At 37.2% G+C, this 72,089-nt stretch overlaps 2 long non-coding RNA genes across 2 annotated transcripts; both read left to right on the top strand.

The window, feature by feature from the left end:
• The first annotated feature begins 35,395 nt into the window (after nucleotides 1-35,395).
• On the top strand, nucleotides 35,396-49,043 carry LOC138849969 (uncharacterized). The gene is made up of 3 exons (XR_011389303.1): nucleotides 35,396-35,490; nucleotides 37,589-37,688; nucleotides 48,784-49,043. It is a non-coding gene; the product is annotated as an uncharacterized lncRNA (long non-coding RNA).
• Nucleotides 49,044-62,405: 13,362 nt separating this feature from the next.
• On the top strand, nucleotides 62,406-68,461 carry LOC127490610 (uncharacterized). The gene is made up of 4 exons (XR_011389302.1): nucleotides 62,406-62,645; nucleotides 63,645-63,767; nucleotides 67,425-67,631; nucleotides 68,406-68,461. It is a non-coding gene; the product is annotated as an uncharacterized lncRNA (long non-coding RNA).
• The last annotated feature ends 3,628 nt before the right edge of the window (nucleotides 68,462-72,089 follow it).

Below are 72,089 nucleotides of genomic sequence, written 5' to 3'. Positions count from 1 at the left end.
TAATCCAAATAGCAAACAAAATATAGTATGCTTACAGTTATTTGTCAAGAATATTTGGCTTTTATTTAAATTCAATTTTATTTACTCTATTATAAATAAATCATTCAGGGACTGGTGCTGTGGCACAGTGGGTTAATGCCCTAGCCTGAAGTGCCGGGATCCCATATGGGTGCCAGTTCAAGATCCGGCTGCTCCACTTCTGATCCAGCTCTCTGCTATGGCCTGGGAAAGCAGTAGAAGGTGGCCCAAGTCCCTGGAGCCCTGTACCCGCATGGGAGACCCAGAAGAAGCTCCTGGCTCCTGGCTTCGGATCAGCGCAGCTCCAGCCCTTGAGGCCAACTGGGGAGTGAACCATCGGATGGAAGACCTCTCTCCCTCTCTCTGCCTCTCCTCTCTCTGTGTAACTATGACTTGCAAATAAATAACTAAATCTTTTAAAAAATAAATAAATCATTCAATTATTCTACAGTAGAAAAAATTTGACCATTTTTCCCCCTTATCTTTGGCTTTGTATGTAGCCCTTGTGTGTCTGTTGCCTAGGTGTGCTATATGAAGACTATGTCAATGTTCCTTCAATTGTGTATTCTTTGGAAAAGGGATTATTGAAATGTTACTCTAGGAGCCGGCACTGTGGCTCACTTGATTAATCCTCCGCCTGCAGCACCGGCATACCATATGGGCGCTGGGCTCTAGTTCTAGTTGCTCCTCTTCCAGTCCAGCTCTCTGCTGTGGCCCAGGAAGGCAGTGGAGGATGGCCCAAGTGCTTGGGTCCCTGCACCTGCATGGGAGACCAGGAGGAAACACCTGGTTCCTGGCTTCTGATCAGCGTAGCTCCGGCCGTAGCGGCCTTTTGAGGGGTGAACCAATAGAAGGAAGACCTTTCTTTCTGTCTCTTTCTCTCACTGTCTAACTCTATCAGTCAAATAAATAATAATAATAATAATAAAAGAAATTTTATTCTATATTTGATTTAAAAAATACCCCTTATCAGTTAAGCTAAAAAAACACCAATTAAACATAATTACATGTTTTTGTTTGAATGTCGTGTTTGATTGGTATCTTTGATACTGTAAGACTTCTCATAATAGAAGTCCAGCTAAATTTTTCTGATTTAAGAAAAAAAGGGAGTTTGGTTCTTTCCTAAACCCCACCATTTTGATCAAGTGGAAGAGTTCCTCTTCATATGACTGAAAAGTTTCCATAACAAAGTAGCAAGGACCCCCTCCAATGTTAATAATACTATAATTTGGAATGAGGTTAATAATCAGATTACAGATAGAGGCATCTGTGTGTCTATCCCCAGAGCTGAACTGAGCAAAACTATTTTCTTCTGTTGAGAAAGTGTGATGAAAAGAAAGCCTACTATTCCATGGCTTATCAAGGGACAAAGGACATTTTATGAAATGAATTTTATGAAATGCAATTCCCATCCATGCTTAAATAATTGTTTTAGAAATAATTATTTAGAATAAGACAACTGGGGACAGAATAGAAGATGTATACATAAATAGAATTAAAATATTTCAACCATAACAATTCACAAAACGTTCTTATGATAACTTTATTATTGATGGAAATCAAGAGAACTTCTTGGGGTAAAGTTTGATGCCTGTTTCTCTCTGATAATGATTATTTCTGTCAACAAATGTCAACACATGACTACAAATATTTGTGCCTTCTTCTTAGACACAATTAGAGAGATCCCATCCATACTAATAGGATCCTGCAAAAATTTTCAGACTTGCATTTGTATGGGAAATAAGAAACAACACAAAGTACTTTTAAGGTATATTGTGAAATACAAAACTAATCTATCCAAGAACTGTCCACATGACTGCCTATACTGTTAGCACTCTCTGGTTCCGTTATTATGATGCTCGTCAATGGCTTTGACCTCAAAGCCAGAGACAACGAAAGTCAAGACTCAGATAGCAGACAATCCTTTGATGTTTTTATAGGAAGGTAAAATTAGCATCAACTCAGAGCAACTTGGGCTCAGAGGGGTTTGGTTTTGATAAAAGTTGAGTTGAACTGTGTCTGAAAAAGTGAACTCAGATTATAGCGACAGATCTGGGTACCAGACAGCATTAAATCACAAAAATGAAAGGAGCATAGGCAAGACAAAGTGGAAAGAAGACAGGTTTACCCAAACTACATATGTGGAACAGCCAATTTCCTACACAAATTATTAAACAAGTCTTACTATGGTGTAACAAACTCTTAAAATTCGGAGACACCTGTCAGTTCTTCCTCCACATTTTACCATTCCATTCTTCCCTCCCAAAAGGCAAAATATCAAGCTTCTTGATATGGTTTCCTCCCAAACCAAAAACTTTAAACTCTGTTTCCAGAGATAACATTGACCTTCTACATTGCTTAGTGTATTATTTTCTATAAATTGTGAAAAATAAATACCCTGGGACTGGTGCTGTGGTATAGCAGGTAAAGTCTGCACCTGTGGCACCTGCATCCCATATAGCTGCTCCTTTTCCAATCTAGCCCTCTGCTGTGGCCTGGGAAAGCAGTTGAGGATGGCAACCAAGTCCTTGAGCCCCTGCATCCATGTGGGAGACCTGGAGGAAGCTCCTGACTCCTGGCTTTGGATCCCTGCAGCTTTGGCCATTGCAGCCATCTGGGATGTGAACCAGCAGATGGAAGATTTTCTCTCTCTCTCTCTCTCTCTCTCTCTCTCTCTCTCTCCCCTCTCTCTCTGCCTCTACCTCTCTGTAACTCTGCCTTTCAAATAAATAAAAATAATCTTCTAAAAAAATCATCCTTTTCCATTGCATGAGATAAAATTTACATCAATCATGTGTCACAAAAGTCATTTAAAATAAGCTGTTTAATGAGTAAAAATCCAGAAAATGCATGTCCCAAATGATTCTCAAATAAGCCTCAGTATTCCTTTATACTTTTTTCTACACAATTGAGTAATTCCTGATTCACATACATAAGTAGTTACAAATGGCAATAGTTTTAAAACAGTTTGCAGTACAGCAGAAAAGAAATCCCTCTGAATAAGTTTATTGGGCTATACAAATGAATATAACAGTAGATGTCAAAATGTTAAAATATGAGTATGCTTATCTTTCATATGTCTTAAGACAGTTAAAGTATTCTTAATGAGATTTAGACAAACATTTTAAGAACATTCCAATTCACCTTTAAGACTCTTTAGTGAGAGTCTGGTTGGAAATGCATGAGCTTGAAGAACCCTAAGAAGGGTTATTCAAAAGTGTTTCATTCAGTTGAATAAGTATCATGGGTGTTATAGGTACTTACTATAGAGCTTTCTTAACTATTTCTCCTTTCAAAATTATCGCTTTTCTGCCCCTAATAATTCAGACACAACCAAACCATTTCAATTGAGGCTGACAACCAATGGATATTGAAAAAAGTCACTCTCAAAATTATGATTATCATGGTGGCTTAGAATGCCAGTTGTTTATAGCTAAGTAAAGACGGTGGATTAGGAAAAGAGAAAGTACTAGCCTATGGGGACAAAAAAGAAAGAGGGAAAAGAAGTATACTCAAAAAGAGAAGATGAAGTTATAAATGTAATGATAATGTAAGGAAGATAAGAATGGAGACACCACTAAGTCCCAGCCTTCCGTTCCTGACTCAACTTAGATCTCACTCCTCTGAAAAGCCTTTGTCCACCCCCTCAACTGGATTAGGAGCACCCAGCCTAGTAATTGGGCAAATAGAGATCAATTATTGAATATTAACTTCATTTTCAATATTTCCTTTCCAGGATTCAAGTGTGTACATATAATGGAACACCTCTGTCTCTCCCTTTCATAAACGTACACTTGCCTGCACCTGACTCTAGGACATCTGTGAGAACAGAAATCACGTCCATCATCAGCATCATTATATTCCCAGTGTCTAACTCAGTACACCATCATGTTTCCTATGAACATAGGTGGGATGGATGAACAACTGAAGGAATGAAAGTTATTCATTACCACAGAGAGGGAAAGAAGATGCATAAGAAAGATTAGGATTCTAAAACAAGATGAGAAGTTTTGGATAGGGAAAGAGTAAAAACAAAGCATATAAATTTAATCAGTTAAGAATTTTCTGTGAACCTTGATTCTTATTTTGGTCCCCTCTGAAGACAAAATTATGATCAGCTTAGATTTCTTCAGCCTAGCAAGGGGTAAGTCTGGATCATTCTAGGGTGATTCATCATCGGATATGACTCTCAGTGGAGGAAGTGGTGATGTTGATGATTAAGCAGAAGGCATCCTCCTCCCCAGGAGACATGTTCGAGGGAGGGCCTTTCTGTCCTGAAAGTGCTGTTTTTCATTGAGATGCAAAGTTGAGATCTTAATTTCTTGGAACACTGCTGCTTCTCTGGACTGCTCAGTAAGAGACAGCTAATAAAATAATAATATGTGGTAACTTACATTTATGTATAGTTTTTTCGACTTTCAGAGTACTGTGATATTCATTGCCTTGTGAGATCTTCACATGAGTTTGCAAACTCGATAGAATAGGCTATTTGGAAACAAAGGAGCTGTGGTTCAGAGAGGAAATCAAACTCAATGTGATTAAAAATTGCAAATTTGTCTGAAAACCTGACATTTTTCATCATAGTTTCTGTGTGACCAGAGTTTAGTAAATTCAGTGCTGAATTAATTGCTGGTGTGCAAAACACCAATATACATTTTTAGATTTAGATAAAGGGAAAAATATAGAAGCCTTCCTATCCTTTCTTGAGAGTAACTATGGGGAGAAAACCCAACCAAAACAAAAAGCCAGTCTCTCTCTTAGCTAAGCTTGTGTGTGTAGTGCTATAGAGTTATGTTTCGAAGAAGTTTGCAGTGTGACACTTTGATGCCTAAAGAAGTATGTGTATTGTGTGCAACATCTTCATTCCAAAGTTCTTAATAAGTGCTTGCTCATTCATCCAGTCCTGATCCTTGAGAAAATAAACAAAAGAAAAAAATGAGGTTTTTTTATTCCTTGAATCAGCTGGCATAAAGATAGATGTAGGTTTCCTGAACTCCCATCAGATGTCTCAAAGTTTTTTTTAAATTAATTTATTTGAAAGAGTTACACAGAGAGAAGAGAGGCAGAGGCAGAGAGAGAGAGAGAGAGAGAGGTCTTCCATCCACTGGTTCACTTCCCAACTGGCCACAGTGGAACTCCAATCCAAAGCCAGAAGCCAGGAGCTTCTTCCAGGTCTTCCATGGGGATGCAAGGGCCCAAGGACTTGAGCCATCTTCCCTTGCTTTCCTAGGCCACAGCAGAGAGCCAGATCAGAAGTAGAGCAGCTGGGACTCAAACACGCGCCCATATGAGATGCCACACTGCAGGTGGCAGCTTTACTTGCTGCACCACAGCACCAGCCCCTCAAGGTTCTTTTAAAAATTCACCACTATAGAGGTGTATCTGTCCACCATGAACTCTTATAATCCAAAACTCTTTCTAAATGAGCTAAAACGGAAGTTGCATGTTTCCAAATCCCAGGTCCTTTCCTTGTTATGTCTGTATCTATCTTTAGCACTACATTTTACTTTGCTAAGCATCTTAAATTTTGATCTGGGTGTCATCAAGGTGGCATGTACCAATGCCATCTCACTATTCCAAGTGATCAATTTCAGTTCACAATTGATCATAATGAAAGGACTAAGAGTCAAAGGGAGCACATAAACAAGTCTAGTACCTGCTAACACTAACCGATAGAATAAATAAAGGGGAGAGTGATCCAACATGGGAAGTGAGATACTCAGCAGACTCATAGAATGGTGGATGTCCTAAATAGCACTCTGGCCTCAGAATCAGCCCTAAAGGCACTCGGATCTGGCTGAAAAGCCCATGAGAGTATTTCAGGCATGGAAAGCCAAGACACTCTGGCAAAAAGATCTCTGTGAGTGAGATCCCAGTGGAAAGAACAGGTCTTCAAAGAAGGAGGTACCTTTCTCTGAAGGGAGGAGAGAACCTCCACTTTGACTATGACCTTGTCTAAACAAGATAAGAGTCGGAGAACTCAAGGGGCTTCCATAGCCTTGGAAACTCATGACTGGTGCATAGGGAGATTACTGATGCCATAAACAGGAGTGTCAATTGGTAAAGTCAACAACAGGAGTCACGGTGCACTTACTCCTCATGTAGCATCTCTGTCCTTAATGTGCTGTGCATTGAGATTTAATGCTATAACGAGTACTCAAACAGTATATTTCACTTTGTGTTTCTATGGGGGTGCAAACGGTTGAAATCTTTACTTAATGTATACTAAACTGATCCTCTGTAAAAAAAAAAAAAAAAGAAAAGAAATTATCAATTCCCAACTTGACTCTCACTGGGATTAAACATGACAATAGGTCTGATCTGATTTCATCATCATTTAAAAAAAATCATCTATTATTTTTCACTTTATGTTTCTGTGTGGGAGCAAACTGTTGAAATCCTTACTTAATGTATACTAAGCTGATCTTCTGTATATTAAGATAATCTAAAATGAATCTTGATGTGAATGGAAGGGGAGAGGGAGTGGGAAAGGGGAGGGTTGTGGGTGGGAGGGACAGTATGGGGGGGAAGCCATTGTAATCCATAAGTCGTACTTTGGAAATTTATATCCATTAAATAAAAGATAAAAAAATTAAAAAAATTTGATCTGGGTGCATTTAAGAATCAGAAAATGTTTCCCTTTGTGTTTTAGATAAGAAGAAAGAAGGATTGACTGGGACACATCCAGCCTTTGAGAGAATAGACAGGAATGAGGCAGAGAAAACATGGGAAGGTGGTAGCTATTGTAAAAAGTGGCCATGGAACAGGATTTTTTTTTTCAGGATAGATATGTGGTCTCCCAACAGAAAAACATTTCCTACTCCTACAGATGGATGGAATAATGAAAATTTCTACTCAGTGGTCCTGCACGTGAATTCTGTGAAGCTTAAAAAGAAGAGCATGATTTTGTAAACAATTTAGACAACAGACAAACAAAACATTTTTTAAAATTTATTTATGTACTTGAAATGCAGAGAGAGAGAGAGAGAGAGAGAGAGATCTTCCATCTGCTGGTTCACTCTTGAAATGGCCACAACAGTCAGTGCAGAGCCAGGCTAAATCCAGGAACCAGGAACTCCATCCTGGTCTCCTATGTGGGTTGCAGGGACTCAACTACATGGACCATCCTCCACTGCCTTCCCAGGAGCATTAGGAGGGAGCTGGATTGGAAGCAGTGCAGCCGTGCCTTAAACAAGCACTCTGATACAGGATGCCAGAATCGCAAAGGGTGGATCAGCCAGCTATGCTCCAAATAAAACATTTTTGCACATTTTTGGGTAATCCCTGTTTTTTGAATGTTCAATTGTTTTACTCCCAAGTGCATGAACATGTTTTTGGAATCAAAGCAAAGTAAATTTATCTAAGAGAGTACTAGACTCTATAGGTTTTAATGCTCATGAAATCTCTAAGTCAATGACTGCGAAGATCATTACTACATTCATGTAGAAGAGTGATAACTTTTTAGGCATTATTCCTTACTAAAGAAGGTCAAGAACTGTTGAAATCTTTAGTTAATATATACTAAATTGATCTTCTGTATATAAAGATAATTGAAAATGAATCTTGATGCGAATGGAATGGGAGAGGGAGCAGAAGATGGGAGGGTTGCCAGTGGGAGGAAAGTTATGGGTGGGGAAAGCCATTGTAATCCATAAGCTGTACTTTGGAAATTTATATTTATTAAATAAAAGTTAAAAAAAAAAACAATACCCACAAGTTCACCTGGCAAGTATGGCATATGATAAGTATCTAATCTCCTGAGGTTCTTTCTATACCATCAGCGGCACTGGATTGTTAAAATGTACACAAGTCAGGGCTGGTGCTGTGATGTAGTGGGTAAATCTACTGCCTGCAGTGCCAGCATCCCATATGGTCGCCAGTTCTAGTCCTGGCTGCTCCTCTTCCCATCCAGCTCTCTGCTATGGCCTGGGAAAGCAGTAGAAGATGGCCCAAGTCCTTGGGCCCCTACACCCATGTGGGAGACCTGGAAGAAGTGCCTGGCTTCTGGCTTCAGATAGGAGTTTCGTTGCGGCCAGTTGGGAAGTGAATCAGTGGATGGAAGACTTTTGTGTGTGTGTGTGTGTGTGTGTGTGTGTGTCTCCTTCTCTGTCTGTGTCACTCTGCCTTTCAAATAAATAAATAAATTTTTAAAAATGTAAAAAGTCATGAAGAAAGTGTTTATTGAATATAATTATGTTTTTAAATGCATATATAAGTCAAGCTTAAATCCAGATTATTAGCAAACTAAGGCAAAATGTGTTACCTTCTCGAAAAGTAGACTTCTTCTGTGGTTATTGAGACACTATTTTCTTTATTAACATTTTAAGTAACTTATTTGAGAGGCAGAAAGACAGAGATTCAGAGATGTCTGCTGATTCATTCCTTAAATTTCCACAAAAACTGGCTGAGGACAAAGCTAGGAGCTGGGATCTTAGGGCTCCCATGTGTTTAGCAGAAACCGAATCACTCAGGCCATCACCTACTGCTTCCCAGGGTGTATTGTCAGGAATCTGGGAATAGGGGTCAGAGGTGGGAATCAAACCCATGTACTCCAATAAAGGATGGGAGCATCTTAACAGAAGTTTTAACCACTATGCTAAATACTCACCCCTAGACACCATTTTTCATACTGTACTGGGAACAAGAGAAACAATATAAATAAGTACGACAAAGAGAAAGAAAAACACCTGCTTCTCCTCTTTCCACAATTGGAGCTGCTATGTGTTTAATTGGATAATTGGTGGTAGGGTCATACCAGAATTCCCTTCTGTGTTGGTTCGGGCATAGAGTTGGCTAAGAGAGGAGTTTGTATGAGATTTGGGAGATGGGAGTAAAACCAAAGCCATTACTCTCAGCAGGCTGTGCTGAGACTTCATGATAAACAGCTGTAGAGGTGTCCTAAAGGCTCTGGCTTCTCCTTGCTTTCTTGGTCCAGCTCCTTTTCCTGGCAAGTGATTCTGCTGACAAACAGTGCCTTAGCTGATGGCATCAGGTAATTGGTTTCAGACCCAGGCAGGCAGTGGTCCCTCAGCAGAAACTATTTCCAGACAGTTTGCAGTTTCCATGGTCCTGTCTTCTTCCCCAGGCAGGTCCAACCTCAGCAGCCTGATGTGTTGGGTTTCCCGGATTTTTCTGCATGTGGCGGCGTCTCAGTAAAGTGGCTAGTGACTATTTCCTTGGTTCTCTACCTCCTTCTATGATTTGAATGTTTGTGCCCTCCCCAAATCATTAAAATTTAATTGCTAATGTATGTGCTTAGAGGCAGGACTATTAAGATGTGGTGAAGCAGGTTAAGCCACTTCTTGCAACACCAGCATCCCATATCAGAGTGCTGGTTTGAGTCCTGACTTCTCTGATTCTGATCCAGCTTCCTGCTAATACAACTGGGAAAGTAGCAAAGGTAACCCAAGTACTTAGACCCCTGCCACCGATGTGGGAGACTAAGGGGAGTTCTTGGATCCTGGCTTTGGCTTGCCCCATCCTGGCTGTTGCAGCCAATGGAAGAGTTAACCAGCAGATAGAATATTTCTCTCTTCCTCTTCCTCCTTCCCTCTCTATTTGTTACTCTAGCTTTCAAATAAATAAACAGATATCTAAATTAAAAAGGAGATAAAAGGTACTAGGTTATAATTGAATTTTAAGTAAAGCTAACAGCTCTTTTTTAAAAAAGAAATTCTGAAAATAATGAAGTAGCGGTGAACAAAGAAAGTCAAAAAGTCACAAATAGAGTAGTAGCATGTCAGCTGATGATGCCAACATTATAGCCCTAGATGATGTAGGAAGATAGGTGCATTCTGATTATTTTTAAAAATCTATTATTTATTTGGGTGGGGGGAGAAGGAGGGGGAGAGGAAGAGAGAGAGCAAGGGTGCTCCCATTCCCTGATTTCCAAAAGGAAACCAGGACCAGCCAGGGCTTGGCCACACTGAAGCCAGCAGCCAGGAACTATATCTGGGCCTCCCACATGCATGGCAGGGACCCAGGTACCTTCTGTCTCCCTAGTGTACAATAGCAAAAAGCTGGAAAGTGGAGCAAAGCCAGAACTTGAACCCAGGCACTCCTATACGGCAATGTGGGTGCTCCAGGGAGCATCTTGACCACTCTGCCAAATGCCTATCCCACACACTTATTCTTAACCTCATTCTAAATTTAGTTTGCAACAGTAAATTATTAATGACATCCATTCATGACCATCTTCACTTGAAACATGCTAATCTTCAAAGACAAGGATCAACTCAAATGACAAAAGAGATGAGGATGAGTTGCTCTTTGTTTTTAATATTTTGACAAAGCTGTGTGACTATTTAACAACATCTCTAAACATATTTATAACTTTTTTATTTTAAAAATTGTATTTATATGGAAGGCAGAGCAACACAGTTGGGGGAGAGAGATTGATTGTCCATCAGTTGGTTATCTCCCCAAAAGCGTACAACACCTGGTGCGAGGCCAAGCCAAAGCTAAGTGCCCAGAAATCCATCCAGGTCTCCCATCCTTCACTGCCTTCCCAGTTGCATTAGCAGGGAAGCTGAATTGGAAGCAGGGGAGCAGAGGAGCTTGGATTCAAACCATTACTCTCATAGGGGTTGCAAGCATCCCAAGCAGCAGGCTCCACAATGCCTACCAGCTATTTACAACATTTAAATGTAACACTGAAGAACTGCCTTCCACTTGCAGAAACGGGAAAGAAAGCCAAAAGAAAAAAATGCATGTCTGTTGATTACATCAGACCTCCCTCTTTAAAAAGTTCTTATAGATGAACTTCTAAGTAATGAAATTTTAAATCAACCAAGTGCTAGAGTCCAGTAGTTTTTCAAGTGAGATTACAAGTTTCTTTCAGTTGTACTCAGTGACCTCAATGACCAAGTAATGCAGGAAGAAAATTACAAGGATAAAAATGTCTATGTATGACTTGCATGCAATGTCTTTTTGCCTCCTTAGCTTGTTTTGTGTGTTTTTAAATTCACATTTTTATGAACAGGCTTATTGCCACTTTTCAGTGGCTCACATATGCTCATGGATCCATATTAGCCTTTGTGTGTAAGCACAACATATATGAGATCTTATGTAAAAAATATGTAAAAAGAAGGATGAAAAAGAGGGGTCTTCCTGCAAGTGTCTCCAGAACACACTTTTTAACAGAAAAAATCTTCATTGTGAATGCTGTTCATGTACTAGCTAAAAATGGACATCATAAATCTAGCCCAGCCCCAGGCCAAAGTTAAAAAGAATGAAGCTACCCAAGGAGCCCTGCTGACTTCTGTTTCCTCCTTTCTTGTCTATGGACCTTTCCTCCTCCCCGGGTCCTCATCTTGCTTGCTTCCCCAGCAGTGAGGAGGATCCTCTGGCTGGGAACTCAGGAAGTTACGTACATTATACTAAGAGACCCTGAAAGATTAAAGCACATTGATAACTCAGAATGGGATTTCCCAGTGTGACTGTGACTTTAGGTATTATCAGAGTAGTTAAGGAGATAATTTTACAGAATCTGTTCTTCATTATTCACATTTGCAGATCACTGCACAAACACAGAAGAACCAGGGAAGAACAAGATCCATTGAACTAGAAGTGCAGCATCAGAGATGTTCTGTATGTGGGGCCATACTGAGTTTTTTTGAAATGTGCAAATCCCACAGGGCAAGTGCCCATGTCTGGTTCATTTTCTGATGTATCCCAAAGGGCCCAAGACAGTTCTCACAATACAGAAGCCTTTAGTAAATGTTGGATAAATAAAAAGTAGGTGAATTTATGTAATTTTGATTTTTTAAAAAATATTTTTTATTTGAAAAGCACAGCAATCGAAAGAAAAGGCAAAGCAGAAAGAGAGGGATTTTCTATCAGCTGGTTCACTCCCCCAAATCACTGCAAGGTAGGAGCTGGGCCAGATGGAAGCAGGAGCCTGAAACTCCATCCAGGTCTTCCATGTGGATGGCAGGGGCCCAAGTGCTTAGGCCCAATTCTGCTGATTTCACAGGCACATTAGCAGGGAGCCAGATGAGAAGTGGAGGAGCTAGGACTCAAACCAGTGCTCATACAGAATGCTACACCACAATATCAACCCCTGTAATTTTGTATTTATATGTCTTATCCAGGTAGACATACCAAGGAAAGGAGCCTTTAAACTTGAAAACATTCACATTTTTCCAAAATTCATGATGGGGATCATGCATTGAGGACTCAGAGAAAACAATGTTATTGACATCAGCACTTCAGGTCAGTTAATAGGACCATAAACGTTTTATCTCCTGCTCCATTCTTGCATGTTATCTGGAGCTCTACACCGAAGATTTACATCTCTTATCACATTACTCCAAATTATGTTAATGACGTTGAAAGATTTTTTTTTTTTTTAGTAAGGACTGGTTAACATAATTAGGTGTGTTGAATTGCATTACAAAGCCATAGCCCTTTAATTAATCTAAATATTTAGACAAGGTATTGACAAGGCGCAGACAGTGGTCCTCCATGGATAACATAGATGGAAGCTCAACAATTTTCACACATGGCACCATGGACTACATTTAATGTCAAGTGATGGACACACAATTAGAGTAATGAATTCTGTGTGCATTTCATCATTAAGAAAAACACAGACACGTATAGACCATAATGAGTATTCGTGGGTAAGGAAATAAATATGAATGATTCTTATTTTCAGAAGAAAGAGAAAAGAAAAAGCATGGGTGGGATAAGGACGTGGTTACATAGCTGTATTTTCAAGGTAGTAAGTATTATCCTTCAGAAGAATTCTACTGAAGACGTGAAGCTTAGGTTTTTCCTGAATTTTATATATCAAGAAAAGCACTATTTCTAGGCCAAGGTGTCTTCATTTTTCATACTCCTAACATCTGCATTTTCTTGCAACTTTTGACCTAGAATGTGTCGGTGCATTTCCCATGAGTATTATAAGAGGTACTCATTTATTTGCTCTGGCATATTATCCTAAATTTAGCCCAATAAACCTGATAGTGTATGGTCAAGAAAACTGTGGCTCCCTAGCAAATGGTAAAATGAATTCAGCCATACTGGACCTGGAGCTGGTCAAAATCAGTCACCTTCAGATACAAATTAGTTGTTATAAAGTAGAGGAAGATTGTTGTAAAGATGAACAGAGGAGGGATGTTCAGGCTAGCAGGTAAGCCTCCAGTTAGGATATGCACATCCCATATTACAGCAACTTCTATTTCCAGCTTCCTGGTAATACACAGTCTTAGGGGCACCAGGTGAAAACCTAAAATAATGGGCTTCCTGCTATGGAAGTGGGAGATCTGTACTGAGTTCCCAGCTCCTGACTTCAGTCCACCCAGCCCAGTCATTTGCAAGCATTTGGGAAATGGGAAATGAGCCAGTGAGAGGAAACACAAACTCTCTCTCTCTCTCTCTCTCTCTCTCTCTCTCTGTCTCTCTCCCTCTCTCTCCTTCTGTGTGTGTGTATGTGTGTGCGCGCACACGCACGCGTGCCTCTTAACAGAAAAGACAGGAAGGAGGCTCTCAAAGAGACTACTGAGGAACTGATGATCAAATTCAGTATTTAGAGATGGCCACAGTTCCCTGAGCATGTTAGTTTATCACCCTCATGGGCTCCCTTCCTTACTAGAAGACTAATAAATATGCAAGAGACCAAGACATTCAGAAAGGGTTGTTTCTATCCAGAGGACAAATATGCTTTACAATGGATGCCCAATGGAATGGCTGCAAAATTCCTAGCACCTTTGCATGCATTTAGGACACTGCATGTATAAATAAGTTATCATTTGCATAAAAAGCATTAGGAAGCCACATGGGCTCTGTGGGAAGAAAGAGCTGAAGCTGCTGGTAGAAAGAGCAATCATCATATATTTCTTTTAAATTTCAGTAATGCAAAATCTAACTATTCAATCAGTAAACTCTTAATCATTTTACAAATGTTTGAGCTCCCATTATATATAATGCAAAGGTGCATTACTGAAGAAAATGGAGAACATGGTAGGGCCTATTCTTAATGAACATATTGTTTGGGACACACTCAATGACAAAAAGACATTTGTATTTTTCCATTGTGGGGATTTTTTTTTAAGATTTATTTACTTGAAATGTAGTGTTTCACAGAGGGAGAGAAAGAGAGTGAGAGATCTCTTCCAACCACTTGTTCTCTCCCCAGATGTCTGCAATGGCCAAGATTGTACCAGGTGCTTCAGCCAGGTGCCTAGAACTCCATCTAGGTATCCCACATGGGTGAAAGGGTCCTAAGCACTCCAGCCATGTTTTGCTGCTTTCCCAAGCACAGTAACAGGGAGCTGGATGTGAAGTAGAGCAGCCAGGACTTGAACTAGGACTTAAATAGGACGCTGGCATCACAGGTGGTGGCTTAACCAACTTTACCACAATGCCAGCTCCTGCTTTGTGCGAGATTTAAGGGTAAATATGTTTATACAGATTTTTAAAATGTAAAGGGCCAGCTGCCTTAAATGGAGGAAGGAATTGCAAGGATAATTTTCCATTGAAAGTAGAGCTGTGGTACTGAAGACATTTACTTCCAGCATCAGCTGTGAAGCTTGGGTGCAGCATGGAGCAGTTTCCCTTTGAATATCAGGTCCTTTTTGAAAAGCTGAGATATTTCACAAGATACATTTCATAAACAAAATTTATCCCTCCTCATTTGGAACAACGTATCCCAGATTCCTGGGAATATATTAATTCTGGCTTATCATTCTATGTAGATTATAGATACCTGTATTTTGTTAATGTCTTCCCTGTAGACTAACTAGTAGTTAAATGTCTATAAAAATACGTCCACCCTCTTGCTTCAGGACAACATTCTGCATGACTAAACAGGATGTACTATATCCAGGTGTGAAGTATTTGAACTTGTATTCCCTCACCAATGTCTGGTGCTATCAAAGGACCATGAAAAGGTTTTACTTTCTATGTGTACCACCTTGAGCATTGTCAGAAATGATCCCTTCAAGTGCACACTTTCCTGCGAATAAGTGCCTCTTTTCATTCCATGGTACCAGAGTAAGCAAATGTATTCTATGGGTTTTAGAATAACTTTATTTTCCCTCCTCCTAGACATCAAGGGTTCATAACTTTTGAAGTCAACTTCTCAGAAGGTCATGATTTATAATAAGACAATTAAAAAATCAAAATAGAAATTGCATTTTTTTCTATTTACCAGATAGAAATGTAAAATACCAGGCCATCTGTTTCAAAAATGGGTACCTGGCAACTCTAGTGATGTATCTTGGAATAAGAAATACATTTCATCTTATGTGACAACTCACTCCATCAGTACTGGCCACCTGGAGTGCTGTGCTGTGACGCTGTTTCGTGCAGGTAAAAGTGCTCTTTTCCTGATAAGGAAGTTTGTTGAGAGCCCAGCAGTAGGAATTAGCTGCAGCTGTGCCAGTATTTCCTAACCCATATCCCAGCTCAGCCATTTATTGGCTGTGTGATTTTGGTCATTCACTGAATCTCCCAAATTACATTTTCTCATTTCTAAAATGCTAGAGCAAACCAAATCAGTGATTTGTAAATCCTGGTCTATGGACATGAGGCACAAGACTCACATAGGAACCAACTTGGGAATAAAGATTCTGTCTATTTGCAGAGAATTTCTTAATCAGAATCTTTTCAGATCTTGAAAACTTTAATTTTAACAAAGACATTAGGAGACATTGATGCTCAACCAGATTGGGCAACCACTGGGTTAAATGAACTATGGAATTCTTTTTCTGCCCTAGAAATATTTTCCAATTACAATTTAGACAGAATAGAGAAAGCATAGCTGAGTTTGTAAGTACCCACAGGACAGTCCTCTAGTTGATAGATTCCACAATGCAACGAAAGTTGCAGATGAGAACTAGGATGGAAAAGATTCCCCTCACCCAAACTTTTGCCATGGCAACAGAGTGGTTTCCAGCGTAGTCTCACAGGGCTTTCTGACTATGCCACATTGCCTCTTCTGGGAGACTCTTTACCCCATCAGAATATGCCTCTATTTGATCATTAAACCCATCACATCTTTTATTTTTGAAGTCAAAGGGGACAAGGAGCCAACTCCTTTTATCCTTTGAATCCCCCTTTTTCTCAGAGGAAGTAACACAGAAAGGCATATGGAGTAATATGCCAGGGTTGACAGTTCACCTTGATTACCTCCTTTTAGAGATTTAGTCATGAGATGAAAACTAAAGCATTTTTTTGGTAAGATTTAGTGGAAGACACTAATGAGGGTATGAAAAGTGCTGAAGGGAGCAGTTCTATCCCATTTAATAATGGCAGTGGGATTCTGACAGAATCTCCATTAGCAATTCCTAAGATAACTTAATTTCCTGATTAAACTTGCATTTCTAAATCATATTGACATTTTAAGAGGGAAACAAATAGCAGTGCCAATTCTCTTGGGCACAGGAAAAGGTGTTCCCTTTTCCCCACCACTTTCCTATCAGTGCTGTATAACTTATTTCACTTCTTTCTATTTTAGTGGACAGAAATAACCACATAGTTATGAAACGGCCCAAATCTAGACAATACAGGTTGGACAGCTTGTAAAACTGAGGTAGAAAAAAGTTTTAGAGAACCAATAAATTTTCTTAGTTGACATGAAGCTCACAGCCTTGTGAGGCTGAGTTAACTGTGGCTGCCCCAGGTATGTGTAGTGTGAATAAAATCTGCTGACTGAGGAGTATCAGAGCATGGAGAAATAGTTTCCTAGATTAACATAGGTTCATGCCCCCCAAACAAAGCCTGCTTTCTGTTTTCATAAATAAAGTTTTATTGGAACACAGCTACACATCTTCATTCACACAGTGTCTATGGCTGCTTTCCTGCTATAATGTTAAAGTAGAATACTTGTGGTAGAAACAAAATAGCAAAATATATACTATCTGGCCTTTATCAAGCAAACAAAAAATACTCACTACTGGATTCCAGATTCCATAATCTAGCCAGCACTTTGTAAGAAAGGAAAACTCAGGGGATGTGGCCACCAGCGGTATCTTGTGCACAGGTGGGATCCTCAATATACCTGGCTCCATTGAAAGAAATAGAAATCTGAAAAGTTCCTTGTGTAGTAAAAGTGGGGGGAAACTAGCTTCTCTATTTTTAACAAGAAGCTTGCATGTGTTTACAAGGTCATTTGACGTACTGTTCTCTTTCCCTCCACTAAGTCTGGTTCATAGAAGGAGGCTATCAAGACAATCTCTTGGAATATTAGCTACCATCAGCAAGTCAGGACATTCTTTTGCATTTCCTAAGTCATCTCCCTTTAGAAACGAGGCCATGAGAAAGCATCTGGGACATACTCAGTGAGAAAACTAAGGAAATTTACTTCAGAGGAGGTTTTGAAATCAAAAGCTTACTTCATTCCTTTCAAAATTGATTTTAGCCTCCCATTTTTTCTATTTGCTTTAATTAGAATTATATTTTCATTTATTAAAACATGACATTTAAAACTTATATAGAATGAAGTTGCTGTTATAATTTAAAGAAAAAAAAAACAAAAAATAAAGGCACATACTGTACTAATGGGTGGAACTGCACTTTAAAGTCCGCCATGTGGCTTCTTATGGAAATATAATGAGTTAAAGATGAAATTCCGTTTCTACTTTGCATACATCTTGCAAAGACTCTGCCCAGTAAAATGGTAATTGGAGTCTTTTTTTACAATAAATATTATAATTTTTAATCCTAATATTGTAAGCTATGAAATGTCTTCCATTTCCCTAACATATGTTTTTTGTCCTGTTCCTCAGTCCAAGAGACAGAAATAAAATAAACACCTTAATGAACACAATACCAATCCGCCTGAGACTCCATGTCTATCTTATGGACATAACATGGACCAGGAGTTCTGAAGATTCTCTCTAGAGAACAAAAATCTGTCTGTCTTCTCAACCCAATGCAGTCTGCAGAAGTATTCAGACTGGTTTGTTGCTAAATTGCTGTAACCTCCTAGTAAGCTGCAATTTGCAACTATCAGTGTATTCGTGAAGTGTAAGTAGGTTAATTTTCCTCTTTGGAGCTGATAGTAAAGCACTCCAAGATGGCAGTGATGTTAGGATGGGGTCATTTCAGACACTGGGAGGTTGATCATGAAAATATGGCTCTCTGTTGGTCTTCTTTGTTAATTGCAAAAACATGAGGAGGAACTCCTGTTAAGAAATCATACTGGAGACAAAATATTTTGAATATTTATTCCTGGTGATTACAGACATATCATGAGAAGAAATGAGACTTTGGGGGATTTTTTTTTTCCAGGCATTGTATGTTCAAGTGATTACTTATCTCTAACTTGACTGGTCAGTATGTAAACTCATCAAATGACCACTTATTTCATTTGTCAATGCAAACATCCTGACTGTCATATGTTCCAGGGAGGGGGAATTCTGCAGAGATCTGCATAAACTCGTCACAGCTGCTCTACCATCTGACAACCTGATGGTCACTGGGGACCTCAATGCACGTGTTGGTGGTAGTGCCAAAATGTGGGAGAAAATTATTGGACCACAGAGGATTAGTCTCTTCCTGCAAGGAGAGCAAGCCAAACAAAAACTTGTAATCACAGACAGCAGCTTCAATCATAGAAGTTAAGAGGAAACTATCATGAATATGCCACAAATGAAAAACAGTGACGTCTCATCCACTCTGCCCTCTGTTTGATAGTAGAATGCCACAGAGGTAAAAAAAAAAAAAAAAAAAAAAAAAACTAAAGGAGTCCAAGATCATCACACAATGTACCAAAATTAATTAGGGCATGAGGGGTAGGTGTTGTGCATTGCCTCTGAGATTCATATTTTAATAAACTTATGTACTTCAAATAATTATAGTGATACGTAATTTTTCCAGGATAATGGAGCAATCATTATGGGATAGAAGACTAACTTTAGCAAACAATATAAATCACTTTATGCCCTTTCTAATGACAAATATACCCAAACTTCAAATTGTATTGTAGTATTTCCCTTTATATAACATTTCTCTTAATGTTTCCTAACTGCCATATTATAATTCTGGTCACACCATGAGCTTCTCTCCTCCTTGGACTCACACTAAATAAAAGAGTACGCCAAAAAGTTCATGGAAAATGGAATTTAAAAGTAAATTTATTTTGGTGCACGGGGCCGGCACTGTGGCACAGTGGGTTAATGCTCTGGCCTGAAGCGCCAGCATCCGATATGTAGGCTGGTTCTAGTCCCAGCTGCTCCTCTTCCTGTCCAGCTCTCTGCTATGGCCCAGGAAAGCAGTGGAAGATGGCCCGAGTCCTTGGGCCCCTGCACCCACAGGGGAGACCGGGAGGAGGTTCTTGGCTCCTGGCTTTGGATGGGCACAGCTCTGTCCGTTGCGGCCAATTGGGGAGTGAACCATCAGATGGATGACCTCTCTCTCTCTCTGTCTCTCTCTCTGTGTAACTCTTTCAAATAAATAAATAAATCATAAAAATTTATTTTGGTGCAAAAACTATTGAAATCTATGCATAGTTTTTTCACAATATGCATTTTCCATGAAATGTTTGAAGATATCCTCATATGCATAAATTTCAATTTATTTTGCACTAGAATGCAAGTTTTTTTTTTAATTCTGCTTATCTGTGAACTTTTTGAAGTGTTCTTGTACATCTGCTGAAATCTTGATAACTTCTAAAGCTAAGCCCAAGTGTCATTCACTTTCTAGTACTTGCATTTCCTGAACTAGCTCAAAATTATCTCTTCCCCCTCAGAAGCCTGTAGTATATTTTTGGTAAATGCTAAAGATTTGAACATAATTTAGCTTTGTTATAGGCAATGATATGTGTGTGTTTTTTAATTGACTTACAAAAATTTTGCCTTCTTTAGTGAAAAATCTTAATAAGTGCATTTTTGCTTTCCAGGAATAAATATTTTTACAAGTATGTTCTCAATAGTCTTGAATCAAGAACATGTTGGTTTGGATCTGACACTGATTTGAGCACCATATTGTGTTTTCCAATGGAATTGTCTTTCATGACTTCGATTTTATTACATCTCTATTAGATACTTATAAGACCAATGGCCAGAGTAATTGAATAGCAGAGTTCAAGGACAGATTTTTTTTTTTAAGAGTTGGAGTCTTTTTTTTTTTTTTTTTTTTTTTTTGACAGGTAGAGTTATACACAGTGAGAGAGAGAGACAGAGAGAAAGGTCTTCCTTCCGTTGGTTCACTCCCCAAATGGCCACTAAGGCTGGTGATGTGCCGATCTGAAGCCAGGAGCCAAGTGCTTCTTCCTGGTCTCCCATGTGGGTGCAGGGGCCCAAGCACCTGGGCCATCCTCCACTGCCCTCCCGGGCCACAGCAGAGAGCTGGACTGGAAGAGGAGCGACCGGGACTAGAACCTGGCGCCCATATGGGATGCCGGCACCGCAGGCAGAGGATTAATCAAGTGAGCCATGGCGCCGGCCCCTCAAGGACAGATTTGAGCTCTGATTTGTCAAATAACCTGTTGGCTATAGCAGGTTCAAATAAGTCCATTTATAAAGGCCATATAAACTGTTTTGATCTAATTAGCAATATATTTTTATAAAATAAGGGAGACGGTGGATGGAGGACCTCTCTCTCTCTATCTCTCTCTCTGCCTGTCCTCTCTCTGTGTAACTCTGACTTTCAAATAAATAAATAATAAAAAAATAAGGGAGACTCACAAAACAAAAAAAGAAATTATCTTTGGAACAGGTCAAAATCAAGTTCCTAAGAAAAACATTCTAAGTTCATTAAAATTTGCCCCTATGCTTGTTCTTTTTTTCTGATTCCATTTCATACAATAAGACGAGATTACTTGATTTTTAATGTTTCATGTGACATTTACAGGAACACAGCTTTCTGTCTCCCAAAGGTAGATGTGGCTTGGATGCCTGCTAGAATAAATAGTGCATACTATGTGGTGAGGTGACGGTATGCTCTTTTCTCTGAGTGCCAAAATTTCAAAGGTTACTTTTTTTTTTTAACCACTAACAACTCCCGGATATTGATTTTGTTAAACTCTGAATATTAGATTTTGCTTGGTGGGGTCAACATTATTAATGATCGGGCTAGGTGGTACAAGACCACCTTTGGAAAATTCCAAGGTCATAAGACAGATTTTTCACCAACTTATTCAAGTTTTACTTTCTCATGTGAAAGGTACAAAGAATTAGGGGTAGGGTTATTGTCCAGAGAGTAAGGAACAGCCATCTCTGGTGAGGCTCCAACCTGAAGAACTGCATCCCCATGCCACATCTTGGTCCCATTACTGTTCTTTTCAACTTTTGCTGACAGCTAAAGTTCAAAGGTTGCCTTGTTTCTCTTGTAGTTGATGTTAGTTCAACATTAGACTCTCAAGGTGGCACAAGTACAGAAATTAGTGCACAGGGATAGGAGAACCACTTCGGCAGCCAAAAATAACATACGTTTTACACTTGGGGCAAGTATATAAATTAAAAATGGAAAAAGTGGGCAAAAGTGAGATAATTGGCTAATATAAATACCTGTCAAACCTGACTTTCTCACTGAGATTCTGAGTTGAGAAACAAATAAAATTGCTCACCACCACCCTCAAGCCACACTGTATGTCTTCAAGAAAACCTCAGGGTCCTTCTATGACTTCTGGCTCAAGGAATCTGGCATCTAAGTGGGAAAGAGTTAAGAAACAAGATTTTCTTAACTATTTTATGCCAAAAACGTGTGTCTAAGAAGAACTGAGGAAACAGATCTCCATTTATTTGGAAATAATGGCAGATATATGATGAAGGTTTAGAAATTACAAATATATTATCCTTTAGTTTTTTGAAAAGGCTCTCAATTCAATCTGCTGCCTAAGCTTAATGATCAGTATGAGTGTAACAGCAAATGGTGATAAGGTTATGATAAGTTGAAAAGTTTAAGTTGGTTTTATGATTGATACAGAAGAATGAATTATATATGGCAAGTAGAGGCTTGATAAATCACAATTTATCTTTATATTTAGGTGTTGAAAATGGGTCAAAAGGCTATATTGGGTCTCCTTATCTTTATCAGTGTGTTTTCAAAACTTTTTGTACTGAATTCTTAGGTGTTGCTGGAAAATCTGTTTGAACCGCACTTTATTTAGATTGTGTAGTATAAACAGGATTAAGAGCTAAAACTCTTTTCTAATTAACCATAGAAAATATGTATTAGGTCTAGCAAAGCTTTTCTGCCTTTAGATAAGCGCCGAATCCCCCTTCCTTTTTAAGGACATTTTATTAGTTGACATAAATGAAACTTGTGAAACTGCTTAGTTATATACTCCAAAACAATAAACAAAGAGCCAAAATGCTTTATACAGGAAGAGAACAGGGATTCAGCGGTGAAGGCAGGCACAGTGAAAGGAAACTATTACAGAAAGAAAATCCAAACTACATGGCAGTGCCCTGGCCTTGCTCTAAGAAAGCAGGAGGGAACGGAGTGGTGGGAAGAAAATGCCCAGTAACAGTGGCCAACACGCATCTAACAGGGACACAACATGGAACATTTTAAATTGTTCTACCATCTGAGACACTTCTATGCCCTTACTAAAAATCCTTTATGTGAATGCAAAGTTCACTGAAGGGTTTAGTAGCAAGAGCGAGACAAGCCTGGCATAGAGTTCAGCGGGTGCAAGAAATAAATAGAAAGTCTTGGTTGCATTAGTCCAAGGATTGCAAAGAAGACTTGAGGACAGTGTTTCATTTTCCAATTACAGATGAGACAGGAGATTTAAGTGAATTTTATATAAAGCTATGGGACTTTGGGGTTGACATTTGGCACAACAGTTAAGACCCTGTTTGAGACACCCACATCTTTTATCAAGTGCCAGTGTTTAAGTCCTGCCTCTGCTTCACATCTACTTTCCTGCTAATGTGCATCCTGAAAGGCAGAAGATGATGGATCAAATATTTGTGTCCTGTCTACTCATATAGGAGACCTGTGCTGAGTTCCTAGCTTCTGTAAAGGTAGAGTTACAGACATAGGAGGAGAGACAGAGAGAAAGAGAGAGAGAGAGAGAGATACCTCCCATCCACTGGTTTACCTCCCCAAGTAGCCACAAGGACTGGGTCTGGCCCAGGCTGAAGCTGGGAGCCTGGAGCTTCTTCTAGGTCTCCCATGTAATTATAAGGGCCCAATCACTTGAGTCAGTCTCTACTGGTTTCCCAGGCTATTAGTAGGGAGCTGGATCTGAAAGTGGAGTTTGTTTGATCTTTAGGTTATTAGAAGTAGGATGCTTCTGTTTTCTTCTCTCAAATGTTGGAAGAAATAGATGCCAGTCACAATAGATGTAAGACACTTGACTTTGATTACAATGGAATTCATAGATAAGCTCATCAAAATAAATGGGACCAATACAATAATCACAGATTCTATCTAAATCACCATCATAAAATTAGTATTAACCATAATTTGGCACTAAGACAACAAATTCAGTTTTAGATATCCACCTTATCTCTAAGATCATGGCTTTCTTAACTGTTTTAATATTATCATAAGATTATTTTAAATACCTTAAAAACTTTGCTGCTATCAAAAGTAAATAAATAAAATTATAAAGTAAAATGTATGAGATATTTCAGCAAACTCTCAGGAATGTGTCCCTGGGGTACCCAAGGACCCACAGCAATAAGCCTGTTACATCGACCATGAAACTTCACAAGAGTATTTCCAAGGCGATGGCACCTAGAAATACCTGACTTCCCTCATGTTCCCTCTTTAAGACAATCTGAGCAGAGTTTAGTAAATCTTTCATCTTAACAATGTGGTTGTTAGTAATATCAGAGACTATAAATTCCATTTACGAGAAACTTGGCAAAAAGGAAGCAAGGAAGAAAGGGGGAAGGGAGGAAGGAAAGGGAAGGAGAGAGGGAGGGGAAAGAAGAGAGAGAGAGAGAGGAGAGAGAGTCAGATTTAAACCAGCCAAAGGGCATTATAAAATAGTCAGAAAATTAAGTCATATTCAGAGAACTAAGAAGTCTCTCAGCTATTTCTTGAAATTTATTAATTCCTAATATCAGTCTATTGTTCCTATAAATTAGCTAATGCTTAATAATCATAATTGAGGTAAAGACATCTTCAACCCAATAAAACTAGGATATTTTATAGCTTTTACAACAGCATGGTTAAACCAGTAGAATTTTCTTGTTGTTGTTGTTAATGTTTGTATGCTAACTGGATTTGAGTCCAAATTATAGAATTACATTGAACATTCTGCTCTATTCTATTCCAAGAGCAAACTGCTTTATGAAGTTTAAGTGCTGGGGCCAGCTTTGTGGCATAGTGGGTAAAACCAGTGCTATGCCTCAATCCTATATGGGCAGTGGTTCAAGTCCCAGCTGCTCTGCTTCTGATCCAGGTCCCTGCTAATGTGTCTGTGAAAAACAGTGGAAGATGGCTCAAGTGCCTGGGCCCTGCAACCACATGGAAGATCCGGAAGAAGCTCCTGGCTGTTGGCTCCTGGCTTTGGCTTCGCCCAGTCCCAGCCTTTGAGGCCATTTGGAGAGTGAACCAGCTGATAGAAGATCTTTGTCTCTGTAACTCTTTCAAATAAATAAAGTAAGTGTTTATTTTATTTATTTATTTTTTTAAAAGAGAATTTGAGTGCTGTTAAGACTGAAATCCTTCTGAGGGCAAATCTGTGAAAATTATACCATATTTTTACTCCTGGAGGGACAAGTTTTGGTCATTTTTTAAAAATAACATTTATTTATTTGAAAGGCAGAGTTTCAGAGACAAAGAGGCAGAAGTAAAAAAAGAGAGATCTTCCATCTGCTGGTCCACTATGCAAATGGCCACAACCACAAGAGCTGGGCTGATCGTAAGTCAGGAGCCAGGAGATTCTTCCTGGTCTCCCATATGGGTGCAGGGGCCCAAAACTTGATCCGTCTTCTACTGCTTTCCCAGGCCACAGCAGAAAGGTGGATTGGAAGAGGAGTAGCTGGGACTCGAGCTGGCACCCATATGGGATACCAGTACCACAGGCCAAGGCCTCAATCCACTGCACCACAGCACCAGCCCAAATAAAAAATTTTTAAAGGAGGATATACAGCAAAAATGAAAATGTGTGTTGAGTGTTTAATTCTGAAACAACCTTATTACCACCTCAGAACTAGGTGGAAAATTTACTTGCATTTGGAGAAAACTGAAGATCTACATAACATCACCGTGTTATTTTCAATTAAACAGTCTTAAGGTATAATTTTTTAAGAATTTTCATAATTACATTTTAATTTTTAAATAATTAGGAGTTAGTGTATTTAATGGCAGCCTACTAAAGTGTAAGACCTATGAGAATATGTTGGAAATACATGTTTAATAAATACATGAATGAATGATTGCATATTTGATTTTATTCTTACATTTCCAAGCTCTGTAGAAGAACAATGAAAGTCTCTAGTTTATTGGAAGCTATTAGCAGATAGAATTTATGTCACGAGAAAGCAATTCAAACTCTAAAAATGAGTTAAATTTAGTTTTATTTCATTTCTCCACTCATCAGATTGATAGGTTTTTGTCTCTTTGTTTGATTGTTTTTAGTTGATCAAAACTAGCACATTCTATCATTAGCTATTTGTGTTTTCCTATTTTTGACCCCACACTGTTTTAAGCTTTGTTGATTTTCAGTATCTTACTTTACACATGAAATAGTCCTCAGTTTTATCTGTCAAATTGCTTTAAATTATTTTCATTGCCAAAAAAAAATGATGTCTTAGTGTATACATTATAAAGTACCCTTCCTACTTGTGAAACATGCAATTAATATTTAATTCCTAGAAATTATCATTAATTACAAAACCATTTATTTACTCAGTATTTGTTTTGTTAAATACAGTAATGAGCTAGCATTTAGTTGCTACTTGGCTATCAAACACTAAGCACTTCCACAAATGACTTGTGAAGGTACCACTTTATTTTTTTTTTTTGCAACTGGCAAATGTAATTAGTAACATTAAGGAAATTATTTTTTTACTTCGTTGATTTTATGTTTAGTTAAATGGGGTTACAAGAGACACAATTCATAGTTATAAAGTTTAAATTATTTGTAATAATTTTGTGAAAAATACTTTTGATAATGTAGTTTTACTGTTTTCTAGTATATGTTAGTAAATGCTCAATACTTTTTTTTTTTGCTGTAGAAGCAAAATAAATTTTGAAACTTACATGACTATTACAAAGATCATATTTCCCTCACAAGCATGGTATTGTCTGGAAAACTTCAAGGTCAAAACTACATTTGGTAAGGAAATTGCAGAAAAACAAAAAACATTTTAAGGCTTAACAAATTAAGACTTTTAGATAAAGAAACAGGTGTGATTTTTTAGACTGATTTACATAAATGACAATCTGCAGGATATTTTATCATTTTGTTTAATAATGACTTCTAAATTTATAATATGTTATGTTATTGTGATCAATTGTCTACTAAGAAGTATTGCAATAAAAAGTAAGTCTAGAACAACATTTTTAAAACTCTGAAACTACAGTCATAAAAAATACTTTTAAAATTAAAAGTCCGTTTAATATTAAAAGTGTTTCCATAAAATGCTTGAGGAGTTATATTACTTATAATTTTCTCTAAAGAAATTGGTATAGGAGTATGTGTTCAAAGAGAAAAAAATAACAATGAAAATGTTTGACTGTTAAATAAGAGCCCTTTAATGTGGGTTTTTTAAATGCATAATAGTGGGTATCAAATGGCTATTAGGGTAGTTAGATTCTATTGGATACCTTTTAAAGTATAATGTAGCACTTTTGCTTCAGAAAAGTATGTCAATATTATGATATGCCGAGAACTACAACTTTTTATAACTATTTGAACTGAAGATGAATAATTTTATATGCTAATTTTAAACTATATTAGGAGGATTTTCCATTTAATATACATAAATTTCCTTCAATCTAGAAGGTGGAGCTAAATCCGTCTTAATCTATTAAGAGTTGGCTACACTTAGTCCTTGCTTCCAGAGAATCAGGTACAAAAAGGGAAAGACTATGTCCCAGTGAAGGAACCTGGCAAAAATTATCTTTACCAAATGATGAAGGCTAACAATTCCAAGTGATGTCATAGGGTATCATGTACCCTCTGAATGATAAGTAAGATATCTCAACTCTGATATTCTTCTGAAAACCCATAAACCTAAGCAAATCATGAGAAACACAACAGACAAATCACAGCATTTTACAGTCTACATGGTTAGTATGCTTCATAATCAAGGGCATGAAAAATAGGGAAGACTGGGAAGGTCACAGACCAGAAGGAGACAGGGAGATACGGCAACTAAATGCAATATCAAATTAATAGAAAAATAGATGAAATCCAAGTAAAGTGTAGAGTTTAGCTTTATAAAATGTGTAAGAGATTCAAAGGGGTTAAAAATTCTTAGAGAAGTCATAAAGGCAAAATGTTTGAAGACAATTGATCCCATGGAAAATCTTACAGGTGTGCAAGTAGATATGACTTTTTAATTAGAATGTGGCTTTTAATACAAGCATTTGAAAATAGACTAAATTACCAGTATTATAACAGATAAATAAATTATATAATTAACTAATGAGTACTATACATCAGTTAATAAGAATGAATTAGAATTGAATCAACAGTTAAATAAAACATAATAATGCTCAGTAAATAAAGCAAATTGTCAAGTGACGTGCAATGTGATGCTATTTATTTCAAATTAATACATACTCAAAATAATCCTATTAATTTTATGAATACATGCATACTTATAAAAAATAAATTCATGGGAATGTGATGCATGTACTTTAAGCCAGTAGTTCAGTTTTAGTAGGAAGAAAAGCGAATTCAGTTTAGAGGAAGTATCTAGAGGATTCTAATTTACTATACAACTTTATTTACTTAGTTTAATGTAATCTTAATCAAATGTACAAAAGTAAAATGGTTAAATGTATATGATTACTTTATTACTATCTTTTTCTAATGACAGTTTTCAATAATTAAAAATAAATTGGGAGTGCAAGTAGGCAGTCCAACCAGAGCTCTGACAGAAACTGTCTGATGGGAAGTGACAGATGCTCCCAAGAAGAGATCTTGCTTTAAAGTCCAACTGGTGGACTGAAATGACCAAACCCATTATCCACCAGGCTCTTGGCTTTCAGAGTTCAGGTTTAGGGTGGACCTGGTGAGAAAGGACTTCAGTCTAAGGTCAATCAGCATGCTTGAGATTGATTCAGACACATATGCAAAACAAAAATCAGGTTCATGACAGAAAATAATATGAAAAGATTAAAACCATGAGTCATCAGGTTTGACCAAAGAAGTACTTGCACAGTATTTCCCAAAATATTTTAGATGTCATTGATAGCAGGGTCATTTTTGTCTACTATTCTTTCAAATGCTTTTGTTCTCCCATTCTAAAATGAAATACAGGGACCAGTGTTGTGTTGCAGCAGGTTAAGGTTATGACACTGGCATATCACATAGCCCCAGTCTCAGCTACTCCACTTTTAATCCAGCACCCTGCTAATATGCCAGTGAAGGCAGAACAAGATGGCCCAAGTTTGGGGATCCCTCCCACCCATGTGGGAGACCAGGTTGGAGTTTCTGGCTCCTGGCTTTGGCCTGGCCTGACCTAACTGTTGGAGCCATTTGGAAAGTAAACCATCAGATGGAAGACTGATTCTCTCTTTCTCACTCTTTCAAATAAATAAATAAATATTTTCTAAAGAGTAGAAATGAAAACAATACCAATTTCACAGGATGATAGTATTAAGTGACTTGTTATTTGTAAGATATTTAAAACAATAATTGGCACCAAGCTAAGTGTGACATAAGTGCTCATAAAGCAAAAGTAAATTAACACTATGTCTAAGAGAAGTTCTTCTCTTTAGCAATGTTGATCTATTTCAATTCAGATAAATTAATTGTCTCATTTGGCAGGAACAACACGGCCATATGCCATGTTGACCTCCATGAATTTTTCTCTAAAAACTCCAAAATGTATCCTATTTTGTGTGTGTTGACAAGCGTTGAAAAGTGCAAAGCTTTTCTTCTTTCTCTTGTCTTTCATAGTAACACTCATGTTCTGGGTCAGACTCAGCGCAGAGGACTGATATAAGCAAGGAGGAGCTGAGGTGGCCAGCCCTTCCCTGCCATGCTGCCTACACTACCCAAATCCCCACACGATTCTAGCCAACAAAAAACTGGAGCTTCTGCAAAACCACCTCTGCAAACTGTGGCTGGCTGAAAATAACCAACATGGACTGCTGAGTGAATTCCTGAGACATGTTCCTGACATTTCTACTCCCATCATGCATCTGATGTTATTACACTTCCAAGATTTCCAAAAAGGGACAAGGAAATGGGCGATACCTAAACCTGATCCCAAACTTCAACTCAGACACCACTCTCCAATGCCTTCAGATCACGTAAACCGGTTGCCTTCCACCTCACTGAATACAACATACTCTTCAGTATGCTCACACTTCCTCTTGAGGGTATACATTCACTTTGCATGCAAATGTTTTTCTGCTGACCATTGCCTACATCTCCTCCTTAAATTCTTTTCTGCATTTGAGATAGGAACTTGGTCCCAGTGACCCCGTGAGAAAACTGCAAAAGAAGACAGTGAAAAGTTTCAGAAATAGGCATGTGTGAGTCATTTGCCATTTATCCAGATATGAACCCTTTGATTTTTACATGAAAATGAAACCATTGATGGGTAGAATAGAGCACCTAGGTTTTATAAATCATGTACTGTCACCATTGTGCAACTTTTAAAAACTTTTACACTTGAAAAATATTTGTTTATATAATTTAAAATTTTTAAAAGCAAACTTATTAAAATTATAAATAATATTTAAAATATTAAAATACATGATCTGGTCAAAATATAAATGCTCTTCCCTTCTGAAAGTTGAAAGTTACTTCACTACTAGCACTGTTGCCTAAAATTTCATTAAATTGATTATTTCTCTTCTCCATGTCAAAGCAAAGTTGATCTTAGCTCCAAAAGTGCTATAGTTTATTAAGAGATCTACGGTTCCATAATTGAAGATTTACATATACTTGCAATACTTTCAAATATTAACATGCTCCAGCCTATAATGTGGATAGAGTGTCACTCAAGAAAATGTGAAATCTGTCTCCTGAGAAATTAATAGAACATCCAGGCAGTTTCCAATGCTGTTCATTGAGAGTAGAGGGCTTGAATTCACTAACATCATTGAAGGCAACTTAATGAAAGAATGCATTATTCAAAACATATTATTGTTTTGTCTTTTTTAATATCAATATCATGCAATGTGGAGCCATATGCCACTTGTCAGTTGCAACACTCACATCTGGCATAAAGCCTATAGCTGAAAGCACTAGTTGTTTCCATCAAGTTGTACTAAAAAGCTTACCTTAAATGTAAATAAAACAGTTGCAGAAATTTCAGAATGTAAGTGTGTTTAAAATTTCAGAAAATCCAAGGCTTTGGTTGATAAGATGCAGAGTTGCCTCATTTTTATTGTTATAATATGAAGGGCTGAGTGACAGATTAAATTATTAAAAGATTACACTCCTCTGGCATTAGGAGAGAGGAAGAAAGAAACCCTTGGTGCTGAGTCCTATTTTGATTATCTATAGTGGTCAAATAACAATAGTATTTATTCAGTAGTTCATTCTATTGTTCATCATTTAATCTTCTCTAATCACTGAGTTGATTAACAAGTGACTCATGATCACAACTACAATCACCTTATTCTGATTAGCTTATTCTTTCCATTTAAAAAACTGTGTCAAGACTTTAATGAATATAATATCAAAATAAAATTGTGGAGTATATAAAAATATATCTAGGTACCCAATGCATATGATAAATGTACATCAGACTGAACCTCACGAAACTAGCACTATATAGGCTAAAACGATCAAATATCAGCAACTTCAATAGGTTTATTCTAATAATTATGTAATTTCAAACAGAAATGATCATTTGGTCTTCCAAATATTTTAATATAGGTAGTCATATACTTTAAACAGAAATTTGATTTTTCCTAATATAATTATTTATCAATATAATAAATAAAAAATAAAACCTAATGTAATTTTCCATTTCAAGTCTATTACCCATATGGAAAAAAGTCATATGGTGTATCAGAACATTAGTGTGTTCTCTCACTTCTATTAAAAGTGACCTATTCTTGATTTAAAAATCATGTCCAATGTGAATTAATGTTATAACTAGTACTCAAACAGTATGTTACACTTTATGTTCTGTGTGGGTGCAAACTGATGAAATCTTTACTTAATATATACTAAATCGATCTTCTATATATAAAGATAATTGAAAATGAATCTTGATGTGAATGGAATGGGAGAGGGAGCGGGAGATGGGAGGCGTGCAGGTGGGAGGGAAGTTATGGGTGGGAAAAGCCATTGCAATTCATAAACTGTACTTTGGAAATTATATTTACTAAATAAAAGTTTAAAAAAATCATGTCCATTATATAAATTATTAAGTAAGAGAAAACAAGGCAAAAATAGATCCCTAAAAAGCAAGAAAATTTACTAAGAATGCGTAAAATAAGACTAAGCTTTTTTTTTTTTTTGGTAACAATTACCTACTATTTTAGTGATGGAAATTTCTTATGATAAAACTTATTCTGGGTATTTCAGTGACTCTAACACCAAACATTACTCATCCCCTACTGGGGCAGTGACACCTATGTCTGACCAACCAGAGTTCTTTAATCCCCTGACCAATGGGATAGGATCAATGCTGGCCATGTCATAGACACTAGATTGATTTTTTTTCTACTGAAAATAGCATCACCTTTGTGTTGCAATTTCAGGCTGTTAATATCTTAGTTGGAAGCTGCTAGTGTTGAAATTTTCCATTTGGACACTTCCTGCCTGAGAGTGAAGCCAAGTAGGAATAGAGAGCTCATGAGACATTGATGGAGGTAGGGATGACGTCGCTAATAGTGGATATTTCTTAACAGTAAAGCCTCACACATGGGTTGTGGAATGGAAGGGAGACAAAATCAGACCATCTCCAGTGTCTCAAGCATTCCGCATTGGTCATTAGGGTGGGAAAGAAGGAAATCATCTTAAAATGGACCATAGACCATGTTGTTGAGAAAACAGCAAGGTGGGACCAAAGATGAAATTGACTTCATTTATGATTTTTTTTTCTGAAACTAGCCTTGCTTACACAGCTGACAGCAATTCACATTAAAAAGATTTATAATCTGATCTGTTAGCTTAGGCATGTTCCAAAACGAAGTAAGAGATATGGAGAGAATGAAGTAAGAGATATAGAGAAAACAGCCTGAGAGTAGATATCAGGAACAGGCTGCTTGTTTTTAACCAACAGCTTTGTTTTTGTTCCTAAGTTCATATGCCCATAACATACCTATCTTTTCAGTGTCTTGCTGAGTTGTGCTTTAAATATGTAATGCTGATAGGGCTGAAATGTTTGACTCAATGACCATGTCCTAGGCTTCAGATTAGGATGGCAATGGAAAAAAAAATTTTTGCACTGTAAACAGCAACTGTAACAAAAGGGTGATTCTGTGTGTGAACATTGGGCAGAAAAACCTTTAGATTTTCCAACATTTTTTCAAAATTACCTTTCAAAATTTGACTCTGGCATTTTTCATGATGGTGGTCCATGCCACAGTGGCAGTGTACACTCAGTGGTTATGAGTTTTATTGTGGGATCAGGGTGACCTATGTTCAAGTCTCAGCTCTGGTATTTGATACCTTGGGCAAGTTATTCACTCTAAATCTACTTTGCTTGCTTGGAAAGTAGAGTTGGTGATAATAAACTAGCACTGTGATGAGAATTGAATGAATAAATAAATAACAAATGAATTAGAGATATACAAAGAGAATAGATGATCTGGTTTCTTGCTTTCATATAGTCCTATGCATACAATATCCAACGTAGAAAAATTGTTAAAAAAAATCTTTGGTGGTCAGTGACGCATGGTCATGGGTTACAGTTCCATTTCTCTTGAAATTAAGTAATTCTTCCACATCCTAACCAACCTTCTTATGAAAGTAGAAACATTCCTTTGAGTTTTGTCTTTTCTGAAAAAAAAAAATCCAATTATCTTCAATGTGATATATTTAAACATTGTTATCATTTACCATCCTTCCTCTCCAGGTTAGGTTACCTGAGTTTTCAAAATGTCCTTAGAGCTATTATTTCATTTTTTTTTATGAATTACAATGGCTTTCTCCCCCCCATAAGTTCTTTCTTTTATTTAATAAACATGAATTTACAAAGTGCAACTTTTGTATTGTTGTGCCCCCCCCCCAACTTCCCTCCCTTCCACGGCTCTCCCCTCTCCCACCCCCTCTCCCATCCCGCCCTTCATCGAGTTTCATTTTCAATCACCTTCATATACAGAAGATCAACTTAGTATACACTAAGCAAGGATTTCAACAGGCGGCACTCACACAACCGCACAAGGTATAGGGCATTGTTCAACTAGTAGTGTTGTTTTTAAGTTTCATAGTAAAACACATTAAGGATAGAGATCCTACGTGGGGAGCTGTACTCAGTGACTCCCGTTGTTGATTTAAAATTGGCACTCTTATTTATGACATCAGCAATTACCCGAGACTCTTGCTATGAACTGTCTAGGCTATGGAAGCCCCTTGAGTTCACCAACTCTGAACTTGTTTAGTCAAGGCCATATCACGGTAGAGGTTGTCACTGTTGTTCGTGAATCTGATTCTAAGGATTCTTCTGTCCACAAGTGGCCCTGACAATTTGTCCATCATTTATTGGGGTTTGCTAAAGTTAGGGAATATCTTCTAGTGGCATCTAGATTGATTTTTAACTTTAATTCAGTAGAAGCAGTAAACACACATGCACACACACATTCACTTCACTTTTCTGCTAAGAAGAAGCAATCTTTGCAAAACAATGGGTAGGCTTCAATCAATAATGAAGGTTTGTAGCAGAAGGAAGAATACTTCATAAAAAAGAAAATCATTAAACAGAGAGTATTTAAGTAGGGAAAATATTTTTCTTTTAAAAAAGGAAATCCTTAAGCTTTATCCAAATGAACCAGAAGGTCATATTCCTCAATCAGGAATTGAGCTAAGTAAACCTTTCAGACTACCAATTCCTGATTCAGCAACAATGAAAAATTTATTGATGGCTGTTCTTGGCATTGGTCCTTCCTTCTCTGCCACAGAGATCCTATTAATGGAAATTGCACATAAGTTTTCTTCATTTTGTTTCTTCAGATTTATTCCTGTCAGCAGGTAAGAATGGCAACTGTTTGGAATCAAAAACACCATTAAGAAAATATCATCCCCTATTCTGTGGAATCTGCTAGAATTGGTGTATTACTGCTTTGCAAAATCAATGCCTAAGAGTCATACAGGAACTTTTGTCTGATTAACTGACAAGAATCACAATACAGCCATGCTCGCTGCTGTTTTGAGCTAAAAATGAAGGGGGACAAGTATGTCTGGAGATAATAATTTTTTTTGGAGAATAGAAGAAATGGCATATGATGCCACTTGTTTCTGCCCCTCTGTTGATAGCAGCTTAGAAGTACATTGGGATGAGTAGTGTTCAAAGGGATTATTATTTTCAACTGGTGCCACAGCTCACTAGGCTAATCCTCCGCCTGTGGCACCGGCACCCCAGGTTCTAGTCTTGGTCGGGGCGCCGGATTCTGTCCCAGTTGCTCCTCTTCCAGTCCAGCTCTCTGCTGTGGAGCGGGAAGGCAGTGGAGGATGGCCCAGGTCCTTGGGCCCTGCACCTGCATGGGAGTCCAGGAGGAAGCACCGGCTTCGGATCGGCACAGTGCGCCACTGCAGCACGCCGGCCATAGCGGCCACTTGGGGGGTGAACCAACGGAAAAAGGAAGACCTTTCTCTGTCTCTCTCTCTCTCACTGTCCAACTCAGCCTGTCAAAAAAAAAGGGGGATTATTATTTTCAAATAACTTAGGAAAAGCCTAGCTTTAATGCATCATCACCACAATTTCTTTGTTTCAGAATTTGGCAAGTGTAAGAGTAAACATGCAATTTTTTCAACCTTGGCTATTCTCATTCCTCCATACTAGGCCCAGATCTCTTGAATTCTTAAGTACTTGCTGAGCAAGACCACATTAATTACAGTCAAACAAGACAGACACAGGAGAGCAGGGCCCTGGAACCTCATCTAAATACAGGAGTGCCACCTCTAGAATGCAATAAAATGAAGAAAAATCATGGCATATGAAAGAAAATAACAACAATGACAATGCCTAACATTATGAATGCTTTAAGACTTTAGATTCATTTCTAACATGATGTCTAAAGGGAAATAACACCCACTTATTGAATATTTTTAATAATATATGTGTTTTATGGATGTCAACTAATTTAATCACAACAGTTTTATGAGGTCACCTAACATATTATGACTTCATTTTTAGGCAAAGACACCAAATTGAGGGAAAAAAAAAAACAACTAGTCCTGGTCATCTACTTGGTAATGGTGGAGGTTTCAAGCCCAGAATCCAAATCTAGAGGTTATGCTGATACCTGTGCAATAAGGCAAGTGATGTTGTGAGCTTAGAAAGGGTCTCTAGAAGTGGGCTTACAGGTGTGCTTCAGTAAGTTGTGACTATTGATAAGTAATTTCAGAGAGCAGGCCCATTGTATGTAGTGATATTTGCCATCCTAACTCTAGGGTTTGAAAATTCAAGGGAATTCTCAGTAGTGTAGATCTTTGGGATTAGGAAGACTACTAAAAATGGTATTCGTAAGTGGAAAATAGAGGAAATGATCACCTGCATCAGGACAGTGTGGGAACTGAGACTCAGACACAAAGGAAAGCCTCTGTCTCAAGGTCAAGGCTAAACTGGCGGTAGGAGTGACTTTAGGTCAAGTGTGACAATGTCAGAGTGGTGACTTTTAAATCCAACCTGTCTAAACTGATAACCATGGATCTGAGAGATGGGCAGCGTAGGAGGCTCCTGTGGTCAAACAGCTCACTCTCCAGAGGAAGCTTGGCAATTCTCCCCAGGGCTGGCCTTAGCATTTCAGGATAGGCAAGTTATCATAGACAAGCTATTGTCTAAGCCAGGGTTAGCATAAAGCCAAAAGGAGAACTTGGGCTGCTTTGAGGTTCATTATCTTATTTTCCGCATCAAGCAATTAAAGCCTCTCTGGGATGGCCCAGACCTGTGTGTGAATCACTGAGTAAAAATGACTCAGGATACTGTATTTGACACTGATGGCTCGTTCAAAAAACACACCCACGTGTGGGAGCTTAGGTTCTTGAGCTCCTCCATTTGATCTGGAAGCGGTTGTCATGTTGGGCTGTACTTGATTTTCCAGATTTTGTTGGCTGTCCTGATTGATTCTTTCTCTCTCCTTTTCTACCATTAAATCTTTTACCTTTTTGGAGCTGGGGTCACCATGATCATTGGTGGGTTTTGATTCTTAATAAAATATACATTTCTTTGGAACTTTGAGGGACATCCTTCCTGTAATTACATCCTGGTTTCTGTCTTCCCCAAGCTACACAAAGCAGGAAAAATAACTTTATAAGTTTTTGTATTTCCTCTTTGCATTTGTTTTTGGGGAACAGAGTCATCAGTAAGAGAACAACAGAATGAATATCTCATAAACATTTGATGCCATTAAATAAAAGATTCTACTTATCTGGACATTGCAGATTCAGTAGTGAGGCAAATAAAATTTGTTCATCCTTAACCAATGCCATAGTGTAAGATCATAAAAGTAGTTTGTGCTAGAACCAGTTCCGTACCAAGCACATTACCAAAATAGAAGAGATAATACCTTTCAGCAATGCCATGAAAAATGGTGTTTTCAAGCCGTAATAGGATATTAAAAACCCTTTATAATCACAACTACTACTGACTATGGGTGAAAATTTTCTGCAGGCATAGGTCTACAGAAAGAGTATTCATTATTTACATTAAAAATTCCAGCATGACCTTTCTAACAGTGAAAGTGTGTGAAAATTTGCATGAATAATCAAAGGAGTATGCATTCTTTTGCATAATATCTTGGTTAGATTAGTTGCTCTTAGGCTGAGGGGTTGCAGAGTTCCCTTTGTCCAACGAGTGTTATATAATGAAGGGCTTGCACAAGTCAGACCTGCATTGGAGTCTTGTGTTCTCTAAAGCTTACCTCTTTCCTTTTCTAAACCTTTTATGGAAATTATATTGTTGGGGACCTTCTTTTGTTCTAAAAAAAATGGGGACACTAAAAACTAATAAAAAGGGAAATGTAAAGTTAACACATATGAAAACTGCTGGCATAACTGAGACAATGTGTAAGATGGATAAATACACCTGTTTATGCTTATATCTTGATGTAAGGCAGTTTGGTGTTATATTCAAGAGCATGACATTTGGAATCAAACCAGCAGGGCTGAATTCCATTTCTCACCCCAGCCCATATCATGTGATTTTTTGAGCAAGTTACACAATTTCTTTAAGCTCATATCATCACATACTCAAAACAGGAATTATAACACCTGACTGATAGAGTGGTGAGAGGATTAGATGAGAACATTTCTATAAGGCACCTAGATGCTGTCTAGCATATATGGTAAACACTCATTAAATGGTACCTCCTCTGTTGTTATCAGCCACATTTTAAAAAGATTCTTTTTCTTCAGGATTTCATATTGGTACTACTGATACATCAATGTGAAAGCACCCTTGTGGAGATGTTTTTATAAGCTGAACACCAACAAGGATTAGGAGAAGTAAATTCAGGTGGGTGTTTATGTTCCATTTATTAAGAGCCACAAAAAGTTTATTCCTAAGGGAGAAATGCTCATGACAGCATAGAACAAATGCTACAGATACAAGTTATAAATGCACATGGTCTTATTTCAAAATGTATTATATAGTATTCCAGCTATGTGATTTGGGGCGAGTGCCTTCGTCTTTAGATAACTCATGGTCCTCAGATGTAACATGGAATAACACTGATAGGTGAATTGAGAGAATGGCAGGATATGACCTATGTTCCTAAATTTGTGTATATGAAATGCATGAAGTTTATATACCTTAAAGAAGAGGTTTCTAGGTGAAATAAATAAATAAACATACACACATGTAAACAAAAAGAAGAGAACTTGTCACAGTGTCTGGCACAAGGTTATTGACTGATACGGGTTCATTCTTGAAGGTTGCTATCCTGAAGATTTCAAAATGTGCAATGGGTAGAGTTTTTTAAAAGATAGCTAAAAATAACGCAGTTTTTATCTCAAATTGCTCTGTCATAACATATGGTAGATGCTATTTTAGATCATCACATTTCAAACTTAAATGTTGGTGCCCTTTCTTCTATTGCATGTCACTTTACTTTTGACTCTCAGCAACTTAAAACTGAAACTCAGTCTCAGTGTGAGGTTTACCCTGTAATCAAAGTGCCAGTTTTCTTCAAAAAGTCCTTTGTGTATGAGGTTAGAATCACAAAAGACTAGAACCCTTTTCTGCCTTTTAAGATGGTAAGGAAGCATGCTGCACGAAATATTCCTTGCAAGACAATATTGAGATTTACATTATCAAAAATTCAAAGATCCTCTTTTCCAAAGCCGAAACCACCAGAGCCTCAGGACAATCTAGACAAGGCAAGATGCAGCCAGCCAAGCTGGCCAGTGGTATTGCTGGGGATGAGTTAGACGAAGAATCACCCTGGAGCAATGGTAGCTCTCAGAAGGGGGCCTGCCCTTCACAATTTAAGCTCTTTGAAGCTGCATTTCCTCCAAGCAATGAGAAGTCTTTGTGGTGATGGGAAACATACATTTATAATTACAGAAGAACACAGTGTACACTAGACATGGTAGAAAAGAATGCAAGGGTTTAGAGGGAAGCCTGACTTACACCCAGCCTCGCTCATGAGAATCTTTCCTGAAACACTGGCATTTCATCTTTGCCTAACTGATGACAGAGGCAACATTCCTCTATGGCCTCTTCTCTTTTCAGCGCCCCGTGTGACTCTAAGCAAACCAGGCCAGCACGGTGTCCTGGGGTGCTCTCTGCAAATCCAGCCGTTGGAAGAAGATGCATAAAATCATAAAATGATTTTAGTAACCTATGAACATATATGCTTTCAGAACATCTGAGAAAATGAATAAAATGAAATTGAATCTTGTCTAGAATATTTTTAACTCCTTTGAAGAAAGCTTGTGCTGATTGGCCTGTTCTACCTGATTTGTTACTTTTTATTGTACTTGTGGAATTAGCCCTAATATACTTAAGTCATACATTCATGCAACCTAAAATATGGAATAAGAAATACTCATGTTTGATTGATGAGAGAAAAAAGGTAATATTAGCAAGAGTATAAGCAGAGATAATTCAAGTGAATTTATTGCAATTTTAAATTCATTCTATATTTCCATATTTAATTAACAATTACTACAATTTTCTATTTTGAAATTTCAGTGGAGAATATATAAAATCATAAACTAATTAATTCAAAGTGTAAGTAAAGCTTCCACAGTGAACTTAAGCATAAACAAAAAAGCCTTCAGAGTGAGAAGCTAAGGGTTAAAAAATGGGGAATCATTTACTTAAGATACTGTGTAGGGTGCCTGCATGCTATATTGGACTGCCTAGGTTTGAGTATCAGCTCTGCTTCTGAGTCCAGGTAGTCAGTCTCTCTTTCTCTCTCTCTTTCTTTTTATCTGCCCCTTGAATAAATAAGTAAATATAAGTAAATGTTTTTTAAAAAGAAGCTGTAGTAAATTCTCAAAGAATTTCCTGCTGGGTGCCACATTATAGATAAACTATTAGGGACATAATATAAAATATTTCTGAAGCATCAATTTCTAAGCTAATAGCCAAACCCACCCTAAAGAGCAACAATGAACACTACAGTGTTAGGCTTTGTTGGCTGGTTGTCATTATACAAAAGGGTAGAAAAAGGGAAAGCTCTCGTTTTGGAATCAGTTAGACCTAAGGCTTACATTCTTGAGTATTACTCACTAGCTTCTTGAGTTAGCAGTCACTGAACCTTCCTAAACCTTACAAGTTCCTGCATATGATGAATATAAGAAAGAATTTCTACTGATATTTGAAGATCCATGTAACCAGCCTAGTTCAAGTATTAGCATACAATTAGTGATTAATAAATATTAGCTTTTTCTTCTTTATTTCTATCTTATGCCTTTTTTCTTCTGAAATATGTACATGCTCTGAAAAGAAAGACTGCTATAACTCTAAGAGCCAGTCTTGGTCCTTTGAATGCCAAGGTTTTTGGTCATTTCCTTTTCCCAGTTTATCTCTTCTTTCACGTGTGCATATGCATTTGTTCATGTGTGTGGATGTGAGTGCATATGTGTGCATGTGTATTGTTACCTGTTTCTGGATTTGCTCTTGCTGGCCACAAATAAGGCAAGTTAAGGGCCAAAGAGAGTCTTTTTATGCATAAATGGCTCTAAAGTTCAGTATGTGACTCATTATTTAATTGTGGCTTAATAGCCTACATAGGTCACAGGAGGTAAAACTCAAAAATAATGAAGCAAGTGCTTCATTGAATTGATGACATTATTATATTCATATATTTCAATTTCATTATGATGAAGTAGATGGCACATTTGTCTAGAAAATCTTGACTAGATTTTCTTCTTGACACCACTTCTGATTTATCTTTATGACTATACCTGGGTGTGTCAGTTTCACAGCTTCAAAATAGAAATCACAGAACAGTTGCCCTCTTCCCCACAGCAATTTTTCATGTTTAAATTCTAATTATATTGTAAGTAACTTGAATACCCTGATACCAAATCGAAATAGCATCTTGAACATTTCAAATGTATAATAAAAACCTCTGTTTCTGTCTGCCCTGCCTCCTTCTAATGTGTCATTTTAGAAATGTGATGAATTTGGCTATGGTTAAGGAAAAGAAACAAATCAGAATAAAAAGAAAAAGGAGATAATGTTAGTATGTAGCCAGTAGCACGTGTGTGTGTGTGTGTGTGTGTGTGTGTATTGGGAGGATGAAGGAAAGTAAAAAGCATTTTTGGAATGATAGGATTTCATCTAATTAGCAGTGAATTTGGTCCCAAAAACCATTGAAAGTAAGTGGCAGTGGGTTGACAAGGAGGAATTAATATCAAAATCAGCATCGCAAACAAACCAGGCCATTCTCTAGGTTATGTAGCTGCTGAGGACTGATAGAAAACAGAAATAGCTCATATTAGAAATGATGATTGTTCAGATAGCCAGTATTCTATTACATATAGATGGCATATGTGGAATATTTTTGTGGAAAAAATAAATGAAAAACTGATTATAGGGATCATAAGTGAGAACCACCTGGAAATGAGTGACAGTCATAATGAAGAACCAATGCTGTAGGTTTGACTGGAAACTCTGTGAGGCAGAGGATCATAAATCCTCTTTTCATCATGGTATTTGCCACAATGCCTTATGCAATAGGGGATTGGGGAATATTTGTTAAATGAATACAGTGTTAGCAGAAGGTATCTCTCTTGATGTGAAGAAGGTGCTGTTCCCACATAAACTGGAATACACCCAAATCCTAGGACATTAATTTCTGAGGCTTCCGCTTCCTTCTAACAGAGTTATTGTAACTCTTACAATCACAGGCATGGACAATCCACAAACGACTGATCACTTTCAAGTATCTGCCTTCATCACCTACAAGAGACCACCCATTGTAATCTCACATTAGTTGAATTCAGCCATTGTATTCTTGCTGAAGCACAAACCTTAATCTGAAGCTACTCCTCCCTTCAGCCAGAGGGAAAAATATGAAGACTTAACTCTATTGCATCACTAGATTGAAAGTGACTCAGGGAAGCTTGCTCCTGTATAGCTGTTTCAGAGAGGTTGACCATTAATAATGGCTACCATTTACTTAGCATTTACTTTATGTCATAAATTCTCCTGAGAATTGTACATAACTGTCATCAGTTAATACTCACATTAATTTGACAATCTGGGAAGTATTTTTGACTCATCTTAAAATGAGAAAATGGAAATACAGAGGTCAAGTAACTCAATCAGATGTTTAAAGGTAGAACCAGAATTTGAATTGAAGTCTGTCTGACATTGGATCAAGTCAATGTGTCAAACTATTTGTCTCTTTGACAATCAGTGAGAGGGATTAGTGACAAAGTCATCTCCACTTTACCAAATCTCAGCTTTTCTACTTACATCTACCACTCTCTTGAACTATCTCTGGAGTTTTTTTTTTTTGTTTTTTTTTTTTTAAATGCTGCTTCATTATAATGAGAACAGCTCTACTGAACTAAGAAAATTGAAAGGTTATTAATTTTAAAGTGTTCAAACCTCTTTGCTAGCTTTGACTTGAATTACTTTTGGCTCTCCCATGAATGCTTCATAAATCTCTATGGTGAAATGTGGCATGCTTAGGACTTCTACATACCCTGTCCCAGACACAATAGAAAAGGCACATGAGGCCCTGGAACTGTCTCTACTTTTTGTCCCCTCTTCTGTGCATAATTGACTTTGCTCTGGTATTTATTGGCTTCCTCCATTTTGTAAGAAACATGGCCACTGGGAGAGAGATGCCTTTCTTCCCTTAGACCAATTGGAAAACAAGGCAGAACCCTAGCCATCTCTGGTTCTGCATCTAGAATGATCAACAGTGGCTATGGCAGCAGCAAATCTCATCAGTACCCTATACAGCACAGGCAATGTAACAGTTTCTTACCAAGAGGGACTGACCAAACAATAGATCTTCCTTACAGGCTCATCAAGCAGTGTGCTTACATAATAAAAGAAATGCAGGCACTTCTAATGAAAGAAAAAGGGAAAGAATAAGAAATATTTCATTCTAAAGTCAAATTGGAACAATATAGGATAAGTCTTACTGTTATCTGCAGCTCCCTCCATTCAAGGAATCAGTTGGTAACTGGTGATATACCTGCTGGAATCAAAGAAGGGGGTCTTGTAATACTCTTCTAACATGACTGGTAGAATGTTATGCATTCGGTATTAATAAATCTGAAAGAAAAGAAGAAGGAGGAAAGGAAAGAAAAACAATGCAAGAAAAAAACAAACAATGAGGTAGAGTAAGAAAACACAAAATAATGACAGAAGAGGGTTAGGAAGAAAAATATATTGTCTTATAAACTCAATGACATTTGGCAGGAAGTAAATGACAAGAAGGATAAAGATGTATACAGATGCGAAAATGTAATCTACACCTGCCCTTGTTGGTCAGATATTGTGTAATCGTCTTATTTTTTCAGATTAAATTCCACATCATTTGATAGCATTTTGGGCTCTTCCAGAGAGTCAATAATAAGTGTTAAATTGGATTACACACATATATCCCTTACATTCTCTCTTCGTTCTAGCTCATCAGCTGGCAAGCAATTGCAAAAGCCATGCCAGGATCCCAAGCTCTTAACAGGCGTTGTTCTTATACTCTATATTTACCCTGCTTATTCTCAAGTGTACAAAGTAAGAAGTGTCACTTTCTGAAAATGGTGTTTTCTAAAAGTACAAAGTTATCTGAACCTATATGAACCTAAAAAAAGCCTTGGGTTGGGCTTCTGGTTTGAGGTTTGAATTAAAGCCTAGGTTATTCTTATTTTATCTTCACTCATTTTCCATCAGTAATTATACTGTGTCTATATCTCTGTCTTTCAAAGGAGAACATTATCCTGTGTTTGGATACAGTAAAAGTAAACTAAATTTTCTGCCCATCTGTCAAAATGAACCTGGCTAGACAAGTCTGCAGGTTCAAAACCCTCTAACTATGTGTATATTTGGTTCTCTTTGGTTGGTATCCATTTCTTGGTTTTAGCAGACCATATTTAGATAACAGAAAAATATCAGTAAGATGCCAGCTTCTTTCAAATCCCAATATTACACAAATAGCCAATCATAGGATAACAAGACTGATTTCTTTACTTTCAGGAAGAGAATCTTACAAATTCTCCTCTCTGAATAAATTCAATACATCTGTGATACTCATACCTCCTTCCAAGTGAGACAGACCTGCCTGTATTTCTATTAAAGGGGAAAAATTTCTGAAACCATATTTTGCATTACTATTACATCCTGACTTCTGCCTCCCTCCAACAGCAGTAATGGACATCTGACCCTAGTATAGACCATTTATAGCCTAGCCACATACATATGAAGTATCCCGCTTTGGAAGATGGTATAGTAAATGAATACCATCTCCAGGAATTTCAATTGAGTAATATAAAATGATATAGAGTTTAGAATAGAAGCCAACACTTCCAGGTAAGTTGGGACCCTGATTGTTCCTAGAAATACTCATACTACAAAATAATGGTCAAGATTATTGAGCATTTTCAACATAGGAGCTACTTTGCTATCATTTTATCTCTGAATTTAAATTATCTACTTATTTTTATCCTGTAGATTATGAAACCAAATACCTGATGAGATGAAATATGTTGCTTATATCTGAGCAGTTGGCTGCTCATACATTTTGGGTTCAAATTCAGAACTCTATCGTTTCATCCTTCTTGTTCCTTCACAAAATACCACATTGTTAGCTGGAGTTAGAAGGAAACAGAAGCAATGAAGGAGCAAAGTTAAGAAAAGACACAGCTGATAAAAGGAATATGCCATTTGGTATTGAGAAGAAAATGAAGTTACAGCTGTAGAAAGTTGTTATGTTAACTTAATGGTCACTAGCTTAAAAGCCCAGAGTTGAGTGCTCTTGTTGTTCCTGAAACTAAAATATTTAGCCTGTATTCCTAAGGAAGTCTCCTTCCATGCTTTCTACTTTGAGGTGATGGTAAGAGTCCAACCTTCAGTTTTTCCCCTGCACAATATTTTTAAGGAAAACTAATTTCCATCTTGAGCTACCTTGAATGAGCGTCCAGATCTCTCAACAGAAAATCTAATTCAAAGAGAGACTGCCACCCTAGTGAATTCTACTTATTTGTTTATTCATAAATGTGCTTATCGATGAGCATGTTAATATCTGTACTCAACACAAGAGAGTCATAATAATTTCTCTCTTGAAGCATCAGAGGAAAGATATTCTTCTCCTTTTATATAGAGACAATGTAGAGATATGCAACTCTGTGAAATGTACTCATGGAAACAGCTTCCCTATTTATCCATACATTGGAATATAAGGGACTAATATGACAGAAGGAGTAATCCTAAGCACATTGAGACATTTCAAATGATTTCCAAAGTATGTTAAATGGGAAACAATATGAACAGCAATGTAACCAAAATATTTTGTGATCAGATAGTACAGAAGATCATCAGATATCTGTATTTGGACTTCTACTGATGAAAGAATTTAAAAATGAAAGACATTGTAGTGGATATTTCATAAAAGGTATAGTCTTTATTTTGTATAGAATATCTTTTGTTTTATGGAAAATAATGGCAATAGTTGTAGTTATGTTTATACAATCAGAATCTGACAAAATACGTATTGTTGCTAACAAATGTTGATCTCCAACATTTCTCATTAAAGTAGATAAAATATCAAATTCCTGGTGTTGAAGATGATCATTATAGCAAAGCTTATGGAAACTTTTGGAGATTAGAAAGGAAGTATATAGATAATAAGAGTGAAAATGACATCATTGGGTTCATTCTTTAGAAATAATATATAATAAACAGTTAAGAAGAAGGAGAAAAGATACCTTTGAAAACTTAAAGACCTTAAGATGTTTTAAATTCAAAGTACAGTCAAGCTTTTGACTATGGATATATACTGTCATGAGATTTTTTTTGAGCTTTTCTTATTGTTTATTGCAATTATATTTGTCTATTTGCTATGTGAATGCATGACTGAGTGATTGATAAGTCAAAACCCATAAAGTAAATGTCTAGGGTCAATTTTTTTTTTAAAAAAAGATAGCTAATCTAACCACAGAATTTCATTGATTGAAAAGAGAAATATTGCAGCTCCCCATAATAAAGTCAATATTTCAACATGATAAATATCCATTTTAAAATGGTAACACTAGGGTTGGCATTGTGGAACAATAGGTTAAGTCACAGCTTGTAAAGACAGTAGACCATATCCCATAGCCACTTCTACTTCTTGCTTCTTTTCTTTTCCAGTTCTTTGCTAATGTTCTGGGAATGTAGCAAAAAATGATTAAAGTCTTTAGACCCTTGCACTCCCGTGGGAGACCTCAGTGGAGTTCAAGGCTCTGGGCTTCCACCTGTTCCAGCCCTGGCTACTGTGGCTATTTAGAGAGTGAATTAGCAGATGAAAGATATCTCTCTCTCTTCCCCCTCCCCCTATTTCTATCATTCTGCCTTTTAAAAAAAAATCTTTTTAAAAAATGGAGACTGCTGAATAATGGCAAATGGTGGCTACTAAACATTCTGATACATGTTTCTGCCAGGTTCTGGCCAAGCCACTAGATTGTCCTATCAAATTTTGAGAAACAAGCAGAAACTCAGAGAGGGAGAGACAGGTTCTAGAACACAGCACAGAATCAGAACAGGTTGAAATCTCAAAAATGGCCCCGTCAGCTTTGAGATTCTTTCCTGGGATAAAGAGCACGTTTTCCCAATGTAAAAGACCCTTTCCCATCTGTTTTAATATCCTTAAAGTTTCAATTATTTTCAAGTATCCTCCTTCTTTCCTTGTTTTCCTTCCTTCCTTCTCTCTCTCCTTTTCCTCCTCTCCTTCTTCCTTCTCCTCCCCCTCCTCCTCTTTCATTTTGCCCATTCTTTTCTTACTGGTTTTAAGTGGCACTCCTTACCATGTGAAAGTTTTCTTTCCTTTAGTCATTTTTTTCCTCTGCAGTTTCAGTTCACATTTCCTATAACAGACAGAATGAAGAGAATATGTACTTTATTATACAATTCTTACAATATTATTGTTATTGTGATATAAGAAAGTATATATGAGGAAATGACTCAAAATTACATTGGAAAGGCTGATGATTATAGTCTTGGAAATAGATGACATAAAATTCAAGTATGGCTTTATTCTCAATACTACGTAATAATTCAGATAGGACTGAATCTGAGATTGAGATAATTCAATCAGAGTAGACATTTATCTCCTGTTATTCTGAAAACAGAATTTTACATAAATGACTTATAGATACGATTGGATAAAAAAGAAGAAAATCTGAGAAATAATATTTAACCTTCAAAGAGAAAAGTATAAAGAACAAAGATTGCATACAAGCAAATGCACAACTGAGTACCTCTTCTTTCAAGCAAATAGGAAAGAAATCATGTTTATGCAATATTTATACTGATAAAGTAAAGGGGAAAACTCCTCTTCAGTGCTAATCTTAAAAAAAAGGCAGAACTTGTACAAAAATTCTTCAAAATATTATTTATTTAGAAGTTGTGTGAAATAACTTCTAATATTGACCCACTGAGGTAAAAAGAATATTTAATAAATGTGGAAATATTTTACTTTGTGGAAGACACTAAATATCAGGTCTGGGTCTTCAAGAGATCTGTTTCCTATGACTGTTGTGGCAGGCCAATTTACTACAGAAGGTGTGTTATAAAACTGGATGTTGGGGCAAGCAATTAGCTTAGCGGCTAAAATGTCCAAATCCCATCTCAGACTGCCTGGCTTTGAGACCCAGCTGTGTTTGCTGATTCCTGTTAATGTGTACCATGGGAGGCAGCAATAATGGCTCAAGTAATTGAGTACCTGTCTCTCACATGGGAGACCTGGATTGAGTTCCTGGCTCCCGACTTTGGCCCTGGCCCAGCCCCAGCTGTTGCAGACATTTGAGGATTGATCTAGGACATGGGAGTAATCTCTTTCCCTTTGTCTCTCAAATAAATAAATAAAACTAAATAAACCTGGATGGTTGAATTTTATTTGTAGTGTTTAGAAAAACAGTATAGACAATGATGGTCCTGGAAGAAGGATTTCCAATGGATTACTGAAGCAGCATTTGAAACCTGTTCGTTTCTTTTATCATGTCTGAAAGAAAAGCAAAGTCATTATTCTGGTCTGCCTTCTGATGGGGAATAAACACTGTTGAAGCAGGAACCAGATGGCCAATATAAGCCAAGTATTGCATTTGACCCTGCACTCAAGTTTCCTTTAGGAAACAACTTCCATACTCAGTTTAACAGTGCATGTAACTAGTAAAGGATGATCTGGTGGGAGTCAAACCAAGTGCCTCAGAGCCTTGTGTTTCAAAAACAAGAGGTGGATTAGTGAATATAAAGGAGAAAGTTCGCTTTTCAGGTGTCTAGAACAGATAAAATTATTAGAAGGAATATTTAAAGGTATGTGTATTTCACTATCAAATTTATCAAGGAGAATTAAGAATTAAGGTAATTAATTTATCAAGGAGAATTAAGGTAATTTATCAAGGAAAATTATTTATTTTTATTTATTTATTTGAGAGACAAAGGGAGAGAGATTGCTCCCATGTCCTAGTTCAATCCTCAAATTTTATCAAAGTGATAACAATAATCATATTTCAAATATCTGGATGGTGTATATACAGCAAATTTTTGAATGTCTACACATCTATATTTGTATATATGTATCCAGTTCATGAATCTAATGCAAATTTTGACTCTGAAAGCTTATAACGAGCCTAGAGAAGTAATAGGCCTTTCATTATTTTTGTAGTGAGAAGAAAATTCATGGTGAGGGAGATGTTGAAGAAGTCCATAAAGGGACACAGGATGCTGGCTCTTAGGTGCTGCTAATTCTAGATGACTGTTCACCAAATGATGTGTCCCACCACCCCATCAGTCTCCATCAGGTCGAGTTCTTCTGGGAGTCAGTTGAAAGGGGCTTGGATTTACATTTCTAAGCTCCATCAGTGGAGCCTCGTGAATGAGAATAGATCACTGCATGTGTCTTTTAGTAGCTGAGCCTTGTTCACTCTGTATTCTCTACCCCTAGCCCACAATGCAGATGAATGTGAGGACCCGGGAAACCTCCCTTGGAGGATGGGAGAGCCAAGAGTGGGAAAGGCCTTGGAGAAGAGCCACCTGCTGATTACACATCCGCATTCGGTCTTTATATAAGCCATAAATTAACATCAGCATTATTAGTTCCTTTGGAAGAGTACCTAGCTCCACTCTCATCAATATCTGAAACATCTTTTACTTGAAATTGAATTTGGCTTGATTTGTGATTGAAAGTGAACATTCCAAATAAATTGTCCCTAAAATCAAAGAGCATTCTGTCATCAGAATCCCTACAGTAGTGACATTTCTTGCCATCTGTGGTCCTCTTTTCTGTTTCTCTGAAGTTAATGCCACTTAACAATATACACTATTTTCTGCACAACAAGATATAGGAGTTTTGTACTGCTAAAATGTCTTAATATTTTGCTTTGTATTTTTCTAATAGCAGTGTCTGATGTGCAGAGAAATCTGATATTTAAGGGGCTATGTTAACACTTCTTCTTTATCTTTGTTTAATGTTTTTGTTTTCTACAACTTTGCAATTTCATTGGGTTCTTTTGTTCCAGAGAACCTGCAATGAAATTGTGAAAACAAATAAACAAAAGGATCTATTACTATATATAAATAGCACATGCCATTTGTTTTGTCAAAATAAGAGGCCATTGATGTTATTAAGTCTGTAGTTTAGGAGATAGTCAACTAAGTTATGCTTTGCATCAATATTTTACTGTATTTCACAAACATCATCATAAAAATAATCTGGTTCCAATGCTAGAGAATTACTATATATCCTATGATATGATCAAATTCTTTGTTTTAAAATTTACGTATTGAAAGTCAGAGTTAACAGAGATAAAGGGAGAGAGAGAGAAAGAGAGAGATTCTCCACCCACCGGTTCACTCCCCAGATCGCTGCAATGGCTAGCACTGGGCCAGGCTGACACCAGGAGCCAGGAGCTTCCTCTGAGTCTCTCACATGGGTAGTAGGGACCCAAATACCAGGGCCCTCCTCTGCTGCTTTTCCCAGGCCATTGTCAGGAAATTCGATCAGAAGTAGAGCAGCTGGGACATGGAGCCCATAGGGGATGCTGGCATCACAGGCAGTGACTTTATCAACCACTCCACAACACTGGCCCCTAAATGACCCCTAAATGACCAAGCTCTAATAGGATACCTTTGGAAATAGAAAATTCTGTATTAGATAATGTATGTTGGATCTATCATACATCTGTAAGTGTAACCAATAGGTCTCATGTTGCCTTGCTGGCAATATATTCTCTTTACTCTCAATCACTTCCTTTAGCTTAATTCTGTTGAGCCAAAACCCTGGTACAGCAATAGCCCAAGACTGCAGCCTTAAAATCACCACACTTCTCTTCTCACTCTTCCCAAATGATCAAAATTATATTATCTAAAGGCCAGATGTCAGGATGAAACCATTCAATATGGTAGACAATTACAATGATGCACTAGTTCAGAATCTAGGATCAGACTGCAAATTTCCCCTAATTAGCTGAATGACATTTGAATTGATCTCTGAGTCTCAGTTACTTCACCCAAAATTTGTAACCAGTAATGCTCACATCACAGGGAAAGCATTTGTTAAGGAGACTAAACCTATACTCTCAAGAAATGGTAGTTATTATTATTATTGTCTTCAGGAGTCATTGTGATATGAAAGAAAACATTTGTCAAAGTCCAAATAAAACCCTCCTGGATTAATTTAGTGCAAAGAGAGGCAATATGATAAAAAATACATTAAAGAATCTAATTATGATGGCAGAAATTTTATTAGAAAAGAATTGGAAAGAAGGGGAATAGGTCCCATGAGCAATGAGAAATCATTACTTAAAATCTCTCCTGGAAGATTTTAGGGCATTTAGTGCAGCAGTTGACACTTGGGATACCCAAGGCCCATATTGGAGTGCCTGGGTTTGAATCCTGGGCTCCACATCCAATTCAAGCTTCCTGCTGACATACACCTTGGGAGACAACATTGATAAGTCTCAGGTCCCTGCTACTCACATGGAAGATCTGGATTGAGAACCAGCCTCACTAATTAGGCCTGACCCAGCCCTGGTTCTTGTGGGCACATGGGGAGTGAGCCAGTGGTTGGAAGATCTCTCTGTTTCTCCCCCTCTCTCTGTAACTCTGACTTTCAAAATAAATAAAAAAAAATTTTTTTTAGAAAAAGGAAGGGAGGAAGGCAGGGAGGGAGAGAAGAAGGAAGGAAGGAAGAAAAAAGGAAGGAAGGAATTTTTTTTGTTAATCTACCCTTCTGTTTATCGAAGAGAAATTTCCTGGTGATCAGGAAAGGGTTTTACCTCACTGTTTCTCAGTTTTCATCATTATGTCATTTGCAAAACTGCCTGGGACACTCCCCAATCCTCCCTGAGCAGATGAATATGTACTCATAGCTGAACATTTAGCTTAGTCATTTCCTCCATTGACCTCTGTTGACCTCTTAAAACCAAGTTGGGTGTTCCTCCTATGTCCCGCCATACCATACTCATTTTGGCAGTTGCTGCACAAATCACATTGATGAAATGGTTCTTATTATTTTTGTAACACTGGATTGTAGAGTTTTTGAGAACAAGGAGCTTCTTTTGTTCAATACTGTTATTTTTCATGCCCAGTGGAGTTCTTAGATCACAGGAAAAATTTAAAATATTGTCAAATGAATGAAAGAATAAAGTGAAATTTGGTAAGATAGACCACTGGTTGACAAATGTAAAGGAGAATAAATTAAAATAAACAATAAGCTTACATTAAAAATATATGGACCTAGAAACATGAAAATTATCGGGACGCATTATCCTTGTCTGAAATTTAAAAGGCTGCAGATTAACTGCTTTATATTTGATCAGTTATCAAGTGGTAGCAAACTGCTTCTGATAGGTTCCAAGAATACAGGAGTAGGGAAAGAAGGTTCCTGACTTCAGAGAGTTCAAAACATAGTAGGAGAAGAACAAATATTAACAGTCAATAGCAATATAATATGATGAGTGCCAAATAATGCGAAAGATATTCACCTACCTCAAATTTAAGCATGTTCCAAAAAGCCTTCTCAGACAGCGTAATGCCTGAGTTAAATCTGAAAGTTGCGCAGAAAGAGGAACAGGCAAGTAGAGGTGATCTCTGGAAAACAAGCTCCATTTTTATCATGAAGCTGAGTTGAACATGAACTGGCTACGTAATGAAGAGGAATATATTGGCTCGTAGAACTAAAGTCTGGTAGATACTTTCAGAAATGGTTAAGTTAGGAGGCTGAAATATTATCTTCAGAGCTCTTCTACTTATCTATCTATCTAATCATCTATCCATATCTATATTTCTATCATCTCAGTCTCCTGTCTCTGCTTTTCACTTTGTCAACTCCTTCTCTTCATATTTTTACTTTATGGGAGCTAGACAGCCATCAGCAGCTGCAGGGTACTTCCTCCAGCTTACCCTATCTCATGAATTCTGTTAAGATGAGAACTTCCTGCCACCGTAATGCTTCCAGGAGAACCTGAGAATCAAGTTGCATTGGTCTGGCTCATTGAAAACCCATTTTCTCAGAAGTCAGTGTGGCCAGAGAAATAAACTGTTCTGCCAGGATGTCTTGAATCTGCTGTCCAAAGCTGGAAACAGGGGGCATGGAATCAAGAGCAAAATTGGAATAGGAGCTAATACCTAAACAAGGTAGGGATGGGCATCAGCCATGCAAAAGTGCTAGGTATTCATTACATACACACACAGAAACACACATCAGTGAATCTCAGATATCTCTTCTATGTATCTTTAGCAAAGAACTTATTCTTCAATATTTTAATACCGCTGCATGTATATCCTCATCTATTATACCACCTGGTTGTACAAGCACATACATACAGCAAATCACAAATAAGAACTTGGAGTAAACAACAATAACAACAAAAGGACATCTTTGAAAATGTATAATGCCAATAAGTATGATTATACTTTTCAGTAGAATCTATGCTATCAAGGTTTGGTATGCATTGATGCTTTATTATTTGTATTCATGCCTGGCTCCATCATGCATATTCTATTTGCATACATGATTATGTGTGAATCATTAGCAAGTGCAATATGGACAGGACTTATACTCTGTGGTTATGAGCTTTCACAGGTAGGACTCACTGCTCACTGTTAAACTAGAAAAGGTAATAAAGACCATTCTCTCATTCCATAAATAAGAAATTAAAGAAAGCAAGGCTGAAGACTTTTAAAAATTTACAAAATTGATAGTGATTTACTAAAACACCAAAAGACACTTCTGAAACAGAAAATATTTCTTGGCCAGGACATCTCCCTCACAACTTTATGTACATGAAAAACAGAGGGAAATAAAGAAGAATCACATGCCCCACTTTCAGCTAATATGAAAAGTCTACATTCTATAACACCTAAACATACAGTACAGCACATAAAAGTGATGAAGGTCCATTAGTGTAAAGCCAGAGGAGATTTTATTCTCTAGTTTCACTGTGAATTAGACTAGGCTGTGGTCATAATTTATAGATCCTCAAGCACAGAAATTGTGGGGAAACTTGACCACACTGTAAAACAAAGATCTGTGTCTAATTTTGCCACTGCAAATTCTTGAAGAAATGTGACAACATTTTCATATCACATATTTCTACTTCTGTCTTGTACACCAGAAGAAATGGATGAGTAATTCAGCTGAACACTCAGCTTCTGTGTTTCAAATGCTAATCAGAACATTTCATGGGACTTACTCAGATAAGGCGCTTGTGACCAGCTCTTGGGTCCAGAACTCTTGTGACTCTTGTATTTTTCCCTATGCAGGAGAAGATGCAGCACAATTTACACTTATTATAATATGCAGGAGAAAGTTTTAAAATATTGCTGTATTTTGTAAATATAAATAATGGGTAGATAGAATATTAGTAAAAATTAAAATAATAAGCCACATATATATTTTATTTTTTTGCCAATTGAAACATATAAAAGTTTTGCTGCTAAACATGAGTGTTGTACTACAGGTAATATTCTACTACCAAACATTTGATGACACATATTCATTTTCTCCTTTAAAATATTTTTCAGATCCAGAAAAGAACAGCAAAAATATCACAATCCATCCTACAGAAAATAACTCTAAAAATAGAATGACATCTTATATCTGTTTTATTTCTTGTTAAAACCTCTAGTTCCTGAATCCCTGGAGTGTAGTCTACCCTACTATGTTCTTTCTTCTTTCTAGAAGTTCATTCTAATGCTCCTCATTGACACAGATAATGTATGTAACTTGATAAAGTAAATATCCTTATATTTTTATTTTGGGGCTTACTTTACCCTTGCTCAGGAATGAACCATTATGCCTTAATGTATGGCTTCTTCAGTTATTTTTCTTTGACGTTAGTTTACCCATAGTATCAAAAGAAAAAAATCCCTGTAGGCATTCACAGTTATATTTTACTCTAATTACAGAATTCTTCAGCAGTATACTCTGAAACTTTAACTTTCTGAAATGGATGTTTTTGGGGTAGATTAAGGTGACAGCTATAACACTGGGTTGGACTTTGAAGTGTTTAAAAATTCCTCCCCACAAGATAAGCCTGAACCTGAATTTCAGCCAAGAGTCTGTAATTGCCTGAAAGTGTGATGTGTTCCATTTGTTTCTTCAAAGTTTCTTCCATTTTATCCACAGAGGCAGAATGTTCCCCTTCCTCGTTCATCATTTCCATAACATTTTCCTACCATAGAGTTTGGGGGGGTGGAGTGTATCATTGAGTTGGTTGATATAACTGTGGATTAGCCAGCCAATCAGTACTTAATTACCTGTGAGATGTATTTATAGTGCTTTTACCAAGAAATGTTTACTGCAGGTTGTCCGTTCCTAGACAAAAGGAGCCCCCATGAAATTATCAGGAGACAACACAAGCAGGGTGTGTTTTAAAAGCCAAACTAGAGGGCCTGGCGCTGTGACTCACTTGGCTAATCCTCCGCCTGCAGCGCCAGCATCCCATGTCCATGTGGGCGCTGGGTTCTATTCCCGGTTGCTCCTCTTCCAGTCCAGCTCTCTGCTGTGGCCTGGGAGGTCAGTGGAAGATGGCCCAGGTGCTTGGGCCCCTGCACCCGCATGGGAGACCAGGAGGAAGCGCCTGGCTCCTGGCTTCAGATCAGCATAGCGCCGGCTGTAGCGGCCTCTTGGGGGGTGAACCAACGGAAGGAAGACCTTTCTCTCTCTCTCCCTCTCACTCTCTGTAACTCTACCTGTCAAATAAATAAATAAAAAATCTTAAGAAAAAAAGCCAAACTAGAAGAAATCGAACAATGAGTAAAATGATTTTTAAATCACTTTATGGACATATATTTATATGAGATAAGAACCATCCATTTCAAGTGTATAATTTCTAGTAACATGATAGTATTGCACAACCATCACCATAAATCTATTCTAGAATATTTTCATCTCCACCTGAAAGATCCCTTATGCCCATGTACATGTAATCCCCATTCCCATCCCCAGGTAGCCATTAACTACTTTCTGTAGCCATAGATGTTATTTTTCTGGAAACGTCATATAAGTGGAGTCATATACTATTTGGGCTCTAAAAGTTTGACTTTATTTACTTAGTAATATCTTTTAGGTTCATTCATGATATAGTATATGCTAATGGTCTCTTCATTGCTGAGTCATATTCCATTGTATGGACTGATTTTAAATAGAAGTGATTTTAAAACTCTGTTGTTCATCAAACCCTTAAAAGCTGTAAAGGTTGGTGAGTGATTAAGCCTAGTTTCCACAACAATCAGTCAATGCAAGGGACCCTATGGCTAAAAAAGGTTTGAAAACCACTCATCTGTGGGACACCACACGGTTCATTTGGACCATAATGGGACAATTTTTTTAATTGGAGTTCTGTTACTATGTACTGTGTTGCTCACTTGAAAAATAGTAGGGGATAAAGGAAACATAGCCTCTGTACTGTGACCCCTCATAATTGTCCTTCAGAGGAGATGAGCTTTAAACAAATACAATATTTGGTTCAAATTGAGACAAAGACTACTAAAGCAAATCATGGGTCACTGTAAGGATGAGCAACAGAGCCATTCAGCCTCGTCTGAGACTCAGGGAAGATTTTCCTGTAGGACTTGAATTTAAGCTGAGATCTGAAGGACAAAATATTTGGACAGGTTTACTAAAAACAAAGAAGTGAGTGTTCTGCTCAAAGAAAACAGACTTGGGAAGGATTGATGCACTCAGGGAGCTGAAAGGATGCCAGGGTGGAGAAGTACGTGATGCAGAAAGGGGCTGGGGAAGTAGCAGAGGCCAGTTCATGACAATTGGGGGGGGGGGAGCTTGAGAATTGATGCGGCTTGTAGTATATGAAGTAAGATAGTAGTATGATTGCCTTTGTGTGTTCTAAAAAAAAATTCTGACTATTGTATAGAGAATGGACATTTGAATAATCTCAACTATTGTAACTAGTAAAATGAGCTCATTTTAAAGGAATTTCACAGGTAATTTATCCCCTGATACCTAATGTATCCTCATTCCCTTGAACTGTGTCTGCTCTTCTGGGTATTTTTCCAACAGATTTGAAATCAGGAGTTTGAAGAGATGCTAGCACTCCAGTGACATTTGCAGCAGTAGTCCAAAATAGCCAAGATGTGGAAACAGACAAATGTTCAGCAGTGGATAAATGGGTTAAAAATTTGCAGTCTATACATGCAATGAAATATGATTCAGTCATAACAAAGAAAGAAACCCTGCTATACACAAACCTATGAACAAACCTTGAGGACATTATGCTCAGTGAGATAAGCCAGATACAAAAGAACAAATACTGGAGGATTTCATGTGTATGAGTTTATCTAAAATAGTCAAACTCACAGAAGCAGAGAACAGAACGTAGCTGCCAGGGGATGAGGGTTGGGAGAAATGGAGAGTGGCTGGGAGGTTTCAGTTATGCAGGATGAATACATTCTAAGATGCGTTATACAGTGTTGTGTCTGTAGTTAACAACACCATGTTGTATACCTAAAAAGTTTCAAAGGGTATAGATTATGTTAAATGTTATTACTACAATAAAAAGTAACTATTGGGCAAATGAATAAATAATAGTAGACAGCCTCCCTGAATTTAAGGATGGTTTACTTTTCCTATAAATGATTCTTGGTTGCCATAATGGTGAAATAATTCTAAGCATTTGCTTGCTAATATGTTTATTGAATAGCATGAGTGAATTAAGAGGTAGCATGTGAAGAATAACCGATAACTCTGAGTCTATACAGGCAATGCATCCCTATTTCATCACAGTAAAAGAAATAGTAAGGATTCCACAGTGATTCACTGTTCATATAGCTAAGATAGCACATTGCTAACTTCTGTTCAATTAGAAATGCAAACCCACATAACAACAGAACAAAACCAACCAACCAACCAACCAAAGAAACCATTGATTATTTGAAGAAGAGTACAAAGAATCAAGTAGACTTTTCCTGATGTCAAAAATGATTTGGGCTTCTGACTCTTGCTCCTGGTAAAACTGTATGGAAGAATGTTATTACATCATGACTGTTCAACACCTGCTGAGCAATGTCTTCTTTCATCAACCTTGAAATTGGTCCTTTCATCTCCAAACTCTGCAAAATGTAAAAACGTTTCCCTCTGTTCAGGACTATCTGGAGTGTAGAAACAGATTCCAACATCCCCTGCTGACATGTTTACCAGGAACACTAGTTCTGCTGTCTTCCCCTATGAAAAACACCATCACCCTTTTCAAAGCAAAAAACTAACATCTTAGGACAGCAAATCTGAGAGGTTCTTTCAAATTAGCACCAGTTTTCTTTTTTCGTTTTAGTATTTTAGAAGTCCCTACTTCTGAAACATGCGTGAGCCATTTTAGAATTTATTGTGTCAAAAATCTGAACTAACTACCTGCCACCATTCATCAAAAGCTTGGAATGGGTTTATACTAGGCATGAAATGTCCCTCTGGATTTTTAATAATGGATTAATAGTGCTAATAAACGTTTGGGGCAAATGAAGAAAATATGGTGGGATGTTTATTAGACTCACTTCTAAGAACCTGGTAAAATTAAATGGAATCATTTAATGATTGAATGTGCTTGTTTACATTTCCAAGCTGATTAACTTAAATTTAATCTTTGTTTTCTTTCATTAGATGCTGTGGAAGTTCTGTCATTACTTTAATTAGATGCATTAATAAGGTTTTAAGACACCTCTGCACACAACTATTTGCAAATTCAAGAAAACGAACCTAAATCTGCTAGGTGGAAGTCTTATTTCCAGTGTGTTAGCTGGAAGTTAGTTACATTTTTAAAAGTCTTTAAAAATATTGCTTTTAATGTATGTATGAGAGTGTTTACTGGAATCAGTAAGGAATCATAATCCATTTTAGTTCTCATTTAGATCTCAGAATGTACTGCAGCTCCCAGTAGGAACTTAAGATCCTTATCTGCATTTCATGTAATGAGCCTAAACACCACAGTCTTGAAAATAAAGACAAAAATTAAACAAGTATGGATTTGCTGCTACAGAAGAGAAAAAAAGTCTGCATACATTCTCATAACACAAATCCCATATTAAGTAGATGTTCAATTCATATTTATCTCAAAGGAACATAAAACTTGAAGTTCATTTTGAAATTGGCAGTCTCTCTGAAACAAGATGAGTTCTTGTAGGCCCTGGGTTGTGTGCTGTGTTTAACCATTTCAAATGTGGAGCAACGATGGATTCTTTGACTTAAAATTTGAGATGGTGTGAAAACTTTGCACAATTACATTTGTCTAAGTTACATATCTGACCCATCAGTAATGCAAGAATCTATGTGTTCACCTGTGGAAATCATCGAGATACATGGAAAATATTTCAGTATTTAGTGCTTTAAGCTTCGTGTCTAACTCTCTTGTTATTAGTGACAACCTTATTTGCATTGATGTAATTTTCTTCACCTGGGAATTACCTTTTTTCTTGCACACCTGCATAACAGAACTTGAGCACAAAAACTAAGATTTATAAATATGTAATTGGTAGCATATATCAGCACGAACTATAAGGTTTTCTCTTAAGAAGCATTATATAATAAATGACTCCTATTAAAATGGTCTAATTAGTTTTAAGTATTTAACCAGCATTAACAAAGAGACTCAAAACCCAGCCTACCTAGACTGCATATTAGCTTATAATGACTTAGGAGTAATCAGCTTTCCCAGATGGCTTCACAAGAAAGAGAGGAAATAAAAAGAAGATGGTTTGAAAACCAGGTAACTAATTATATACAGATTATTTGTAAACAGCTTCTCTCCTTTGAACAAAAGAAACAAGCTTCACTAAACTGAGCTGAAGCACACAGTGCCAAATACACAACAGAACAATTCTGCCAGAAGTGTGGACCTGTATGATGGATGTAGTGATGAGTGAGATGCTTATCTGGGCAGTGATCAAAACCAAACTGATATTGGCTGTAGCTAACTCGAATGACTGAGCTTTGGGGCAGTTGGGAGGAGTGTGTATCTCTCAGTCTCTCTTTTTGAACAGAGGCCTTTGTCTAAATTCTGAGTGAGACGCTGAATGGCAGATGAGTACATTCTTTCCTGCCTGTTTTCTGGTAACACAGCCTTCCAAGGAGGCTTTTTCCTCTGTCATTCTTTCCTACTTTGAGGAGTTCTAGGAATTCATAATGGATGAAATTGGAAACACTAAAAATTTTATTCCACCTTTTATGGCTTCTTTAGTAATGCTCTCAAAGTTAATCTTGGAGTAAAATCAGTCCCATGTTTACCTTGAAATAAATGACATATTCTGAGAATCAATTTTGCTTTGTTTTTTAAAAGATTTATCATTTATTATTTGAAAGGCAAAGTTACAGAGAAGCAGAGAGAGAGAGAGAGAGAGAGAGAGAGAGAGAGGTCATCTGCCAGTTCACTCCGCACACCAGAGCTGGACCTATTCAGGAGCCAGGAGCTTCTTCCAGATCTCCCACGTGGATGCAGGGGCCCAAGGACTTGGGCCATTCTCCACTGCTTTCCCACAATAGAGAGCTGGATCAGAAGTGGAGCAGCCTGGACTCGAACTGATGCCCACATGGGATGCTGGCACTGCAGGTGGTGGCCAAACCACATCCTCAGCCCCTCAGTTTTGCTTCTTGATAGTACTGTACTAATTGAAGTTTGGTTGAAGTCAGTAGTGGTTGCTATATGTCAAGTATTGAATTAGTGTTTGGTTCTCATTTACTCATAAAAAACCTCCTGAAGGAGATATTGCTCATATTTTAGAGATAAGAAGGTTCAGACTGCCCCAGGTTAAGCACTTATCCAAGTTAAACAGCTAACAGGTAAGATGACAGGAATCCCATTCTCCTGACTCCCATGCTCCATGTTCTAAATCATCCTGCTACCCAAAAGAAAAACATTTTCATGATTCTCACTTCGTGTATGAATGAAAACGGTTACTCCAGCTGACAAGCGTTCTGATCACAGAAAGCCAAGATGTAGCAGGCTATCCCAAAAGCCCGACATTTCTTCATCCATCGTGTTGAAAATCTATACTGTAATCAACAATCATGGGCATCTTCCTCAAAAATTGGGTTGATGTGATAATGATTGTGAATTCACTTACCTATATGCTGGTCATAAATAATACCCTTTTATTCCAAATTGTTCATAGAAAACTTTTGAAATGCTTTGCCGAAGTTCATCTTCCACATCCAAGTACAGCAGAGTACATTCTGGCAATGGGGAAAACAGAAGATCTTTAGGAGAATGTTTCCACTTCATATGTGACTTTTGTAGAATGAGCATAGTGAGGACTAATTTCACTAAAATGTGCCTTAAATAGTTTTCTTAAGGCATCAAGTAATACCTTGCTATATAAGTTGTATTCTTTTGGATTATCTGGCATGCGACTATTTTATTTTCTCTATCTCAATTGATAACTGATAGGGATATATCTCAGTTTGTGGGACCCTCTAAGAAAAAAAAATGCAGCATTATAGAAAAATACTGATTCAAAACGGAGTATTTAGAATTTGCAAAGAAGTCACAATAAATTGCAAACTGGGCAGTATGGCAAATATTCTAAACATCATAAAATCCAGAGAAATAAAAAATATTTTTGTTAATTAATTGCTTACTGAATCTCTGAAATATTTTTTCCTACATTTTTTGGCTTCAAATATTCTTACTGCTGCTGTGGTTTAGATGTCGTTTACCCCACAAGGGTGCATGTGTTGAAATCTTGGTCCCCAGTGTGTTGATAATAGCAGGTGCTGAACCTTTAAGTAGTAGAGCCCTGTGGGAGGTGCTAAGATATGCTTGCAAGGGATTAACAAGGTTTTTGGGACCCCAGTTAGTCTCCAGTTGCTCTTTGCTTTCCTGTCTTGTTATATGATCTCTCACTCTTGCCCACACTGCTGCCATTGAGAAGCTATCTGCTATGGGGCCTTCACCAGACTGGAGTTGATGGAAGCACCATGCCTCAGAGCTAAATACACCTCTTTTCCTTATAAATTTACTCTGCCTCGGGTACTTCATTATAGTCAAGAACTAACACAACTACCTCTTTAACAATCATTTTATATTTGTGTAGCAACTAGAAGTATATTTAGTAGAAACAGCATTCTGAAAACATAGATGATTATTTTTTCCTATTATTGACAGTTCAGAAGAATTTTTTAGCTCTATTACTTGATATTGCCAATGTCAAATATTTTTATCACTTTTGTTAAATTTTGGCTAAGCTGCTGTTTGCAGCAGCGAAATCCTATATGAGTGCCAGTTCATGTACCTGCTACTCCTCTTCCCATCCAGATCTCTGCTTACAGCCTGAGAAAGCAATAGATGATGGCCCAAGTGTTTGGACCCCTGCATCCATGTGGGAGACTTGGAAGAAGTTCCTGGCTCCTGGTTTTGGATGGACCCAGCTCCAGCCATTACAGCCATTTGGGAAATGAATCAAAGGGTAGAGGACCTTTCTCTGTCTCTCCCTCACTCTGTAACTCTGCCTTTCAAATATATAAACAAAATATTTAAAATAATTTGGAGAAACCTCTAACAATTTTCCCCATTTGCATGCAGTAAGATTTGGAAGAATTTTCCAATAGAGTAGCCTGTGGCTCCAGGCAATTGTTTTCGTTTGTGACTGTTTGTCCTATGTACCAAATGTTTTAAAAGAACTCCAAAATGAATATTTTGTGTGAAATTCGCTGACTTTTCAATATAGGTAATGTTTACATATTTAAGAAACACTATGTGAATAAGCAAAAGTTTTATGGTGGTCTACACAGAGGAAAATTAAGTTACTGCAACTATATTCAACATGTATTTTATTCTTGTCATTTACAGTTAATATTAATTTGCTTTTTATACCATAATACTAAAACAATCACAATGTTTTGTGCCAGTCTATAATTTACAATGCTTACATTGTCATTTCATACATTTATAATGCTCAGTGTTTGATTCCAAAATGCAAATGTAGGGGGATTAAAGGAGGGTGACATATGAGGGATCTTTGAAAATTTCATGAACAATGCATATTATAAAGAAACTATGCATGGATTTCAAAAATTTTCGCACCAAAAAATCAGCTTATCTTTTCATTCTGTGTTTACAGACTCTTTGAAGTAACCTCCTACGGTTTAAGTTGGAATATGGTCAATGCATCTACCTCACAGGACAGACAATAGCCAGAGAAAGCCAGAGAGAAGCCCTTCTCCTACTTGACTGTCTCAGAATGGTCCTAGAATTCTCACATCTATTCATGAAGAAATATTCTTAGCAAATGAAGAATAAAAGAAATGTCCTAATGTAACAGAGTATCTACCAAAAAACAAAATATCAAATGTCAAGCTAAAAGGTAAAGTATTGAAAGCTTCTCCCTGAGATTAAAAACAGGTAAGGATATTTTCTGTCATCTTTTTTTACCAGATATTTTCTGATAAAATTTCAAGTGGGAGCCCATTCAATTCTCTTATTAGCATTTTTTGTCCAATTTCTCTTTGGTTTTATTCTGAGATTCCTAAAGGAACATTTAGGCTATGACTCAGGATTTAAGGCTCTATAAAAGATTCCTTTGTCAAAAAAAAAAAAAAAAAAGCTTACTCAATCAAAACAGAAAAACAGAACCACAAAAGATTTTTAAACTACTTCTCTTATTGCCCTTATTACAATATATGCCTTTGCATTGGGACTAATTTCTCCAGTTGTTTTAATTTCCTTTTTCCTAATTTTCTCTGTGTGTCTCTTAAATTTTGGTAATAAAAATCTTCCATGAAGTCTCCAAATAATTCCATAAGCAAACAAAATTCAAAAACTGAACTTTTTTTATTTTTTAACTAGCAATCCATAAAATAAAAATAGTCATATAGTTTATGTATCTTTATAACATTATCTCACCCACTGAAGTTTTCATTTCTTTGGGGGAGCTTGAATAAAGGATGTAGAATATATAAATGATAAAATAAATGTCTTCAGTCCCTGCAGTACAAGCTCTCTACTACTGAATAACAGATTGTCCAGAAATGTGGTGGCCAAAAACAATAAATACTTACTAGCTCACAGTTTCTGTCAATCAGAAACTCAGAAGCAGTTTGGATGAATCCTGTGATAGTGCAATTACAATATTTCCCTGGATTGTCATCAACTGAAGGTGGAACTAGAACTAAAGGACTTTCTTCCAAAGATTTTGGTCCCCAATGTTGTGGGATGGAGGCTTCTCTTTAAGGTAGGGCAACTGGCTTCTCCCAGAACAGATGATCCAAGAAAGAGAGCAAAAGCGTAAGAGAGCAGGTAGCCTTAGTGCCATTTATGACCTCATCTTAATGGAGACACTCTTTCTTCCCTCCTATCTTTTTAGCCAGACAGACCAACTCTAGCATGATGTGAAGAGTTCTACACCAGAAGATGAAGGCCAAGGGATGATGTTGAAGGCTAGCTACTGCATGCAACAAAGGAATTCCTTTCATATTTCACCTTAAAGGTTCATTTCATTTTGGAAACAGCTGGCAAAATCAATCAAAAGAGATGAACCAAAAATATTTGCTGTATTTTATGTCATAGATAGCTAGCCATCTTCATGAATTTTAACAGTGATTTTCCTATTAATAAAAATAGAGAAATTTTTAATTAATTTAAATATGGGTCTAAGTGTATGTAGCCAATTTTTGTTTATTCTTTAATGTAGAGGGATTTTATATTAGACTCTATTTAATATTGTACACTGACATAACGAAATACTTGGTCAAGAGTTTTATATTCTTTCAGAATAAGTGAAATCCATAGTAGATAATTTGCAAAATTTTGTCACTGCCATCCAAATGAAACAAACAAAGCCCAGACATATTCTGAGTGAATTAACTGAACCTGAGTCTATAGCCCAGCTACTGACTCGGTCATAATTAAGTGCTAATCTCATGGGTGTGCTGTTTTGTGAGGCAGTAAACCAGTTTCCTGAGTGGATAAGCAAGGAGGTTGAAAGCCAAGGAGCTTAACCTATCAAGGAACTGCATTTTCTTGTGGAAAAAGAGCAGACCTACCTGTTTTGGCTATTAGGATAGGAGTGAGAATTCCTAAAATGTGAAAGAATAAGTCTTTTTAAAAGTTGGGTAAAGGGAACTGCGGGATATAGAAGAGTGTTTCATATGCTCATAGTCTATATTAAGTGTCTTCTGTAGAATTCAACAATAAAAGCATTTATCTACTTGTCAAATACCTTCTACCTGTAAAAGATCTTCTATATGAGCACTGACACTCTTAAATATTCAAGGTAAAATGAAGTACAAATTTCTTCTAGTCTACCAACAGTTCCCTAGCCCACTTCCACCATGAACCTCCAAGATGAATGAAACAAGATCCCAAGAAGTGAAATAACATGTCCAAATCTAACTGTCACTAAAATAGTCAATATTCTGACTGGATGGAAATCGAATTCTAGTTATACACATACTATTTGATTCTGAGAGCTTAAATTGTATGGTTTGATTTGTTCATCAGTAAACCAAAGAAATAATCCCAGTGATTATAAACTCAACCGAAATGAGCCAGGCAGTGCTATAGACATCCCTCAAAGAGTTTTTAGACTGTGAGAGAGTTAAAGATTAAGTTTGCCGTAGGAACTACAACTCTGCTGTAGTTTGGATGTCTCTATTCCTTCAAAATTCCTGCCTTGAAATCCTTTGGAGGATGATGCAGCCTTTGGAGGACGATTAGGTCCTCAGGACAGAGCCCTCAAGAATGAGAATAGCACTCAAATAAAAGAGGCCCAGAGAAGCCTGTTTTGTCCCTTTGCTTTCTATCATGTGGGGATACAAGGGTAAAATACTGTCCCCCCAAAAGGGGGATTTTAACAGGGACTAATTGATTTTTGAAAGCCCCATAAGTAAATAAATAAATGAGATAATTCCAGTCATTAGAATGCTCTGAAGAGAACAGAACTAAAGGCACAGTGAGGATGGGGTCTGACAAGCTGTTCAGGGCCCATGGGAAGAACATGTGCCTTCAGCTAGCAGTTACAGCAGTTGGAGAGGTTTTTCTGTGACTCTGCACTTGAACTGAGGCCTGAAGAAGAGGTAAAGCCAGTCATAAAAAATCCCAGGAGGAGAGAATTCCAAAGAGAGGCCTGGTCAGGATCCAGGCAGATGTGAGAAAGGATCTTGAAGACAGCAAGGAGAGTCACAGAATAGAATTTAGGTGATAAGAAAGAGTCAGATGTGTCAGGTGATTGGATTTTATTTGACCTGTATCAGAGAATCTCAACAAAAGGCATGATGGGATCTGATTCAGACTTTGTAAGTTTTCAGCTCTGGCTCAGTGGTTCTTTGGTACGGAGGCTATCATGTGGCACTGTAGGAGATTTTACAGCAGCCCTGGCTTCTACACACTAGTGGTCCCCAAGTTGTGAAAACCGAATCATCTCCAGACATTGATGCAGGTCCTGAAACAAGGGGCAAACATCTTTCCTGCAGGGCATGAGGGTGGCAAAGATGGCACCGAGAGGAAGTTAGATGGGCGGAGTCCGAGTTGTTTACAAGAAAACTTGAATGGGCACAGGCATCAGTAAGAGAACAGCACATGAACCTTACGGAAACCGAGCGCATGATAGGGTAACCTTTAAAACGATTGGCTGGCTTCTCTTCCCCTCCCTAGAGCTCTGTGGTTTTTTGCTTTAAAAGAGGCTCACTGTGCAATAATAAACGAGTTCTTGCTTGACTCCCCATGGCGTCTGATTGTCTCCGGGATCAAGGGAGGCTGGGGAATGGGCGAGCAGCGCACTTACCTTTCATCAGACCCAGTCCATTCTCGTTCAGGTGGACTAAGACCCTGCACTTTCCCAGTTGCAAACCACTGCTTTACAATTCTATTTTTGGTTTCTGCGTGGAAAATTGGCTGAACAGTCATGGGCCTGGTGAGCATGGAAGGAGAGACTGCTGTGAGGCTGTTGCAGCACGTCCAGGGAAAAGAATAGGACTTAATGGTGGAGCAGTAGAGACTGGGAGCTGAGGGGGTGCAGAACATGTTTTGGACGTATTTTGAACACTTAGGAAATATTTTGGACTTTGAACTTATTTGACATAGATGATACATCAACTGTATATCTCGATTTGCCCAAAAGAGACATGGTTCACTCCTATTTTCCTAGTATAATTATTAACAGTGCCCATTTCCAGTTTCCAATGCATCCTCATTTGGAGCATAAAATTACAAAATTACATGGTTTATACAAGTGACAGCCCTGAGATATCTTTTGTATTTTCCTTCTTACCATTTTTATTTAAGGGTCCTTCATTCTAGTCTTTTTTCACTTGATGGAATCAAAAGAACATAACAAGTAGTTATTAATATAAAGTAAGGAATAGGGTAATTCAGAGTAGGATGGATAGGAACTATTCTATGCACTGGTCTACTCGTTTTTCATGGTGAATATAGCTTTACAATTTAAATTACCAGTCATTTCTGGCTTTTTATAGACAACATCTGGGTAAAAAAGAATGAGGTATATATAATAGCAATGCACATATTCATTCATTCCATTTAGCATGTCAGAAAGGGCCATTCTCTTTTAAGTTCCATAAATTATGTAAGATACACATATTGTTAGACATTTTAACAAAATGTGAATTTGTGAAATATTTTTTTAATTTACCAGTTAAGATAATGTGTCATTTTCTTAATTTTGCTGTGACTAATTAGTCATTGGAGTCCCTGTTATTTTTAATAAGGTCAAGGAGTGTATAATGTTCTTAATTTTTCTGAGACTAATTAGTTGTTGGAGCCCACACTACTATTAATAAGGTCGAGGAGGTGTTGATGCCCATGTGGACTGGGAGGAAATTTGCCAGCGATATTTTTAAAACAATACATTCTTTCAAGGCACAAAACAAGAGGAAGGGAAAGAGAGGTCAGAACAGAAAAAACTGTCTCAGCACAAATCCATTCCCATTGCTGGAGACAACTGACTGAGCAAACACACATGTCTAGGAGGCAGTATGTAGGAATAGGTTACGTTCTAGGTAGAGCACTACCACAGCATTCGAGGACTCTTGCAGGGATTTATTTTTCATTATTCTGAGTTAGAGAATGAAACGTCAAGAAAGTTTACCCCTGTAAAGTTGTTCCTATTATCATCCCTATTTTTCAGGTGCAGAGTCGGAGACTTGCAGATGTTTGAGTAACTCATGAAACATCACCTGGCACCTGACAAAATTCCCACCTGAACAACCCTCTTTCTTTCTATCTTACCTATTTGCATTGAGTTCACAATAAAGAGAAGTCTTCTCCATGGTCAGACAACTGACACTGAGAGCTGTGAGTTGGTTTGCTTAAGGACTCATCCACAATGAGTGAGGTAAGGATTTGAATGCAAGTCATCTAATTTTTAGTGCAGTTTATACAACACCCTTTGGATGCTGGGACTGTTAAATTCCAAGGAGTTACACTTGCACTTTCAGCAAACTAGCATAACTTATTCATTTTTCTCAGATGGTCTCATGAATATTTTCACATAGATTAAAGGAAGAGGGATAATGTTCAATTCCATCATAGAGACCTGGAGTATTTAAATGCAATTGTGTGTGTTCTGCTTCTTGAAGCACATGTTGAAGCTTCATATAAAACTTTACTATACTGCCTTTACCAATCCAGAGAGAGTACTTATAATTGTGTAATGTTTAAATATTAGGACTTTGGATTTTGAAAGTTTGAAACTAAATTCTAGTTCATCTCTTGGAACTTTCTGACTCAGTAACTGCATCTGTTTATCTACAAAATGAACATAAGCTGGTCTCAAAATATGATATCAAGGACTAAATAATACTTTCCATAAAAGTAATTATAACAGTAAATACCCAGTGGATAGTATCAAATATTATTTACTAAGGGTACTATTAAAAGTCTATGTAACTACTTGGCCTTTTTGTGCGTTTTGACAATGAAAGGTCTTTTTTGGATGTACCTTGAGAACTCATTGCTGGATCTTACCAGTTATGCAGAAGTGAGATAATTAATATAGATCCTGTCCAATAATATATCCACAAAATTTTCTTATTCTCTTTAGAGTCACAAATATTTTTAGAGCTCATAGGAATTTAAGAATAACTTATTGTTATCTTCTTATTTACAGACTTGTACTATATTGAGTCTAAGGACTGACCCAAAGTCACACAACAATGGGACAAGGTATCTGGCTCTTACTTACTTGTTCATATGTTCTTTCCAAAATAACCATCTTAGCTCTCTGTAACATGTACAGCTTAATTATTTCTCCAGTGAATTCTTTGGTTCCAACAAAATGCAGTACAACAGAAACGGCTCATTTTATTGCTATAGTGAATGTACTTAAAAGAGAACTCAAATTTTAGAATAATCATTTTTTTTTTATTTTGGATAGCCAGCTTCTTCTGTGTTACCTTTAAATATGTCAAGAATCTAAATATATATTGATAGTAAGTTTGCCTAGGGGAGATTTAGTTTAGTCTAATTGGCCAAACACTTCCAATTTATTTCTGCTAAACAGGCCTTTGATATGGAGAGATTTATTACTCCTCTTTTTTTCTATCTAGAAGATAAATACAGTCCGAGATCAGAAGAGACTTTTTGTAAACCCAAGAAGGTTTTCAGATTGATGGTTTTTTATGTGTCCTATCTTGTACTGGGCTTTAGCCCTGACCCATTCAGTGTGCTTTAAGTATATTTTATTTCACGTTCTTTTTACATCTTTCTTTGGGTGACTGACCTATGTCTCTGTTCGTTTCTTCACTAATTTGTGTTAACTGCATATTGTTTAAACCAAGGGATTAAGTAGGGAGTCTGTATTGCTTAATAAATTTGCCAGAAGCTGGGTAAACCAGCTTGCCTCTGTTCAGGGAAAGCATGAATGTTTTACAATTCATTCTTGGAAACATTATGAACTCATACAAAAGAACTACTTGCTGCCTTGGATCTTGGACACCACAAAGGACTATTCAATTAAAGCTTCCATTCAATCATAACTGAAAACAGTATTGGGTGAGAATAGGCTTGTTGCAAATGGGTAGTTGGGTAACAGTCTCTTGATAATCCCTTCTTGATCAGTTCTGTATGTGTCCCATATTTTAATTTCTTTCTTTATTATTTCATCTTCTTCATAATGTCTAATTATAATTAAATCACACACTAATAGAGATTTTTGGAAGGCACCCTTTCTCCCAAAGGAACTTGACTAACTGGCTTTCCACCATCTTCCATATCCATTTCAACTTTGATATTGTATCTCCACAGTTGCTTCTTCCTATCTCTCTCACCTTTTCGTGAATAATTTGTACCAGAGAAGGCTCTGAGCAATAAATTATATTAAAGACTCCAACCTCAAATACTTCAGTTCTAACCAATGTAAACTAGTAGAAGACAACCACAAACACCTACCCTACATGCCACCTCTATGCAGTATAAATCAGCATATTCTCTAACTGGATCCATCAGAGTCTAACTCAAGGTGTTTTTAGCCATTTTAAAAACCAAATCACATGCTTGATACAGAGCAGCATGGATGCAAAGTTGAACATAATATTATCCATTTGGATTAGGAGACATAGGTTCCCAAGCATGGAGATAGAAAGAGAGGAATTTGGAAAATCACAAATGTGATAAACATAGCTTATTTGCAGATATCATGTATTGCTATGCTAAACATCATTTTTAGTCAATTTTGAGCACACTCCCTCCCTCAGGTAAAATATAAAGTATTATTCTTTTATTGATCTCTTACCAATATACTAATACATACCAGTTTACGAAAGATTTTTATCCTGAGTAAATCACATCACTACAAGTACTAGTAAATGTTTCAAACACTTGGAAAATGATTCTTGATGAGCTTTGATAATTAGAAAAGGGGAAAAATATTTAAATAACTATTAAACAAACATAAGCACTAAGCCTTTGACACCTAGGGAATTAATACAATGAATAGTGCGATGTGCTGTCATCTCTTGTTAATTATTTTTTGTCTAGCTTCTTAACAAATATGAATTTGTATGTTCCAGGCAAGGTGATCGAAGGTAGGGCTTTTGTATGTTTGTGAAGGCTGATTAAGGCTTAGCAGTTGACTAACAAATGAGTACAGTTAATTAACTTAGTTAATGTCAGTTAATGAGTAATGAGTTCATGAGTAAACTTAGTGAAGTTTTTGTTTTTCTGAAATTGATCGTAATATTCACCTTTTAAGTTTTGCGTAAGAATGTGAATTATTATCTTTGAATCCAATTCATCATCCTATTCATAGGTTAAATCATTACTTCAATCTGTGATTCCAAGACATTGATGATCATGCCTAAAAATAAAGAATGCACATAATGTCATTTTTATACATGAATTGAATTAAATGCATTTTACAATGACCAAGGTCATTTTTTAGAGAGAGAACAATGTTACTATGAACCTTAAAACTTGTATCCCCTGTTTCTTCTTGCCCTGATATTTGTTTTTGAAATTTGATTTACCATAATTCTTAGAGACAAAAATGCAACTATAGATTTGTTGGCAAGTTTAGATTAAGCAAAAACCAAGGTAAGATATTCAGGATCAACTTTTGGAATGGAATTTTTCTAACAAAATGTTCTTTTTATTTTATTTCCTAAAAATTAATTCTTACCCAAAACAAGATGAGCACCTTTTACAAATGTGAAGTTTGAGAGATGAGGCAATAGGCTCACCTCACTTTGTTTTGTAAGTTAGGTCTATCACAGGCTTCTTCTTGTCAGGTGTCCATTAACCAGAAAAGATCTGTTTTATCATATTGTATAGCAGGAACTTTTAAACAATTCATCTATCTCAGCAGAGTAGATTTTGAAAAGATAGCATAGTTTACTGGGGCTCATGAAGAACAGAAAAATGAAATACAGATTAAACATTCTGGGTTACTTTTAGAGTCTTTCACATTAAGAAAAAAATAGAAAATGCCTGCAAAAGCCAAGGCCAGGCCAGGCTGAAGTCAGGGACCTGGAAGTCATTCCAGGTTTCTCATGTGAGTGGCAGGGTCTCAACTACTTGGGCCATCACCTGCTGCCTCCCAGGGTGCACATTAGCAGGAGGCTGGAATCAGGAGCAAAACCAGGAATCAAACCCAGGCACTTTGAGGGATGCCAGCATCTGCATCCCAGGTGGCATCTGAACCTCTGTGCCAAATGCCTATCCCTTGATTTTTTTTTTTAACTTTTTACCAGCACATAAAAATTGTACATATTTATGGGGTAGCCTATGCTATTTTGATACATGTATACATTGTGTAATGTTCAAATTAGGATTTCTTTTATAACTACTTGCTATGAATTGAACAGGATTTGGCTCCCCTAACTCATACAGACTTTTAAACTCCAAAGACTTCTGTTAATGGATTAAAGGTGGAGAATTGACCTAATTGTGGCTTCTAAGAGGTAGGCCCAGTGGGAGGTATTTTGGTCATTGGGACCTAACCTAAGAAGGTACTTCTCTGGAGAGGTTTGGTTTTTTTCAAGCCAAGTGTGGCCTAGCTTCTCTCTCTGCTACCGAGCTCACCATGTGAGCCTCCCTCTAAGGCATTCCTCCACTCTCATTGAATGCTAAACTAATTAATGGGTCCTCTGATCTTGGACTGTAAACCTCTACAACTGTAAAACAAAATAAACTTTTCCTGTAGAGTATTTACACTCAAATACTTCAGTTAGAGCAATTAAAAGTTGACAAAACCCTCCTCAAACGTTTATTATTTCTTCATGATGAAAATATTCAAAATCTTTTATTTTAGTCTTCTAAAAATAATATACAGCACATTATTCTTAGCTGTAGTCAC

The sequence above is a fragment of the Oryctolagus cuniculus genome, chromosome 6 (genome assembly GCF_964237555.1).
Source record: "Oryctolagus cuniculus chromosome 6, mOryCun1.1, whole genome shotgun sequence".
In the NCBI taxonomy this organism is placed as follows: Eukaryota; Metazoa; Chordata; class Mammalia; order Lagomorpha; family Leporidae; genus Oryctolagus; species Oryctolagus cuniculus.
Note: the sequence above shows the minus strand (reverse complement) of the source record. Positions and strands in the feature narration are given on the sequence as shown.